The sequence below is a fragment of the Aulonocara sp. 'chitande type north' Nkhata Bay genome, linkage group LG8 (genome assembly GCF_057382095.1).
Source record: "Aulonocara sp. 'chitande type north' Nkhata Bay isolate Kocher_YH1m ecotype deep benthic linkage group LG8, A_spYH_male_GT1.1, whole genome shotgun sequence".
Taxonomy (NCBI): Eukaryota; Metazoa; Chordata; class Actinopteri; order Cichliformes; family Cichlidae; genus Aulonocara; species Aulonocara sp. 'chitande type north' Nkhata Bay.
This window is the reverse complement of record NC_141351.1, coordinates 18,629,537-18,699,730: the sequence shown is the minus strand read 5'-3', so window position 1 is coordinate 18,699,730 and position 70,194 is coordinate 18,629,537. Positions and strand designations below refer to the sequence as shown.

Here is a 70,194-nt window from a genome sequence, read left to right as displayed (position 1 = left end):
AGAGTTTGAAAATACCTTCAGGAGACCTCTGAGTTTTTAGTTAATAATATGGAATTTCAAGAAAATCTAGAACGAATATTTTATTAAACATCAGCATTTATTTATTTATTCATTTATTTTTTATTCTAGAGAAGCTAAAGAGATGATTGATGGCTGAATATATGTTTAAAGCTCACTTATTCAACATTAACATGGTTTTAATTGTCTGAATAAATAGAATTTCAGGTTTTGGATTTAATTCATGCAAAATTGGACTATATTAGAAACAAATCGTGGCTAGAAGACGATCCCAGTATTAAAATATAGATAGAAATCAGACCTTTATAATATGCTAAACCTTGTTTTAACCGTCATCGACCACACATGGTGATATAACCCCTGCAAGTTTACCCAATATATACTTTTTGAACTTTTCCAGTGAATTAACAGAAAACAGAGAAAACATCCTGGGTGCCAGAGCTTGTTTCTATTACTCTACATCCTAGACATTAAAGTGGCAGTTTTGCTATTGAAGCTGTCATATATCCCATGATACTGATGCTCAAGTTTCCCCATAGAACAAAAATGAGATCGTGACACATGGGGAATGTGTAAAACTGGTTTGGTTGCTGTTTTTCAGTAAATGTGTCTTTCAGCCCTGGAAATTTCATGTGGATATCTTTTTTATTTGAAAAATTAGGACAGCTCAAATATGCTAGAAGACATAAGGTAACTTGAAAAGCAGAACACTTATAGCAATGCCTATATAATTCAAGGGCTGGTAGTTCAGAAGGAAATCCCAGAAGAAAGGTAAAATTTTGCATGGGTCATTAAATGTACTAAACTTACTTAATATAAAACAATCAGCTCATTCTGAAAGGTTCTGGAGGCCTTTTTACAGATTTGTTTGATTTTATATTGTCATGACTCTCAACACAAACACTAAATGAAGGCAGTTGACTCACACGCATGCACACTGTCCCAGTGAACACTCCCCCCCACAAAAGTCTAGTTATTTCTGTTTTGGTTAACTAAAATCTTTGCTTTTTCCACACCTATTATCTCACTGTATAATAATCTTGTGTGACGCAGGCTTATACCAGCACACAAGAGGGACAAATGTGTGCTGCAGTTCCATACAAGTAGGGTATCGTACTGCTAGATCAAATCCACATTTTGATAGTGAAAACAATGCTCTGCGCCCCACCCATCAGCTCCCACAGAGGCCTCTCCACAGAGGGTGGTTGTTGTCATTAAGCACACGACTCCACCTGCTTATGTGACCAAGTCTTCAGTATCCAAGTATGTTACTGCATCCAGAAACTAAATAAATGTAAGACTTGTGAAACATTTTTCTCGTGTTTTTATTCACATACAGTATCTTCAGCTCTGGACAGATTACATTCAAGAATATCAAAAGGAGCGAATTACCTGCACATAGAAATGCACTGGGACATACAGTACCTATTCCTCTGTTACAGATCTGCAGGCATACATTAGATATGCAAACATTATAGACTACAGCAGGGTAACAAATACTCTATAACATGTGCATAACGTAACATATGAACACAGAGCTGAGCTATTTACAGTTGATCGAAAAATGTCTTTAACCATTTAATTTCAGCCTCCTTTTTACATATTAACATGTAGAGTATTATTTTATCTGTAGTGGGGGGAGTTGGACTGTTTCTCAAACATCCTTGAAATCACACACACGCACACACACACACACACACGCTGCATGAGCTGTTGTTCAAAAGCGCTCTACACTCTACTTCACCATAAATAAGACAATTACAAAAATATACGTCACTTTGAACAGAGCCATAGCAGGAAAAGCGCGTTACAGCCTTTTGTGGAATGAAGAAGAACCAAAAACAACAAAAACTGTCACGACATAGGGGTGAGATGGAGGGAGGGGGGTGGTTTCCAGGACAGCGTGTGAAAGAGCTTAAAGAACATGTTGGAATTCCAGTGAAAGACAGCAGTTTAATGGGAATGTTTGAGGCTGTGACAGGCTGCGCATGGGTGGCTGCGGTTGGACAGAGATGGTGACGTGGGTGGACGGCGGAGGGGTGGAAGGGGTCGATATGCTGGTTTGGGTTCCCTTTTGAAGGCAAACGCCCCTCCTCGTTGTAGAGGCCAGCACAGAAAGATGTGCTGAGATTAGTAAACATCAGCGATGCGGGAATGCAGAGGGGTTAAAAACTCCAAGTCCATGTTGGATTAGTAGTGTGTGTACATTCACAGGTATATCCCTTGTACTAAGGCTCAGGAGGGTGCAATGTGTGTCAGTGTATGCGTGTGTGCTGCTGCTGTTGCTGCTGCTGGTCCTCCTGATTAGTAGAAGACTACAAGCAAAGCTATTTTTTCTTAGAGTTGACGCTCTTGCAGACCCAGTTCATGCCCTCCTGTATTAAATTTAGGGGAAGCAGTGGGGTGAGAAGGAAAATATAGATATATGTATAATTTTTAAATGCAACAAAGGTGAAGCACAGTTCATCTGCTCACCTGAATCCCCTCGCCAGTGAGGGCGGAGCAGGACTGGATCTGCCACATGCGATCCCGGATGGTGTGCAGATTGAGACCCTCTGCGATCTCGGAGGCTGGGGCGGCGGTCAGGAGGTCCTGTTTGTTTGCAAAGATCAGCACAGGAACACCGCTCAGCTTCTCCTCATCCAGCAGCTCAGCCAGCTCCTGCAGCGCACACACAGACACACACATCTGTCAGCTACACAACATGACAGACACACACTTACACAACCAGAAGGGACTTCAACTGTACTGTAATGTAAAACAGCTCTAGGGTTCAGATCCTTAAGAAGAAGAAGACCTTTAAGCTGCTACTTTATTTCCCAGGAGTTTGCCACATGGATATATTGGATATTTGATTTGGGTCAGATTTTATGATTTTATGTTTTATGGCCTTCCTGACACAACCTTTCAATTTATCCGGGCTTGGGGCTTGCACTAGCTTGTACATCCTGAGGCTGGTTTGGGTCTCCTCCCGGAATCAAACCAGGTATTTTTCATGTGTAAGGTGAACGCATTAGCCACATTTAAAGTCAGAAGCAAAACATGGAATTATCCATGTTTTCTCTATTTCTAACATAAAATATATATTATATAGCCTAACACCTTAAACACTATATCCTCAGCTTCTGTAATTATTAAAAAACTATAAATAAAATGTATTTCTTGCTTATTAATTTAAAAGTTTTAGGATAGGATTGGTATCATTTACAAATGATTTGGGGGAAATAATCAGCTGTTTAATAAAAAATAAATAAAATAATTGGCTTTCTTGCCATAAAATGAACCAGTATGTATAATCTGGGACAGATACATTAAAAAAATGTCTGAGCACTGGGTAATTAAAATATTAAAAACAAAATTCAAACAGTTGTGTAAAGTCCCATATTTGAACACACACCAGTAAGAACATGTGAAAGACAACTAGTGACATTTACTGGTATAGAGTTGAGTTTCACAATACTGTAAAATAAAGCATGTAGAATCCTTTTTGACATTTTTAACACTTCTTAGTACATTAAAAATTAAAGTTGAATTATAAGACTCCTCCAGGGCAGTACTTCTCAAAACGGTAGGTAAAGGAAGGTTCAAAATTTTTAAATATGCATATATTTAACTATTTTTTTCAGTCATAATTAGAGAACCATCTGGAAACTCCAAAACTTGGTTTTATTTTTCATTTCTGTTACGAAGAATGGTACAAGGTTGAGCAGAAGACCTACAAAGACCTGAAATGGAATAACCCTAATTACTTATAATTCACTTATAACTACATATAGTCCAATTCTTTTTTTTTTATCACCGTTCATTTGGTAGGAAACTGAAACTTCTTTGGTGAGGAGCCAAAACCCTTATACACAGTTACATACCTGACCCGTTTCCTCAAACCTCTTTCTGTCAGCGCTGTCAATGACATAAATCTGAAACAAAAAGTTTTCTTTGTTAGTTTGTGAAAGAGTTGCATGTTACTGAAATTAAGGTCATATTGCTTCATTTGGTGCATCATCTCCTCACCAGAACATCTGTGTTTTCAAAGTAGTTCCTCCAGTACGGCCTGATCTTCCTCTGGCCTCCAATGTCCCAGACATTTAGTTTAAACCCCTGAGACTGCACGCTCTTAATGTTGAATCCCTGCAGGAAGAAGATAAAATAAGTAAGAGGAGGTGAAACACATGAAAGTTCCACGACTACGCTTTGTCTACAAACATCCTTTGTGTCTTACCTGCGTGGGCGTGATGTGACTGATGTCCTCAGATGCCAACTGTTTAAGGAGTGTGGTCTTCCCACCGTTGTCCAGACCCAGCAGCAGTATCCTCACCTCCTGGTCTGGTGTGCTCTTTAGCTTGCGCAGGATGGACAGCAATCCCTACAACAAGCAGTTAAAAACAGCAGCGTGGTGTTACTGTTCCGGGGGGACAGGGGGAGCACTGCTGCAGCTAACCACCATTGCAAAAACACATCTCTTCTTTCCATCCACCAACAGGCCATTTCTAGCACCCTCTATGGATTTTGGTGATGTACAAGCACTCGTCTAACGGTAACAGATCCTCTGAGCAGCAAGTCAGATCTTGTGCTTTGACTTTCTTGATCCTTACGGCTAATTTGTTTCCCAGGCAGGGCTAGATAACGGCACGCAAATGGGAGCTAAACACAGCTAACGTGCTAAGCTAATCTCCCCTGATAACTGAACGAAGCAACAAGGCAGTCGATTTTTTTTCTTTGTCAACCTGGTGGTGACGGAATTTATTACAATTGATATAACTAAAAATGGACGATAAGGTGTAGAAGTATGAGCACTCGAGGAAGTTTGTGTTAGGTTATGCGCTAATGTTTGCGATAAATTAAAACTCACCATCTTGTTGCCTTCTCTCCTGGAGACGCCGCCGAGGGTTACTAAGGGGAGTGACGTCAGACGCAGAGATACGCACAGATTCCGCGTCGTGTTGCATTCATGAAACATTTTTTTTAAATGGGTAAAATACAAAATGCCGACTCTGATACTGTTTTGAGGGGATACGCTTTTCTTTTGTAATCGAAGTGTATGGATTCTGTTCATTAACATTTATTTCCCTGTGTTATTCGTTCTTGTAGCGGCTCGTTACTAAGTGGTCATTATCGCAGCAGACCAGTGTAAACGGGTGTTCCTTATTTACATTTTGTTTTAAACAAAGTACCATGAAGGCATCGCTAAACCCAAAACTAAGGTGGACGAGTTTAGTTAGCTACCTGCTAAACGTTTAATTGTCTTTAGACAGTACACTTTGAAATCTCATTTTGTGCACTCTTCTTGTCCATAATGTTAAAATAAGTCAACGGACATACATTTTTACTACTTTTTACCATAACAAACCGGATATAATGTCACCGAAGTAATTAGCTAGCTACTAACAGTAGCTGTAAACTGGAGGGGGTTGATTCAACATCTGGAACCACCCCCGCCCCCCAGTTTCTAATTTAATTTTAGTCTTCAGCCAAATATCAGGTTCGGTTTCCACCGGTTTAAACGCAAGGATCTGCCCCATCTGCTCCAGCCTTTGATTGGAGGACAACCTGCCACGTGCGCATTTTTTTTCTTTTACTGTGCCTGCACGGGAGTTGAGCTGACCACCTGGCAGGTTCGTGCTCTGCTGGTCCGTTGGAGGTGTATACACAGGTATATTTTCGGTTTCAAAGGGCGGTGTTAGCAGCCGGTGTGTCGGTGTTTTGGCTCGTGCTTTGCTGGGGGTCCCCCCCCGTCAGACCCAGCTGGTAACGCGAGGACTGAGTTGCATCAGTCAGTGAGCCCCAACTGACATGTTTTCACTCTTTTCACAGCACTCTGGTCGGTTGTCTTCACACAGGTCTCCACACATTTCTCTTCTCCGCAAACTGCATGTAAGTAATTTAACATTTCAACCATTAGCAGCCACGTGCTACTACTTATCCAGATGTTACTAGGGCTCTGGCCTACAGATCCAGTTTGGCAACCTTCTGCTAGTCAGCAGTAGTAACTACCTGTACTGCAGTACTCTGCACGTTACATCTCTTATTTCGTTTACTCCACCATATGGATGAAGAAATAGTAATCATTGGTTGATCGATCAGTTGACTCTACTACTTCACTAATAATCACTGATTTTTCATTCAAAATATACAAACAAAACAACAACAACAAAAAACCCCACACAGTTCCAGCCCCTTATATGTGAATATTTCATTTGTTTCAATAGTTGGTTCACTTTAACCAAGCCTCGTCTTAGCCAGCTACAGCAGTGAAATGTTGCTTTACAGCAAAACATTGCTTATTATCATTTTATTACATAATCATATCTGTCAGGGATTATTTAGCTTGGTTTAGTACTTTTAGTGATTTATCTATGGGAGTTGAACTTGTAATTGAGCATTACTAAAGTGCAATACTTGCAGTTTTACCCAAGTAACTGCTCCTCTTATCAATAATTTATGGGATCTGTGCTGTTGCCCTGCAGCAAACATTTAGGTCTTCTTGCAATGTTGTGTCTTATTCGTGGCTCAAAGAGTTGGCAGGTTGGAAGGTTGCCGGTTCGAGCCCCGGCTCGGACAGTCTCGGTCGTTGTGTCCTTGGGCAAGACACTTTACCTACCGCCTACTGGTGATGGCCAGAGGGGCCGATGGCGCGATATGGCAGCCTCGCCTCTGTCAGTCTGTGGCTACAACTGTAGCTTGCCTCCACCAGTGTGTGAATGTGAGAGTGAATGAATAGTGGAATTGTACAGCGCTTTAAGGGCCCTGAAAAGCACTATATAAATGCAATCCATTATTATTATTATTCACAATATAATCAGTCAGCCTCCCTATTGATTTATCAATGAACAAATCAATCATGTTCTTCGTGACCGTGGCCAAATTGATTAGCACCCTGCTGACCTTCACTACAGGTGACAGTTTCATTATTTGGTTTGGTCCAGGTGGAAATATTTGATAAAGGCTTGATAAGTTGTTTAAAAATGTAGTTAAAGCACTACATCAAGAGTTTCGGGATACGTGCTCTGCAGCTAAGGCTTTTTGTCCTCATCACTTTTTTTTAAGTGTTTAATAATTTGTCATGAAAAAAAGTTCAGTCTTTTCTAGTTTTAGCTTTTAAATGTGAAGATTTGTTGTTCTCTCTGTTTTAAATTAACTGTAAACTGAATCTTTAATCAAACAAAATAAAGAGTTATGAAGGTGTAATAATTTTTTTCAGATGCAGTCCTACATATGTTCTTTAATATTATTATTTATATGTCCTGGTAATAGGATCTACGTTGACTTATTCTCGACCATGTTCCACAGACCTTTGACCTATTTTGTAAACAAACAGCTTCAGAAATAATCCAGTTCCAACCAGGCTGAACCTTCAGAGACCGCTGATATCCTCTTCTCCTCGCCCTTACATTTCACCTGTTTCAAAACTTACCTAAAACTTACAGTAAGTGCCTAATGGAGATGAACTGTGGGACATTTGGATAGGCTGAGCTGTAGTCAGCACGTTTTGGATCCCCCGGTTGCTTCAAAGCAAGCACAATGGTGCAGTTGCAAAAAACTCAAAATCACTACCCGAGGACCCATTAACAGGAGGTGGTTGATGATTTCTAGTAGACGTTTGGGCTTTGAGGGTTTTTAGGCAGTTTGTGTTTGGTTTAAACCCAAGAGCAGATGTTTCCAACAGCCTAACTTTAGAGAGCCTGAGCTACAAAGCTACAGGATAGTCAGAGCAACGATATCGCAGCAGGGGTTGCAGGAATGATGCTGAACAGACGAAAGTTAGTATGTTTACCAGTGTTTAATGCCAACATGGGCACCGTTTCCTCTAGGAGATGTGGAGCAAAGTATTTAAATATGTTACTTTTGTGGCTATAACCACCATAATTTTATGAGGAAGGCAAGTTGCTGAGCTCTGAAATCCCTTTGTACAATACAAACCACATTTATATCACAGGTTTTATTCTTTGCACTTAAAGCATTTTATACTGTCAGGTCAGTAATTTGTTGGATAAAGATACAATTTTAGTAGTTTAGCTGTGACTGAAGTGCAGACTTTCAGCTTGAAGTCAAGGATCTTTTCTGGGTCTTTGTACCTTTCTGGTTTAATAAATGAAAAGGCTGCTCTGGTAAAGCTGTTAAAGGATATCTCATTTCTTTGCTTTGAGAAACTCAAGGCAAAGGAATGTTGTTGCAGTTCTTTGGGTGATTATCTATTTGCAAGCCCGTTCCAATAGTTTGGCTGAATCTGAGCAGAGAGTAATGCATGCTTCAGAGTTCATCCTGCTACTTTTATCAGCAGTCACGTCATCAATAAACACCAGTGACCCGGTTGCACTGGTAGCCATACATGTCCATGCCATAACATCGCTTCCACCATTTACACTTCAGATCATGAGCCGTTTCTCTTCTTCTTCATACTTTTCTCTTCCCATCATTCTCGTCTACCTTGATTAGTATTTTCAGTTTTTTAATTTTTTTTTCATAACTATGCAGGCTCTTTTAGATGCTTTCTGGCACAGTCTATTCTGGACTTCTAGACCAGTGTAACCAGTAGCTTGCACCTTCAAGGTGATCTAGGTAGACTTTGACTTGCCTTTTGGTGTTGCTGAGCTGGCCGTCTCATTCCTTCTTATAAATATACCAGATTCTTGATTTGGCCACTCCTGAAGTTTTTGCTGTCTCTCGGATGGGTTTATTTATTTATTTCTTTTAGTCTAATGAAAGTCTCTCTCACTTGCACTTGCATTCCTTTGGACCTTATATTTAAAATTACAGTTAAAAGCTATCAAATACAAACTCAAGGCTTTGAATTAACTCCGGATGTGTGATCTGCTTCATTTGTTGTAAGAAATGATGGCTTGTAAAACTTATCAATGAATCAATCAATAATATTAAAATAGCTGTTTTTGTATCTTGCACATTTGCTCAGTTTTCTTCTCTTAAACATCACCGTCATGAGCATCAAATTCAGCATGTACGCTGATATAACAAACAGCTGTCTGGGTTCACTCTGCTGTTGTAGGTTTGGTGCTCTAGACACTGACATCACTGTCAAAGCTCTCGCAAATTTAATTAAGTGACCCCATGAGTCCAGTCAATCCTTCATTATGGAAGCAGAACGGCTAAAAGGGTGATTACGTGTTCGCATGGACTCCTTACATCCAGAACCACAATGGAATGAAGCGTTGGACTGGTACTAGAAACTAAAGTAAAGCTCACAGCTTTTCAGATTTGTCATGGATACATGTATTTTCAAACCCAAGGGAGTGTTATGAAATTCTTAGATTAGGGAAACCGAAGAGACTGTTTGGATGTTAATTATCCAAATAAGTTTTGTGTTGTGTCTCAGCTTTATAAACATACACCTTTGCATGTGGGACGTTGGGTTCAAAGGTAAAGAAAACTAGTGTCTCTGAGCCGCTGAGCTAAAAAAACAAAAATCTGTTAATGTTACATCAGCTCAAAGGAGGACAAGAGCATGCATTAACTATTCACCAACTCTTTGATTGTCCTGTAATAATGTCTTTCTTCCTCTTTTCCTCAGGATCTGACTGCAGCTGCTGAGTGACGTCCCGCACTAACACAAGCTGCGAGGCTTTTTGATGCATTAATCTGCACCTGGATTTTAACAGACGCAATGGCTCTGAGCTCGTTTGACATTGACGCACCACGATGGGATCAGTCTACGTTCATGGGGAGACTAAAACATTTCTTCAACATCACCGACTGCCGAACAGCACTCCTGCCTGACTCGCGATTAGATGAGGCCAAAGCTTTAGTAGAAAGCTGCAGGTGAGATAATGAATGCACAAGCTCTAAAATGTCTCGTGTCATGTGACCATCCTCAAGTTTCCTTTGATAAAAGACATTCAGGGCACAGTGGCTCATTGGCTTGCTCTATCCTGGGTTCAAACCTGGAAATGGAAAGATTGTTTGCAGTTTGCATGTTCTCCCAGTGGGTTTCGTTTTAGGAGCTCTGGTTTCCCCCTCCGCAGACAGCCACAGTAGGACAGTCCTAATACTCACCCTGAAAAAAAAGAGCATTCTGCAATCAAATAATTGCAATTCACATGCAGAACACAAAACTAACGGCAGAAGAGTAGTTTAAGTAAAGAAGGAAACCACCTGTCACGTCTGTGGCAAAATCGTAGAAATTCCCATTTTACCTTCAACGTTTTGCTTCATACCCTGTTCTCTGTGATGTAACCGTGCTTCTGCAGATTTTATTATAAATCTGTGTTGTAGTTACGAAAGGCTCCGCCAGCGTCATTGAGTGTGTTTTTTTGCTGCTTTGCAGAGCGGGATCCATCCCTCCCGGCACCACAGCAGAGCAGCTCTACTACGCTAAGAAGCTCTACGACTCAGCTTTTCACCCAGACACAGGAGACCGCATGAACCTCATCGGCCGCATGTCATTCCAGGTACCCGGAGGCATGGCTATCACCGGCTTCATGCTGCAGTTCTACAGGTAGAGAAGAGCGAACAGGCAGAGCTGCATTTTACCACATCCTACTTTCTTGCAGAGGAAGTTCTACAGGTTTCATAATTCATGTCTGTTTCTAGGACAGTTCCTGCTGTGGTGTTCTGGCAGTGGGTAAATCAGTCCTTCAACGCTTTAGTCAACTACACCAACCGCAACGCTGCCTCCCCCATCACTCCCAAGTAAGCGCTCTTAAGACTTTAAATTTGTCATTTCACATCCTCCAGATAAGAATGCAGTGAACTCTCACAGCATCAGCGAGCAACTAGAAATTTTTGAGGGCATCAGTAGAGGTAAAAAGAGCAGTAGCAAGTTTCACTGCCACTTTCCATTCCCCCATGGTAACTAGGTTACCACGGGGAAAGACTTCTCGTCAGATACTTTTACCTTATCGGTAATAATTGTTTCAAACTTCCTTCCAAAGTGGTCTGCACAACAAACTGATTTGATCCTGTCTTCTTGGATTGATTTACAGGTAGCTTTCTTCATATCCAGCCATCAGGTGCATGGTGTGTGCTGGTGGATATCATGCCATGCACCTGTAAAGCAGTTTTCACACATAAACTTTGGACAATTATGGGAGATATTTTCTAGAGTTATCCTTTCCAACCTGTAGCACAAAGCAGGAAATGACCCCTTTCACAGTGTATCATAAAAATGGCATGTAGTGGAAGCTTAACCAAATGCACACTTGCAGTATTTGGATAAATATAAACATGGGTGCATTTAAACACACCTTAATTTTATCTGGATGCAAAACAAAACGTGTGAGAGCTCCACATACTGAATGCTGGCTATTTTATATGCCTATTTATGTAAACATTAAAAAAAAAAAACAGTTTTCTAATAGCAGCTGCTGTTCGATGCCTTTGTTGTGTCTCTCAGACAGATTGGAGTAGCCTACGTTACAGCGACCAGCACAGCTTTAGCAACAGCGGTCGGACTGAACCTCTACACAAAGGTACAAATGCTGCACGCAGGAACTCATACAGTGCTGACTGTTTTTAAGAAGTGTTTTGTTGTCAAACTTATCTGGATGCGATCACTTTTATGCCCTATGTTTAAAATCGTGGCCAAACCAACTTATAAATAATAGTTTGGGTCAGACCTGTTATGCTTTTTCTTGGTTTCTGTCATATATATCCTGTTGCTGTTGGTGAACAAAAACCAACAGGAACAAAAGCTGAAAATGTCCCTTTAACCCAGTCACAGCTGCACAGATCTTTACAGGTATTACAGTGATATTCATGATGACTTTTCTCTGCTTTTTCCCACAGAAAGCTCCTCCTCTCGTGGCTCGCTGGGTCCCTTTTGTAGCTGTGGCAGCTGCCAACTGTGTTAACATTCCCATGATGAGGCAGCAGTGAGTCCTCCTGCGTTTTTCTTTGAACTGAAGGGTTTTTTTTGGCCATGTCTGCTGAAACACAGTGACTCTGTAAGGGCAGGCTTCCTGAGGATACTCAACCACAGAGCAGTGTTTGCTGTGTTAGATCCTGAGAGAAGGTGTTCTGGAGAATTACTGATCTTAAAATAGTGGCGTGATGTGTAAATCTCTTTTAGCTATGGCTCAGGGGATGGTAATGTAGGTCAGTTGGTACATGCTGAAATATTTCAACAGCTATTTGATGATTTGCCGTGAAATTTTGCACAGATGTTCATGGTTTCCAGATGATGAAGCCTTCGGTCTTTGCGTGTTTTCCTTTAGCTCCACCAGCATCGTTTTCAAACAAACTTCTACTTTATATTTCAACATCTTCTTGATGGAAGGTTAAGTGCACCAATACTCAACCAGAATCCTAATTATCTCAGTGATCTCAACAACTATTTCACTGAATCTCATTAAATTTGGTTCACATGTCCATGCTTGCAGCACGACTATATTTATTCAGTTTGGTAGACCTTTTTTATCTACCAAGGGTCCCTGGGAAGTCAGAAATTTAGCTGTCTCCACCCTTTTGTTTTATATCACGGCATATTTGGGCCATTGAAGTTAAAATAAGAAGGAAAGAACAGATTTAGTAGAAAGCCTTGGCACTAATGACACAGATTTAAAAAAAAAAAGTAGAAGAAAAATAGGGTTTAAAGTAACAACTAGCAGATGTTATAGCCATTGTGTAATTAAATAATTATTTGTGCCGGAATTAAAGCAATAAGGAAATACTTGTTATTTTAACTTTGAATCACCAGATTATCAGAAGAAAGATTTTCCAGCGTACCGATGGTGTCATTTACTGTCGCACCTTCTTACTAATGTGTGCTGTCATTGTTTACCATCTGCCTGCAGTTTGATGATCCACCCTCACAAAGTGAAGTCATATCATTTGTTAAATTAAATTCAAAGCAGATTTGGCTTTTTCTCCTTAAATTTGTGGTTTAAATTTCAGAGATTTTGAGTTTTTAGGATTAATTAAGGCTCGTAAACGCAAAGAAAATTCCAGCTTTAACTTCAGTAAATGTGTTTGTTTCTCGGAACATCACGTCGCCTTAAAGCTTATTTTTAACTTTTACTTTGAATGGCCATTATGCAATAATTAACTACCTGCCAAACCAGTTGCACAAATTATTTAAAGTTGGCATATTTACTTGCTAAACTGGGATGGTTAGGACTTCTGTATGTGTTTGTGTAGAGTTGGCACAACAGACGCAGCAGTCGTAGTTCAAGATATTAGCATTTTGCTGAAATATCATAAAGTTAACATCTTTAACTAGCTTACCTTGATTTCTGTGTGCATCTGTGTAATCTCTGAGCTGCTTATAAGTTTCTGTGTTTGCAAAAACAAGAAATCTATACTTTTAATGTTACTCTACACACTCTTAATGTTTTTTGTTTAGTTTTTTTTCTGGAAATCTCAGCAGAGATCGTTGCATTCCACGGGTAGAAAAACAGGAGCTGGCTCATTTTCACAATTTTGTTCTCCAGTTTGATGCTTGTGACATTCGTGATTTGGAGAGAGCACTTTTCATCCTTTTAAAGCTTAATTTTGGTGCTTTGGGGCATTTATTAAGAAAGTGGGGAGAGACTGAAGGTGAATGAGACACAGGGAAGGGTCTGGGGCCTTTAGTACAGATCCTCTCTCGTTACAGATTATTACACTTCTTTTTGTTTGTTTTTTTCAGTATTGAAGGTTTAAGATGAAGTGAAGTCAGAATAGCGACCCAATAAAAGAGTGTTTACTGTGAACTGTGCAGTACTTGATACTGTATATTGTTAAAGTACAGAGCAAGACAAAACAATAAAGCTATAAAATAAATCCAAAATAAATGAGTAAAACAACACAATAAACACATTCCCCTCTTATCTCTAAGAGAAACACTTATTCATGTTCAGTTTCCTTTTTCTTTGTTTTTAGTCTTTTCATCTTCATTTTCTCTGTTTTTTAGGGAAATTCTGAATGGCATCGCCGTCACAGATGAAAATGGCAACAAACTGGGCCACTCTACGGTCCGGACACACTTTAAGGCACTTCAAGGCACTTTGTAATGTGTTTATTTTTTCTTAAATTGTCTCCATTTTTTCTGTTTGCAGAAAGCAGCAGTAAAAGGCATCGCTCAGGTGGTCATTTCTCGGGTTACCATGGCCGCACCAGGAATGAGTACGCAAAGAAGTGTTTAGGAGAAAGTTATGTCATGAAGATGTGGTAAATCCTCTCTCTCTTCTTCACTTAATGTTCTTGTTCTTCTCCTTTTGTCAGTTGTCCTCCCCATCATCATGCAAAGGCTGGAAAAATACAAGTTCATGCAGGTATGATGTTCGTCTTCATTACCGTTCTCCTGCTAAATGTGTGCATTTGTCCTCATTGTGCTTTTCTCGCTTTTTACAGAGAATCACATTTCTCCATGGACCAATTCAAGTGATGCTGGTGGGAGGGTTGTAAGTACAGAGAGTTTACAGGGTCAGGTGTACTATAATGTCCTCTGGAGTATTTCAGTGGTAACTTTTGTCCTTTTTCCCCAAAGTTTGATCTTCATGGTGCCGGCTGCCTGCTCCCTGTTCCCTCAGAGATGGTAATGAAACTGTTTCTTTACTTTCACACAAGTTTGTGGACTTTAAGGAGCATCAAGAAATAATTAGCTTTAGTCAGCCTGGTTTCTTGACATGTGTATTTATGTACATTTTCTCTGTGCTTTGGTGGTCATTGTGGAGGAATTGTGACCCACTCTTCTTTACAGTTTGTTGAAGTTTGCGAGCATTCATTTATTCTCTTAAATGAGGTTGAGGTCTGGACTTTGGGCCATTGCAACACCTCAATTGTTTTCTTTATCCGCCTGTTACGCTTAAGATCGTTTTCCTGTGACGTGACAGAGTTTCAGCCAAGCTTTAGCCTCAGACCTCACATTTGACTTGAGGATACTTCAGGAATTCACGGTTAACTTAATGACTACAAGATGTAGAGATCATGTGGCTCCAAAATAAACCCACATCATCAGCCTTCCACCGCCGTGCTCACAGTAAGCTGTGCTGTCACGTTCCTTTTGGAGAGAAAGGGCTTTCTCCTGGCAACCTTTAGAAACAAGCCCTTCATGTTCAGTCTTTTTCTTTGTACTGAGGCCTGCAGAGTCAGTGATGTAGCTTTTGGGTTTTTGCAGATTGTTTGAGCACAAACTGACTTTGGGATGAATTTGCTGGGACTGTGGCAAATGTTCCAGAACAGCAAACTGCCAAAACCTCTGTTTTTATAGAGGTTCCCACACCTGCTGACGATTAGCAGCTCCTGGCTGTTACGTACTCTCTTAATTTCTGTGGAAACAGTAAGGGTGTATTTAGTTTTCATAGGACTGCACACAATTACATTAATAGGGAAAAAGAAAGTCCTTTGTTTAAATAAACATTGACTGTATATAAAAGATGGAGGATTACAGCGCAGTTGCTCATTGGTTGGTTCTGTTTTTGAAGCGCAACTCAAATTTTTGATCTTCAACTCATCTGAAAAGTGTTCAGAGAAGTTCTAGATGAAGGGAGGAGTGGAGTTGGTTTCCGTACTGTAGAAATATAGTATTTGTAATCAAAAGAGTTCATTAGAGTTGCCTCAGAATAGCCCTTAAAACACTTTAAGACACGTTGTCTTCAGCTTCAGATGGTATGCTCTCTCTCACATATGTTTGAATTGACAAAAATCAAAGTAAAACAGTGTGCTGTGTGACAAAACTTAGGAATAAATAATAAATATAAGAGTTTTTGTAGAACCTTCTCTATAGGAGGAAGCAGGTTATCAAGACCTGTGTCTAAGTTAAGTTGTAGCTGTTTCACACAATCAGCTTCTGCTACAGAAACTAGTCCACACTAATCGACTAGATTTTAAAAATCCAAAGCAGAAAGCTCAGGTTTTCAAGTCTTGTGGCTTTGGTCCGATAAAAGATGTCCGTGTTAGTGCAGCTGGTGGATTAATTTGCGATGCTGGAATTCCTGGAGTTACAATAAATCCTGCTGCAGTGTCTTGGCCTCTAATCAGCTTTCAAACGTGTTGTTCACTCAAGCTCGCTCAGACATATTTCATCATCTCAGTCTTCAGATCCAGTTTAAAACTCACAGAGAAAATTAACTTTTGGGAAACAATTTCAACTGAAGTTAGATTTTCAAATAAGGATGCAGCTTATCTGTATGTTAGTTTGTTTTGAAAGACTCATATAAAATGTGGCAAATCATATTTTTACAAGTTTATTTCCATCTTACCAGCAAATTATAAATATAAATTATAATGTAAGCCCGCTTGGGAACTTATGATCATTGATTTAAATGTTGGTTTAGTCTGATTGTGCAGCCCAGGTCTGGACTTACCGCCTTAAATTTTAGGTTTGGGAGTGACCCGATAGTAAAATGGTGAGGATGCGTACCACATGCCGTTCCCTTTGTTTAATTCTCATCTCTCTCCGCTGCTCTTGTTTCATAAAAATATAAAATGCTTATAAAAGAAAAATATTATTGATGAGTGTGCGGTTAACAGGTGCTTCTAATGGTCTACAATCAGATCAGTAGTCCATAACTCATTGTTCTCTGAAGGCAAAGCTAAAAAATGAAATGTCAGTGAGGTGAGTGGAATTAAAACGCAGCACCAGCGAGCGTGGAATGAAGACGCTTAACAACTGCTTTCCAGATGTTCACTGTGACTTATGGTTTAGCTGGTGTTTAGGGTAAAAACACAAAACTTTCTCATGGATTTTAAGTTTGGAGAGCATGTTTTTCCCCCCATTGGAAGTATTTCAACTTTAAAGAGTATCTATTCTCTACTTGACCAATTCTATATTTTCTACTGGAGCAGCTGTGCACGGTTCACAGTCATGTTAAACTGGGCCTTAGCTCATAAACTGGCTTCCACCTTTACGTTCACTCTCTTTTTAAGCTTTTGCACGAGTAAAAGCATGCACACTGCTGTCTATATGAAATGTTGTCCATGTTTAATGTAAGTTTACACTAAAGAGAAAAAAAGTAAAATGCAGTTCTTATTTTAAAAATTTGGGGGGCATAAGACTCACTTTTCTTTATGTTGAGATTAAGCCAGAACTCGAACGATTCAGCGAGAGAATAAACCTAAAATCGCCTGTTCTTTCGTCCTTAAGGTTCAGGAAGTAAAGTGTTCACACACGGTGCTAAAGACCGGCACATGTCTAGTTATCTTTAATAAAACCTGCTGAGATTTTATAAACTTACAGTAGAATAGTGCAACTTTTTTACTTTAATATGTTGCTCATTTTAAAATGTATTTTGCATCCTGTATTGTAAAACTCATTTATAACTCTTTACTGAGGCCTTGAAGAGCTGTAATAACAACGTTATAACAATGAATATTAAGTACATGTCAAATAATAATTTGCTTTCCTAATTACCCGAGTAGATTTTTTTTTTTTTTACTGACAAAAATGTGTGTTGTCCTCTACACTTTCATTAGCATTGACTACAACACTTTGTTTTGCCTTGATATGCAAACAAACCTTTGACTGTGCTCCTCTTTTCCTTTCTGTCCTCTCTTCCTCCTCCTGCAGCTCTATGGCTGTTTCGAAGCTGGAGCCTGAGCTGAGAGACTCCATCAGGTCTCAATATGGGGACAGCATACGACACGTCTACTTCAACAAAGGCCTCTGAGAGTTTTCTATTCGACGCACAAGACTCAATTCATGTGTTTCGATATCGTGACCTAAGTCTGTGATTATTAATCACAATGAAATGCTTCTTTGTTCCTTTTTTTTTTTTCATTACATTTTCAAACTGGTGCTTGTCTTTGGATGTTTGCTGTGGGACTTTTGATCAATGCTGTCACTTAATTCTTACTCTAATCACAACAGTCTGGATTCCTGCTGAGAAACCAAATGATCTACTCTCAGGAACAGCACGTCAGAATAAATCTGTTCGCTTTTTTGTCGGAGTGTGGCTCTCCTGTAGCTGCTTCCATTGTTTCTGTCTCAATGTTGGAAAATGGGGTCTCCCAAACCTTCTTACAGTCTGTGCCTTTTTACAAAGTGGTAGGAGAGAAGCAACACTGAAGGCATTAATGGCTTAACTGTGAAACCTTAAAAAAAGAGAAAAGGTTCCTCTATGCATGAGTAAAGTCTAGTGAGGTTGTTCAGTGGAGGCTGCTGCCCTCTTCTGCCAGAAAAGAGGTAAATGTGTGATCTGTCTCTGTGATTTATCTGAGATGTTTGACAGCTGGATCCCTTCACCGTGTCAACTCTGACCTCTGTAAGCTGGAATAAAACTACACACAATTGAAGCACATCTCCTCACAGTGGTGTTTATTTAATCCAGTGATCGTTCATCGTGTGGAAGATGCTCAAACTTTATGGAGAAAGTTATTCATGACTTCAGCTGCACCCGGAGCATGTGAGGAAAAACGGTAAACTCAGTGGCTTCTGTGACACATTTATGTGAGTCATGTGAATGCCAGAACTCACTGCATGTCTCAGCAGTATCAGTGCTGCTTTAATAAACAATGTTCTTCTGCAGCTACATGAAAGAAAAGAAGTCCTGCAGTGGGCTGAAACCCACAGAACTAAAAGTCTTTCCCAAATCCAACCTGGGAGTTTGTGCCATAGTAGAAAAGCCTCATAGCTGAAGGCTCTGCCACCCATTCTGCTTTTACCCTGCAGTCTGACAGTGAAGTGCTTTGTTAGAATAATAAGGTACTTTGGGGTCTTTGACATATGACTGTCCCAAATTTAAGATTTTATATGTGAGAGTAATATAATGTAATTCTGAATTTAACATGGAAAAAGTGCGAGACCTCTGACAGAGCCAATCCCAGTCAGGCCTTTACACATTCCCCCTCTGATGGAGTCTACAAGCTCTCTTAATTAACCATTTATCACCCAGGTTTCTACAGCTCTAAAGGACCCCTTTTTATATATAATTTTGGCTCTAAAATTACAAAATAATCTCATCTTTCAGGAATCATTTGCATTTTCTCTTGAACACAAATGGCAATGGGGCGCTGATAAATAAAGAGTTGGGCGGCTGAATAGAAAAGCACCAATCCTCACCCTTCAGCATCTGCAGTGACTGCTGTCACATAGAACTAAGGCCATGTCCATCCCTTTTTTGAATATCTACCTGTTTCACTTCATTTTCATTCAGGCACTTATAGTAAAACTTCCTAAATGCTCCCACATCTCAAAATCGTTTTTTGCTCTCTTTTGACTGTCTTGCTCTGTAACATTAGAAATCAAACATTAACAGCTCCATTGTGACAGTCCTGAAATAATCACTTGGGACTTCTTTCTGTGAGCCTGCGGCTTTTCCTCCATATCAGACGAAAAACAGATTCTGCACCTTTACGTGTTTTATTTAAGGAAGGCTTAATAATCCACTTTCACTTAAGACTAGCTGGTTTAAAACAGCTGGTTTAAAGCACTTAATGTGGCAGGCAGATTGAAAGTGGGGAGGAAGAGGGTGTAGATTTGGGCCTCAGGGAAGGGAGCCGATTGAGTTGGTGGGAAAGCAAAGAGAGGATCAAGGAGTGCAAAGATACACAAACAGACTTCTTCTTCTTGCGGCTGCTGCCTTTAGGTGTCGCTGCAGTGGATCGTAAGCCTCCATCTCACCCTGTCACTCGTCTGTAACACTGTGCACGTCCTTCTTCACTACATCCATGAATCTTCTCTGTGGTTTTCCCCTTTTCTCCTGCCTGACTCCTCCATAGCTCCTTAGTTTACAGAATCAGTGTATTTGTTTCAGTTTAGTTTGTGTTTGAAAATCACAAAGCCTAAAATGATCTTTGTGACTAAAGAGTAAAATTATTACAAAAAGTATTATTACAAACATTTGGGACGCTCAGTAAAATGTAAATAAAAACAAAATACCGTTTGTAAAAACTCATAAGTCCATATTTTATTCACAACAGAACAAAGAAAACATCACACGTTTAAAATGAGACAGTAAAGTTCCGCTCTCTGACTCTTCTACTATGAAGTTGTGCTGTTGTTATGGCTGCAGTATGCATTTTAGCATTGTCATACTGAAAGATGGAAAGCTTTCCCTGGAACAGACATCTGGATATGTTACTCTTAAATCTGTATAAGCCTTTCAGCACTGATGATGCCTTTCTAGATGTGTAAGATGCCAGTTCCATGGGCACTAACGCACCCCCATACCATCACAGATGCAGGTTTTTGAACTGAGCATTATTAACAAACCAGAAATAATATTAACAGTTTTCTACTTCACTTTAGTCCATTTAAAATGAGCTTTGTGAGGACTCCAACCTGCATCTGTTCCTGAGCCCATGCAGTGATTTGCATGACAGAATCATCCCTGTTTTTAATTTATTGTTGCATATAGACTTGAACAGTACAGACATCCAATACTGATTTTTAGCCTCGTCTGATGCGCACAGAGATTTCTCCAGATTTTCTGAATCTGAATGATATTTTGCACTTCAGATCAGGAGATATTTAAAGTCTTCACAATTTTGCACTGAGGAGCATTATTCTGAACGTGCTCCACATTTTGTTTTTTGAAGAACAGTGAACATCTGTCCACCTCTAATTCTGAGAAACTCTCTGTAAAGCTTTTTTTTTTTTTAAATACCCAGTCATGTTAGAGACCTGTTGCCAACAACCCTAATTAGTTGCAAAGCATTCCTCCAACAGTTTCCTCTTAATCCCACTTAGTTTTTAAGCCTTTTATTGGCAACTGCCAACGGAATCAAAATGAGCTACTACTTTCCATGAGACATTTGATATGTTTTCTGTAATCCTATGTGCATAAAATATGAGTTTGTGAGATTATACATATTTTCCACAGCACCCAAACTTTTTTTTAATCTTTTTGGAATTGATAAGCTCTACTTAAGTAAAACCTTTTTTTCCATGTCACTTTTAGATTTTTAGATTAGTTTGTGTGAACTATCACAACCTTGTATCCAGTAATACAAGTTTAATGATTTTATATTATTTTCTTTCTGTCTAAATACTTGTTGCAACAATTTTTCAGCTTTACACTCGAGTGCAGGCCCACTTTTCAACCAATACCGTGTATTATGATATTATGAGGGCGCAGGGGCAATATTTTTCAAATTTCCTTTGGGACCCTATCCAAATGTCCGGTGGGTCCGACTGAGCACTCAGCGCCCTCTGCAGGACCACCCTGCGCTGGGGGGAGGAGTCGCACGGCCAGCTTTATAAAACGCCTTGAAACAAAAACAGTCCAGACAGACAGACAGCTGCAGAAAACGGAAAGTCGGGGGAAATCCGGAGGGCACCAAACGCACCGTGTAACTTCACCTTTTTACCTGGAGCTGAGCGCGCGCCCGTGTGTTGTCGTTGACGTGTGTGTCGTTAGAAAAACGACGGAGAGGGGACGCTGCCGCTGGAGCCACACTGCAACGCATCTGCGCAGAGCACAACATCCACGCAGGAGCTGAAAAACATCGCCATCAGTGTTTACCACGATGCCGTTTTCCGTTAACGGCATCCTTTGCACGCTCGCGCTGCTGGTCCTGTGGCGGGCGGAGGAGCTCGTGGAAGCGTGCAGCTGCGCTCCGGTACATCCGCAACAGGCGTTCTGCAACGCCGACGTAGGTGAGTCCAGCCGCGGGGTCTACTCCTGTTGTTGTTTATGTTGTTGTTGTTTATGTTTACCTGGCCTCTCGTGCAGTGAGCCAGGCTCCTGCACAGCTAACTAGCCCATCCTCTGGCCACGGTTGAATGGACTCAACTAAGCTGCTGGAAACCCTGGAAAGCCTGAAGGTGCTGCTGGTGGTGGTAGGGGTGTTGCTCCTCAAGGCCATGGCCCAGACAGTTTGCACTACATTCGGCTCTACACTTACAGATCACATTGTCATATTTTTTGCCATGTCATGTTGATAATGTTAGACCTCCAAAATGTCTTCTTTCAGATGTATTATTTTTAAAAATAGAAACACACTCAGGTCAGATCCCCATAATGTTCTGCTCTGCAACACTGTGAGGAGTTAGGAGTGCATTTGTGACACTTATTGATAAGTTAATGATGACCTTAATGAACTTTGTGGTTTAAATCTCCCCCAAAATCCACTTTATACAAACTCAAAGGGTGTACCTCCACTCTGTTAGCGTGAGAGCTAAGAGACTGGAAGCAGTTTGAGATCATCTGTGTGAACCCAAAGCCTCTGCTCTGGGAGTGTTTGCTTACCGAGCTTCACCCTCAGCAGCCTCGGGACGAAGCGGCGTCGCCTGCATTTTGCAGGGCAACGTGGCACCAGAGAGGGAAAAGAGACAAGGAGGGAGCGAGCTGAAGAGAGGACAAGGGATGGGGAAAGTGAGGGAGAAATTTAACGGGTTTGTGTGTGTGTGTGTGTGTGTGTGTGTGTGTGGGGGGGGTGGATTGAATCTCAACCGCAGAATATGTCACACCACGAGCTTTCCTCCCTCACTCCTTTTTTTTCCTTTTTAAATTTCCATTCCTGTCCAGTTTCTTCCTGCATGGGGTGGTGCTGAGAGGAATTACAGGAATGTTTCTGGGGTTTTCCCAACTTTGCTCCGATGCAGTGTACGGACACACACTTGTACACACTCTTTCACACCCCAGATAGACAACTAAAGGCCTGCCGCCATGCACGGTAGACTGACACACACAGACACACTGGCTCGGATGACATCTGGCTGTCAGTTCAGAGTGTGTTTAGAGGGGAAAAACAATAAAAGTCACAGTGCAAGTTAAAATATGCATGGGATGAATGAGAAGAAGAAAGCTGAAGATGTTTTGTTTTTTTTCATCCTGCATTTTACTTTTGAGTCTGTGCTGGTAAGATGTGCATCCTTGTAATTCCTTATTGCAAATTGACAGCTCTATTTTGAGGTGTGACTCAATCTCTTGCTGAGTTGGCAGGTCTTGCAGACAGGATGTCTCAGAGGCAAGGTGTTCCAATTGTTTGTCTTTTTTTAAAGCATCTGTGAGTCAGGAAAGCTTTTGTCACAGCTGGGGGAGGATGCACGCAAACGGCAACAATGGTCGATGTCACTGTCCAGCCCAGAAACATCTAGATGAAACACTGCAGAGGAAGAGGTGAAGAAGGGGTGGAATGGGTTTTGAGGGCTTGTGAAGGGCGGGCTGTGTCGGATGAGAGTTGGCTGAAATGTGCATGTAGGCAGCAACAAAGTGACGTTGTCAAAAGTTGCGCACTCTGACAATTGGGATTTGTTTTGGTGGAATGTGATCCCACTCCTTGCTTGTTGATACACATACCACATAGGCGGGAACCAGCTGTGTGTTTGTGTGTGTCATCTTCTGTTTTCCAGTCAAAGTGATACTCTAGGTCAGACCACAAGCCATAAAAATCGTGCAGTGTCATGCACCCACGGTACAATCGCACACACACAAACGCGACAAACATCCTCTTTTCATATAAATCCGTTGCCCATAAAGGGGAACTTCCCTCACCCTTTCCCAGTTTAGCTCACTCTGGTCAGCGGTCTGAGAGATCAGAGTCACCGATCTCAGCAGTGGACATGGCGTGGATGACAGCACGTGTACACGTCCTTTCATGGAAATACAGAAACATCCCCAACACATGTCACTAAAAAAGAAATATAATGGCACTCCTTTGGAGGATAGTTAATAAGAAACTTGGGCTAAAAAAATTAAATGACAAAAGTCCTATAATATGGTTGTTTATACAGCCTTGATAACAATTATTATCACTCCAAAAATGTAAAAGATTCAAAGACAAAAAAATGCATAAAGTATAGCATAAAAACTTTACAGTTAAACTATCAATACAGACGTAATAATGTCAAAAATTTCAAATGAAGTAAAAATGAGCACCGATTGTAGAAAACAGTGACGTGTAAAATAAAGCTGGTACAGATGGTTTGTTTTTCCTGACGTCGTTTGCCTGTAGCGACAGGGAAACAAAGAAATATTTGCTGTAAAGTGACTAAGTTGGTTTATCTTCACCACACCTATTCTAAATATGTAGCTAATGTGACATCGATGTGCACGAAAGATGAACTCCAGCCAGAGCCTTTCATAAATATCTTCTGATTTACTGATTAGCTGATAAGCGCTAACAAGGCAGATGTCAGCCTGAACCACATTTTGCTGCTATGATTGCAAACCTAATAAAAATAAAAATAAAGTCAAGTGTCTCATTTTTGGAGTGTTCACAGTACCTGATTGAACTGTTTCTGTCTTAGGTGCTTTTGCTGGACAAAAAGGTGTAATTGTTCTAACTGTATTTCTTCATTTTTTCACGATAGCAACGGAGCTGTCTGAGCTGTGCAAGATGCTTTTACCAAACACATCAATTGCCAAAGAAAAATGGAAAGCTCATGACCCAAAAACTGAATAAAACATCCAAATCCAGGTACTGGAGATCAGTTCGGAAAAGTAAAGGCCTTTTATGAGTTTTCCAAACCAACCTTAAGTACCTGGATTTGGATGGTTTATACCGTTTTTTTCCCATAAGCTTTCCATTCTTCTTTGTCCCTTTCATGAACAAAAAGTGTTCTGAGGGACAACAGTAGTATTTCTGTTATTTACTTTTTCTTCTAAAAGCATGTTTGGATTATCTTTAAAACCCTGTGTCAACAGTCTGTGATGTTAAGCAGAGGTTTCATCATCACAAAACTATAGAGCTAGGAAGAAAATCAAGAGGAGGATTTTACAAAGGCTTCTGCAGCCTGTGGGGGAGGAAACGCTAATAAATAGCTTCAGGCTCACCTGGAGAGGTGTACAGTGTTGGTTCAGCACATACATCATACGTTGCATGCTGAAACAATTAGGATTTAATGGCAAAAGCGCTGAGGAGTTCACCACGTTTCAATGTGTTTGCAAATTGTTACTTCAGGCAGGTCAAGTCAAGCTTGGCTCTCTGATTTCATCTTCAGCTGATCCACTTCTATGCATTTTATTGGCAAATCCAATATAAGGTGGGGTGTTTGGACAAACAATTACTTCTTTCCCTGCAAGCTGCTTTGCAACCCACCTCCACCCCAGCTCATCCTTTTCATGCTGACTCGATCACCGTCATGTCAGCTCCGGTAACTGTGTCAGGGTAAACCAGAGCCTTCAGGTCTTCATGCAGGTGTAACCAGAGGTGCCGGCTGAATTGTGTTTGAGGGCGGTTTGTTTCTGTTCAAATGACAGGTTAAACAGAAGGCTCACATACGCCTGGAGCTGAACAAACCATACCAAGAGAGTCAGGGATGATTTGGTGGTCACTGGCGTATGAAAAAAGAAATGGACAGTCATGCAGTGGAACGAATCGGGGGGCACTTAGGATGTGGTGTGTGCGTTCATATGGGGGTTTGCATGGAAAACATTTCGTAGTGCAACTAATATGTATGTAGAAGTCATTATGTGTCGTCCCGGTCTGACGGTAGGGGACCGTTTGAAATGTGGGTCAGTTGGTGGTTTATGGCTGCTGATTGAGTGCTGCTGATCGGATGACTTTTGGATCAACCTGCGGTGAAACTGCTGCCTGCAGGCTCGTGGTAGTCATGCTGTTTTAGCATCGTGCTGAGTAGTCTGCCGCCTCTGCAACACACTGTTTAGACTGCACAGGATGATCCGCTCTGGCTTTATTGAAGGGGAGAAACTAACTGAGAAGTAAACATGTCTGCAACACTGAGGGAGACAGATAAGCTCCCATAACAGCAATCTGTTGTGAATAACAGGGTAATTTCCTCTCAGTATTGTGTCCTGCTGCTGATTCTTTGCTCATTAGTTTGTGGCTCAGAATGAGGTCAGGAAATGAGAGCGGAAAAACTGGGAGGAATGCAGGAGCGAGTGCCAAACAGGTATACTGCCGTGTGTGTGTGTGTGCGTGTGCGTGTGTGTGCGTGTGTGTGCGCGTGTGTGTGCGTGCGTGTGTGTGCGTGCTCTGGCTGCTGCAGCTGAACATTTGCATAACCATCAAAGTGCAACTAAAATGTGGGGGTTTGATTCTGGGGAACTTGGTTTCTCTAAAAAAAAAAAAAAAAAAGAAACCTTAAAAAGTAGTATGTTTGTGCTCATGGTGCTGATTAAAAAAAACAGATTCATTCTTCTGAAGAAGATTTGTTCTTAAACCTTTCATCTTCTTCTTTGTTAATCCTGGTAAATTAAAACCTGTTCTGTAATTTAGCCTTTAGGTTTTTCTTGTTACTTTGTTACTAAAACCTTTATTGTAGGGCTGGGCGCAGGTTTGCCTCTCTTTCGTCCACTTTTGTCTCTACGTAACGTTACTCGGCCTCGCCTCTCCTTCACTGAACACAACTCCCCCTCCCCCATAGCTTCACCTGCAGGCAATAACAAGATGAAAGCGGAAAATCTCCGTTATGCTGGGTTTACACTGTGCGATTTTTTTCAGTCGCGCGATTCAGCTCCTGCTCAAACTGTACGATTGACTCGCAGGGGTTAGAAGTTCATAGGTCACGATGCAGGGTCTCACACTATACCGCCCGATGCTCTGATGCGACCCGAGTGCTCACACTGTGCGTCCATAAAATGAAGGTTATAACAGAAATTCTGTCGCTCGCTCTCCCTCTCTGTCTTTCACTCACACAGACACACCACCACCACCATCAACTTTGCTAAATTGCTAATGAAAAACATTGATCAGGCAGCTGTGATTGAGCAGTAGTGTAGATCCAACTATTTCCACGGTTGTTGTGGTCGTGATAATTTTGTGATGCCACATCGAAAAGGCTCGGATGAGCTTTCCAAAGTTCTACAAGTTGTGCCTCCATCGCTTGTGTCCACATCACACGCTACACTGCTGTGCTGCGCCGCCTTTTTCGCTGACATTTGTGTTTGCGCGTGCGCAGTGTGAGAAACTACGGTGACGCCCTCACGACCAAGCGATTGATGATCGGGAGCTGCTCGTGAGGTGTTAATCGCTTCTCGTTACCCCACGTATACTACACGATGCACGACGCACGATGAAGGCCAAAATCGGGCCGATCGCCAAAACGGTCGCACGACTCAAAAATCGGCTCAAAATGGGCCAAAAATCGCACAGTGTAAGCCCAGCATTAGCGAGTTACTGCGGATCGCCCCGTGCGTGGGGCTGGACGGCGTCAACGTGTTAGCGAGCTAACCGCTCTAACGACATGCAGCCCGGAAGGGGTGCACGGCCTAAAATCCTTTCATTTTCTCAAAAAATCGACAGTGCGCCTTATGTATGAATTCTGGTTGTGCTTACTGACCGCGAACCGATTTTATGTGGTACACAGCGCTCAGCAATCTGTCAAAAAATGTTTTAATATGACTTTGCTAAGCTACGGAGCTGCACCGCTTGATGGATTGTCGGAGGATTACGGCTACCGAGGAGGAGCCTCGCGGAGTGATACGTACTGTGTGTGTATAAGGACCACAAATGGCACCTGTTCAGAGACGTGGTGCAGCTGTGAAATCTGTCTCTTTGTTATTATGCTCAGCGTCTATTAGTTTACATTTTGACTGCACAATTGTGAGCTTTTTGTTATGCACAAAAACAACATTGTTTTCTTTTATTTATGGACCATGATTATTTAATAAATGCTGATAATTTATTTTTGAGTAATTTCTTCATGTACATCTACGCTGTATGTAAATAAAAGTGCCCGTGTGACATCTGGCACACAGTGTGACTAAGAACTCTCTTTTTGTTCTTAACTTATGGCTTTAAAAAAAATATCGAGATATATATCTTATATCGCCATCCAGCTAAAAAATATCGAGATATGAATTTTGGGTCATATCGCCCAGCCCTACTTTATTGCCACATAGAGACATTATAAAAACATGTAAACACAACAATAGCCGTAATAATAACAGCAATTAGTTTATATCACCCTTTAAATCTAATATTCAGATCAAATCTGGTCCTCATTAAGAGGCGTAATATGAAGATAACAGCCTACGTTTTCAGGCTATATATCAAGCAAGGTGATCATACTATCAATCTAAGTGTGCTTTAAGAACAGCCTCACATTACAAAGTAATACACTGCTTTCATGTAAACATGGTGTCAGTTCAAAATTAGCAGTCAGGTCCAATTAAAGTGTTGTTGAGATTAAGAAAACGGTCCAAATGCGCATCTGTAAGCTGAGGAGGCTGTTTTGCAACGATTTCTTCATCATCTTCTTCAGGATTTTTACCAATGTACTGCAAGCCCAACGGCCATCTGAGCCTAAATCGACTCGCTCTGAGGACTAAATATGGATGAATGTTGAACATTTGAGATCTTAGCTACATCTTAACTATGATGGTTAAATTGGCAGATGTATTTCGTCAGCCTAGTGTTATATTTACACATTAACAAACAGCCTGAAATAGTTAGTCAAACGGTAAAGTGCAGCCTTAACGATACAGACACACTGCATGATCTGAATGATATTAGGTGAGGGAAAAAAGCTGCATTACGTGCAGGCAGTTCTCATGATGTGAGGACTAAATGTATTTAAATCCAATCCAATTTTAAAACAATGTAATACTTTTTTATTAGTAGAGGTATAGATAAAATATTTAAAAATTTTATAATGATTCACAGACACCCAAAAAACAGCCCACATGTGTTGTTGCCACGACTTTTTTTCATACAAAAAACCATTGTAAAGGCTCCTTAACTCTGCTTTTAGTCTCTGTCTTTACCAGTGAACCTTTTATATATGTAGTTGTTTTTTTTTCAGTATGAATTATTTCAACACCAGTCACAAAAGGCTAAAGATTGGTTGACAACCACCGGTTGCTATGGGGAGAAGTGTTTATAGGAAACGCAGTGTTATTTTGGACTTGTGTACATGTTTATTTAAAGAGGGCAGGTATTATTTTGGCTGGCCGCTGAATTACTAGCTGAATTAATAATGAGATGGATTTAACAATAATTTACATCACATGTTATCATTGTATCATTTTCACTTTCTGGACATTTTTTAGACTAAATGATTGTTCTGTACAGAGTTTAGTACCATGTTTAGTAAGACTAAAAAAGAAGGAGAAAGAAAGAGACACTATTAACTCTGGGAGCTGTGAACCTCCATATTTGTATCTGCTCTAAGCCATAAACTGAACCCGAGGGTGTAAGAGCAGCAGCAGTCGACTGTATGTGTGTTTATAGATGTGTGTGTGTGTGTGTCCTCTGTTCCTGCTTACTTTATGTTTTTTTTCCCCCCTGTATTGCTCATATTTTCCATTCTGAATAAATGCCCTAAGCATAGTTGAAGCTTGAAGTCAGTCAGGCCGTTAAAATACACACACGCGCGCACAAACACACACGCATGGTGAGAAACAAACCTCTGGCCAAGTCCTTCTCAGTATATCAGCTTTCAAGTTGTATTCTTAATCCTCAACTCTTGTCCTGTGATGGTTTCCCTGGTCATGTTTTGAAGCAGGAAGGTTTGTGCTGCACGCCAAGTCATGTGTCTGTCCCTCCTCTAATGTTGGCTGATGGCGACTTCTGGTTGGGTTTTCATTGACTGGACCACTTTAGATGCTAAAATTCATTTTGTTGTGGTGTTTGGATGAGACTTTAAGGCAGCTCGATGGGTGGTTTGGGCTTTTTTTTAGCCTGTGATGTGGAGTCATAAGCAGTGTTTTCCACACATAGACCCTACTTAGGCGGGTAACAGAGGTATAATAATGACCACCAATGTACCAGAGTTATTTCAATTCTATTTTTTTGTCTGTCTGAGAGAACACCATCCAAAAATGATTTGCTAGCAACTGTTATTTTGAAAGTCTAGTCGCTCCTAACCTACCTAACAGTATTTTATCACCAGCAAGCTGACAAGGTCATCGACGTCTTCACTCTGAATGCTTTTTTCTTCAACTGCATCATTTGTCACTGCAGTAGATGGAAAAGTAAGATTCCCTGCTGCAGAGAAAAAACAGTGAAGTTCATCCACGGGATGAGACACTCTCTGGAGAGGCAGCTGATTGTGTTGCTCAGTTATTTATTAGTCAAAGTCCTTGGCAGGTACAAACAAAGTACCTGCCCTTTACTTTCTGTATCCAGAATATTCAGAATATCAGAGCTGTGCAATGCTGATTTTGGCCTCTAATTCTGTAGGCGGTGAACATTTTCAGCTGCTTTGTTTTGTTTTGTTTTTTTGAGACCAGTGACAAATTTTTATGAGTCAAGTAAAATGACTGTCATGTATCTGGACTTATTATAAATGTAGTGCATTTTATAATAAATAGGGCCAGATTTTGAACATAGCCATTATGCAGTGTTACATTGTATGGGAGTCAACGTAATTATGGGTTTCACTTTTGTTCATTTGTAATAACAAGCAGAAAAATTGGATGAAATGCTGCGGAAAAAAACAAAAGACTAGGGCTGTTCGATATAACGATATATATCGGATGACGATATAAAAACGTCTATCGTTTCATTTTACGCTATCGTTTGTTTCGTGGTGTCACAAAATAAACTGTTTACGGCAATATTTTTTTTGTTTGGATGGTCAGTGTAGTGGCTATATTAATTTCTTAAAGTTCTCTCTTATATTTAATATAACCACACTACGGACGGACAAGCGCCTGTTTTTATGCGTTGTGGTTAGCAACAACGACGGTAACAGCATCGTGTGTCCGCTTGTTTATGTTCCACATAAACCTTTCACAATAAAGCTCAAGATCCTGTTGAGACTTTTCAAAATAAACTGAATCACGTGAAAGAGCAGATTATTTACGGATGAGAAGTAAAAAAGAGCCGTCAGGTGCTAAAAAATAAACCTTAGACTCAAACGTTAGAACAGGCTTGTCCCCGCAGCACGCCGTGTAATAAATACTCACAAAGAAAACGGCGGCTGTTACAACTTTTGTCTGTTAAAACACTCTACTCCAGCTACATGACGTGCATCAGGAAACGCTTCCCGCAAGACGAGCTGCACGAGATTCACAGAATTTACAGAAAATGTTACATTTTTGTGATTTATATCGTTATCGGGACGATAGAATTCTTATATCGGGATATGAGATTTTGGTCATATCACACAGCCCTACAAAAGACATAATAAATTTATGATGGATTAGCCAATTTATAATGTATACTGTACTATTAAGGTTGAGATATCAGTATTCATAAGCCTCACATTTATAACTCTGGAAACTAATGTATTTATTTATAGGGTATGTCATTATTTCCTGTGTACTGGGTGCACTCTCACTCTCACCAGCTGCTCACTGATAAGGTGTTGGGATTGTTGGCGTTTTCTCTGTATTATTGTAGTCTTTACCTTACAGCATAAAGTACCTCGAGGAAACCGTTGTTGTGATTTGATGCTGTATATACTACAACTGAATTTAATCATGTCCTTTAGGGACACCCCTTTACGCCTCCTTTTAAGCCTCTTTGTCCAGGCGGCTATTCCTCACAAGTAGAAGATTTGATCAACACACCTCAGCACATCAGCATATTAGGGATGTCTGCTCTCAGTGACATCACACAGAACTACAAGTAGAAAAAACTATGCTAAACTGTGTGTTTAGAGCAGGCTGACGTGTGAACATTGATCACAGACATTATTTGTACACGAACTGTTCTCGTTATTCGAAACTTTGGCCATGTTTAACGCCATGTAACAGTGTATGTAAAACTGAAAACAAGTAGAAGCATAGTAGGTCCCTTTAAGTTACAGATGGTTTACAGTTGCTAAATCAGTGATGGGGTGATTCCTGTCGAAATGCATTTGTTTGTTTACAAACTCGTAAATTTCAGCTTTGATTAAAGGAAACTGATATTTTGTAACATAGTTGTTAACCTTTTGTTTAACCTTTTGCTTCATTTGTGAGTTACTTTAACTTAATTAGGGGGGAGTTAGTTTCGTTCATTTACTTTTTGACCTAATTGGTGGACATGCAGACGAACACCAATTACAGTATGGGGCTTATGGGGCCTGCATCCAAAGTTTTAGCCATTACCCAACAAACATTAGCAGGTTTCCCTTTTTATCGTTTTTAGTGGGAATCATTTTGACTTTTTTTGTTTCTACTCTTTTGTTCATTGGTATGAAAGACAATGAAAGCTTCAGTGAGTAAATGCAATGAATTCCTGCAGCCTCTAACGCCGTGTTTCTGTGTTTCCCAACCAGTGATTCGAGCAAAGGTGGTGGGAGAGAGAGAAGTGGATTCTGGGAACGACATCTATGGGAACCCCATCAAGAGGATCCAGTATGAGGTCAAACAGATCAAGGTAAGAATATCCTCACTGTTTTAGCCAAAAAGGTTTGACATTGAGTCCGCTATTAATACCCTGTGCACTGTGTTTAATTTTCAGATGTTCAAGGGACCTACCCAGGACATCGAATCTGTCTTCACTGCTCCCGTGTCCGCCGTTTGCGGCGTCACCCTTGATGCCACCGGCAAGAAGGAGTATCTGATCTCAGGTTTGTGTGAATATCCCCTGTCTCCCGGAAATAATACTGCAAATGAAATTTGATAATCTCAGCTAGCTTGTGGAAAAGAAGCTGCTGTTGTCGGAGGGATAGGTATAATGATGTATAGTTTGTATACATCATTATATAAAACAAAAAGTGAAAGAATGCACAGACAGAGAGAAGCACAGCACAGAACATGCAAACAGATAATCAGATATGGTCCTGCAGGTGCAAACAGCCGGGCAGACAAACCTGAGATCGGATAAAGAGTAGTGGGCAATTTTGCATGTTGGTGGAGCAGCTGTTTATGTTATTATAGGTAATGATACTCTGCTGGCTAAATCCTGTGGAGACTGGGAGGGACCTTGTCTGTTGTGGTACAGCTTAAGCTCCTGAGGTATTTTATGCCTTAGTGACTGTTTACATCTGCATAACATCTGCGTCATTTTTTCAAAATTTGTAAACTGAAACCAGCTGTATTCATTATTTAACACTAACAGCACATCACGTGACTGCCTTAAAGTCAACAGAGTAACTTGAAGTGGTGAACAAACCTTCTAAACTCAGAGCAACAAATTTCAGCCAATTGTTTACCTTTCTGACCACAGCGTTACAGTTTGGCTTTGGCGTCAGTGTCTCAATAGCACCGCTGTCAGCCACAGCAGGCAGCTGCTTGTCTTTAGAGGAAAAGCTGTGAAACCCACTGCCCAAACAACAGACAAACAGTGTTAGCGACAAGTTGATAAACTGCTTATTCTGCTGCTAAAGGGTCAGAAGTTAGAGGCTTCTGACCTCTAACTTCTGTAGAGATAGTAGAAATCCAAAACACAGCTGGGCATTAGCTGACAATATTTAGAGTTAACCCATCCACAGTGGGGCCACAAGCCAGTGTACTCCCAGTTCTAGATAAAAATTGGTTTCCATACCTAGTCTCCTCCTGCTCCAGCAAGAGGGTGCGCCACCACAAAGGCCCTTGTAATTGCTTTTGTTGCTGGGAGATTAGTACAGTTGTTCCCAGTTTGCATGGAATAAAATCTGCCTAAATATTTTACCCAACACATTTCAAAAGGTGCAACTTTTACTTTAAAGAGTCACAGTTTCTGGTTTGTAACCACTCAGAAACTGGTTAGGAAATGCATACTTTTCCCTGATGGATCAATGACGAGTCTCTAGGCCTGTCTGACAGAGGCCTTAGTTGGTTTAGCTTAGTATGATTCTCACTTTGGGACTGGCCAACCCCTTGCTTAGATATAGAGCGAGAAGTTCAGTCATTCGGGAGGGGCTCAGAGTTGAACCGCTACTCCTCCACATCGAAAGGAGTCAGCTGAGGTGGGTCAGGATGACAAGGATCCCTCCTGGGTGAAGTGTACCGGGGACGTCCCAACAAAGGAAAAGCCCAGGTTAGACCCCAGCCCTGGATAAGCAGAATAAAATTGGAAATATTTAACAGTTAATATTTAAATAGTTAATGATACTGGACAAAAAAGGACTCTAGAACATAATTTTAAGTTTTGTTTGAACGAAACAATATTTTACTGTTAAATAATGTGTTGTACTTTAATGCTCTTTAAATAAGCAGGCAGATAAAAGACAGCATGGATGGCTTTGATTCTGTGTTTCCAGTCATTGCTAAACAGAGCAGACGCATATGGGAATTAGGGGTGGGGGAAAAAATCGATACTGTGTAGTATCGTGATATTTTGTTTGCTAATAATGTATCGATACAGGGACAGCAGAAATCGATATTTTGTTGCAAAAAAGGTTTTTGTGGACTGGAACATGCTCTGACTTCAGAGCATGTTGATCCTTTTTCTGAGCAAGAATCCTGACATTCCTTCACTGTCCAAATGTGTTTAACTTTTTTTATGGCAGCAATAAACATGACAGTTAACTTATGTTAATTTAAGACATGTTTTATTTTAATTAAGTTTAAAACTTTTTTTATTTAATGTAAAATTATATTTTGTTTTAATTTACTTTCAAATTCTTCAGTTGCTGAATGGGCTGCATAGTTTTCATAAATTTCATAGTTCAGAATAGCTATGATTGTACCAGATGGTTGCATTCAGTTAAGTTGGACTAGACTGTAATACAAACTGTTCAGTTTGTCAACAATAAAACTGACTGAAATGAGAGAAAGACTGAGTGTGAGACTTTGATATTAGATAAAGGTAAACTTTATCAATATTTATTTTATGTACAGAATCTGAATATCGCAAAATATAAAAAAAAAATTGCAATAATATCGTATCGTGCATTAAGTATTGTGATAATATCGTATCGTGGGATGTATGGTGATTCCCACCTCTAATGGGAATATGAGCTGCTGATTTCCAGTTTTGATTAGATTAGCTCATTACCCGCGTTATCTACAAAGTTGTCTGTTGGTTACTAGTAGATCTTTAGTCTGTTGCAGTACTCAGATCACAGAAGCAAAAAAAATCTTAGTAGATGGGTTTTATGTTTTTATGGTTGGTGCCCTCTGTGGGTTATATATCATGCGGCCACCCACAGCTCCACCGACAGCCTTTCCTCAGCTCCTCACCTCTTTGGTACGCTCTGGACAGGTCACCAGTCTGTCATAAGGCAGTGACAGCCAATTATTCACATCTACAGCCGCTTTAATATCACCAGTACCCTGATGTTCATGTCTCTGGACTGTGGAAGGAAATGAGGAGAACATGCAACCCTCAACAGAAAAGGCCCAGCCAGCTTCTGTGAGGCACACCAATGTGTTGCCCATCAAATATAATTATACCTGGACACAGCTTTCTTCCTGTGGTGGTTATTTCGATTTTTAAAGCAAGATAGGCAGTCGCAGCGTCAGAATGAGACTCAGTTTGCAGAGTAGCGGAGACACAGAGGATCGTGATGTCATTCGTGCTCTGGTTTCTCCATCACAGTCAGAGATGCGCCCGCAAACACTGGCCCGTAATTACAGAGAGTTGTAAGAGGAGGAACTGCTGAAGCCAGCATTTTCTCCCCGACTCTCTTTTCTCAAGATGTAGGGACTTTGTGCAGTGGGAAAGAAAGTTAGATTTCTGCTGACCGGGGCATCTTTCAGAATGATTCATCGTTTCTTTAGTGCGAAGGGTTAACGAGTAGAGGAGTTGCATTGAAATGTGAGTCAGTCCCGTCTGCGAGGACATGCGTGTTGGGAGCTGCTATGCAGACAGATAGTGGCAAAGTGGAGAGGGTGCAGCCTCCATAGATTTGTAATCTCATCTCGAAATATCCGCTTGTTTTGACTGGTGCCCCTTTATGCACGAAACATAAACACAAGCTCTTGACAAGGACAGGTGGCCCGTGTTGACGCCTGCAGGCACCAGTCTGGAAAGTAACAGATTTCATCAGTGGTTTTCCACGAATCTGTCATCTGATGTTTACAAGTTCAGATTTTTTTCCAGAACATTTATACTGATGCACCCTGGCCTTGGTGATGGTGGTGTTTACCATGCATATTGTTATGTCTGAAGTTTGTCTGTCACACGTGTACTTTTTCTTTTTCTTTTTTTTTATATACAGGCAAGGCCGAGGCCAGCGGCAGCATGCATGTGACTTTGTGTGATTACATCATGCCCTGGGACTCCTTGAGCACCACCCAGAAGAAGAGCCTCAGCCAGCGCTACCAGATGGGCTGTGACTGCAAGGTAAGGCAGCAGAGGGCCGCCTTCGCATGTGCAGTTTATCTCGTGGCGTGGAGAAAAAAAAGACAGCTATTCACTTCTTCCACTACACATCCAGACATAGCAGAGCAAACAAGACGAGGCATGATTCAGGGGAATAAACACAAGAGCAGTAAATGTAACTTGAATACTTGTTTTCTTTATTAATTGTTCTAGAGATTAAAAGGAACGTTTTACACGTTTTCAACTTCCATATTTTTTTATACTGATTGTATTCTTTCAAAATAATCTGTGATCTTGTAGCTCATCCACAAGCCATTGTAAGCCCTCTTCCTTCATTTTTGCTGCCTCGCAAACATAAGGTTTGAAGCTCAGGTGGGCAGGATTTCTGTGCTTCTGCGCTGAGATGACCATATTATGATTATCTCTTCTCTATGAAGTCATACACCGGCAAGAGTATAAAGAACTGAAGCTTGAGCTTTCACCTCACAGGGATTGCTTGTACTCACTCTGATCTCTTTTTGGATGTTTAATAGGAACAAAGTAATATATTGATTAGCGACCCTTAAAGGTGCTTTTGGGCAGATTTATGGTGCACATGGGCAAAACCTAGCTTAACCAGTACCTCAAAAACCAACAGAAGGCAATCTTATGCTAACAAATCTCATAGCAAATGATTGTTATAGGTGTGCATTTTCATTTTACTAAATTCCTACAGAGGGCGCTCTACTTTTAAGACAGGCAAACTTTTTTTTGTGAACTACAAAATGTTACAGGACACAGCTGATGGAAAACTTTGAGGGTCTCAAATGATTCATTATTGATGTAATAATGATTTAGGCAATTATCTATTAGATCTATTTCATTAAAAGTTAAAAATGGCAATAATCTGTTATAAATGTTTTTGGGTGTTTCACAATAAAAGCCCCTTAGTGTTTCACAAGTTGAAGACTTTGAATTTGAAGCACAAATAGTGGCTTGTTCTGTTTCCTTAAGTTCTTTAAATGGAGAGATAAATCAGTAAACTCTGGCTATGGTCATATAGGTACAATCTAAGTACACTCTTACTTCGGTCATAGGAATTTTGGCAGTTTGTTGGTCTGGAGCATTCAGGTGTGTTTTAACACAATGCCACATACTTCCCAGGAGTGGCTGTACCATGTTGAAGTAACTTTGGAAACATACACTTCTGCTTTTTCCAAAAATAGCAGCTTCCAAGCTCAGCTGCCCCTGGGCAGAGAGTTTGTTTGTATTAAAACTCTAAAGAGTTAAAACCATCATAATGAAGACACTGAGCAGGTGATGGCTATCCATCTTCAGGGAGATGCCAAAAAGAAAGCATGTCTACTGATACATGGCTGCCTAAACACCAAACCGCGTGACAGTCAAATCTTATGTAAACAGTTGCCCTGATATCTTAAATCTACGTGAGTTCAGTCAGGAGGAAAAAATGTGTGCGTGTAACCACAGCTACTCAGGCTGATAAAATGACTCCAGATTACATGCTGTAACATTTCCAGTAAATTCCTGGTAGATGTTGGGTAATATGAGCATGCTGGCACTGAAAGTTCAGAAGCAAAACTGAGGCTTGATTTAATGAAAATCTGGAGGATTAGACCTTAAGGCATATTTGATATGGTCTTCTAACAGCAGTGGTATTTCAGGTGACACCCATCTCTGATAGTTTGATGTCATAAAGAGCGGATTGTGCTGTGTTTCTGCAGATTGTGCGCTGTCCCTCTCTGCCCTGTGAAATCTCGGCTCCTGAGGAGTGCCTGTGGACAGACCTGATGATCGAGAAGCAGGTGCACGGTCGCCAAGCCAACCATTACGCCTGCGTCAAGAGGGCAGACGGCTCCTGCTCCTGGTACCGCGGCGTCGCACCACCCAAAAAGGAGTTCCTGGATGCCGAGGACCCCTAAGCACATGCGACTGCACGCCGCAGAGCCTGACGGAGATAAATGTACACAATTCCAATGAAATAAAGTGATTTTTTTTTTTTTTATAATTAAAAAAAAAAAAAAAGGCAAAGCTAATGTGACAGAAATGACCTGCTGGTCTGAAAACAACCCTTTGCCACTCTTTATGTTTGGAGAGGCTCAGGGGTTGTTCTCAGACACAGCAGCTCTGTAAAAACAACAAAACAGCATCATGAGACATAGACTGGTCAAGTGATGTAACTTCCTCCTGAGGCTGGCGTCAGGAGGATAAAAATTCTCAGTGAGACAGAGCACTTCCTGCCCCTTCAAAGCAATTTTTAACAGCTCTGATCTCCACCAATCAATTCCCAGTATTCAGACAGCCATTGGTTATCCATCATCTTCCTGCTTTTATTACCTCATCCTCCAGTTTTCTTTATTCCAAAGCCAAATTCCAAGTTGCCTTTATTATTATTTTTTTTCATTTCATTTTGTTTAAAACGATTGTCTCCCTCTCTCTCCGAGCACTCTTAATTCACAGTTTTCTCATCGTCTCCGCCGGGAACTTTTTTTCACGCCCACACGACGACACGCTTTCTTTAAAAAGATCGTGAATCATCTTGCACGGCCGATGATCTTCTCTGGTTTCTTTGGGTGGGGATTTTCGCGACCGTCACTGGCCTCACTGGACCAGTCTATGCTGCGTGAAGATGAGCGCTCTAAATTTAAACACCACCTCTCCACTGCCCCAGAGGCCAATCAGAAATATCTCAAATTTCTCACACTTCCTCCTCATTTCTTCCTCTTCACGTCCTCCCCTCTTCTTTGTTATGTAGCTGTAAGGAACCTATGCATATACTTTTGTTGTTACTTGATAATAATAATAATTATTATTTACTGCTTTAGAACTAGATTTGCACTTTTTGAGGATGAGTTCCAGTAAAGACAAGAGCCTGAACACTCTGATGTGACAGATATTATCGTTCGCCCCGACCGACAGATCCACCTCAGGTGCAGAATTTTTCGCCCATTTTTGAGTGCTTTGGTGATTCATATTCAGAAAAAAGCGCGAGCATATCCCTTGCTATCTCTGTCATAACATATAAAGTAGTACTTGCAGTGAACAAAAAAGTGGATGTGTGAAAGGTTTGGATAAAAGGGATCTTTTTGCAGATTTTATGTGTGAAAGGGAAACAAAAACAGCGCTCCGGGGATGTTATTTCAGTGTCTTTGTATTATCTGTTGATTGTAAATGCAAACAGCAGTTTTCATGATATATTCTTGCAGACGGTTCATTTCACGAGTAATAAAAAAATAAGGTCTTTATACGCTTAATATTAGCTTTGACTTTCTTGCTCCTTCCAGTTATTAATGAAAGCTTTATCGCTGTCCTAGAAAGCAGTTACTTAATGTTTACAGTGCTGTTTTATAAACCTCAAGCTACATTAACAAAAAATATATATATGATGGAGTATTAGAGGCATAATTTAAAAGTAAACTCTTTCCAGTTTCCATTACTTTGTATTTTTTTCAGTGTTATTATTATACCTGTCTTTTTTTTGTTTGGTTGTTGTTGTTTTTTTTTTTTGTTTTTTTTTTGTGAGTGTGTGTGCGTGCGTGTGTTTTCGCTGTCTTTGTCTACGATGTCTTTAGCTGTAGTGTCGAAGGTCCTCTTGCGCTGGAGTAACGTGAGAGTGAGAGCGATTAACCGGAGAAAGGTATAGAGAAATGGGAAATGGGTTCCTTGTGTGAATAGAGGACTGTGCATGTGTTTGATGCTTTGTGTAAGTCCGGGCGAAGGACAAAGTATTCAGTATTATCAAATAAAAAAACCCACAAGTTTCAAAGAGTACACGCTGCCTGTGTGTTGTCATTTCTCCTCAAGTGGGAGATCAAGTAAGTGTCACCCTAACCACATCCTGCTTGTGTCTGTGTGGGTTTCTTTCGCCCTCTTCCCACAGTCCAATGACATACATGTTAACTCAGCTGGTGATTATAAATGGCCGTGGATGTGCGGCCGATAAACTTTAAAGGCTTTTATATATACACTCACGGCCACTTTATTATTTACACTTTGCTAGTGCTGGGTCGGCCCTTTTGCTTTCAGAATTGCTATAATTCTTCATGCCATAGATTCAACAAGATGCTGGAAACATTTCTCAGAATTTTGCACAGCGGCTGCAGATTTGTACATCCCAAAGGTGCTCTATTGGATGGAGAGCTGGTGGCTGTTTGAGTACAGTTAACTCATTCTTATGTTCAAGAAGCCAGTTTGATATGATTTCTGTTTTTGTGACATGTTGTGTTATCTTGCTGGAAGCAGCCATTGGAAGATAGGTATGCTGTGGTCATAGGAGGATGGACATGGTCAGTGACCATACTCAGCTAGGCTTTGGTGTTTAAATCATGCTCAGTTGATACTAAGGGGTCCTAAGTGTGTCAAGGAAATTACGTCTACACCATTACACCACCAGCAGAAGCTTGAACCACTGATACAGTTCCATCTTTGATGATGGAGTTAGTTTCTGACCCTTGTTGTTGCCTTCCTATCAGCTCACATCAGTCTGTCCTCTACCGTCTGCCTGCTGGCATCAAATGGGGATTTTCACTGAAGGCCTGCTACAGACATCCTGTCCGGGATTTGCCTCAACTCTCAACCTTTGACAGCTGAAACAGACTTCCATCCCCAGAAACACTGAAGACGGATGAATGGACTGACCTGCTGCTTACTGGATATTTTCTCTTTATCAGAATATTCTCTGTAAACTCCCAAACTTGTCCCAGCTTGGGAAACTGGTTGTGTGCAAAAAACCTAGTAGATTAGCAGTTTCTGAAATACTCAAATGAGTCTGGCACAACAACTACACGACGTTTAAAGTCACTTAGATTACCTTTTTTCTTGGATAGACCCAAATGCCTGAATGCATTAAGTTGCTGCCGCATGATATTTGTATGAATGAGCAGGTGTAGCTAACAGAGGGTCAGTGAGTGTAAATGGCAGTGTTAGAATGCCCCAAAGTGGCTGGATTACCAATGAGCCAGAGGTTTCTTCACCAAATCTAAAGATACTCAAAACATAACCAAAAAAGAAAAGACCACAGCTGGCACTTGGTTTCAGCAGCTGCCTCTGAAATTAACTAGAAGCTACAAGCTTGTACCTCAGAATGGGCTAACCTTGTCAACTAAACTTGGACTTAAGCAAAAAGACACAATAGACTTTATTGACATAAGATTAATACTATAAAAATGAATAACTTTATTTAAAATAACCTCCTGACATGCAAACTATAATCTAAAATAAAGGTTGATGTACATATTTCAGCCTCCTCTCAATCATATTTGGTGCCACCTGAAACCTCCAGAAGGTCCTCAGGATGCCTGGGGACGTTTGGGGGTCAAAACAAAGGTAAACAATGCACTTCTCACATTCTTGGAAAATTCCTTCAGATATAAATTAAAATGGTTGCTTTGTTGCCGCACTCATGTATATTTTAATTCTAGTACTGGTGATATCCAAAGATTTTTAAAACTGGTGTTAAGCAGTCAGTCTCTGCCTTCATTTGGCTTCTGCTAATTTCCCACCGAGGTACTCTGTGTGTGAGGGACGTCCTCCAAATGTGAGAGTGGAGTGAGTAGCGAGGCTGGACAGAGAAGGGCGAGTAGATGCGGTGGTCGACTCAGCTAGGAAACTATTTGAGAAATGTGCAGGCAGAGCCCAGATTGGGCGGTTTTGTCATCTCTGTTCATTCTCTTCTTGGTAATTTCAACAGGATTGTATAAATCATCCCGTGCCAGAGAGGATTTCACTTCTTCCTACTCTGAGCTTTCTCTCTAAGGTCAACTTGGTATATATTTAAGGGAATGTTTATGTATATGAACGTTCATGTCATTTCTCTTCAATACATTTGCTGTTCCTCTTTGTGTCGGAACCTGTTGAGTAAGTCTGGAGTGTGTGAGGTTGGCGCGTTATTGCGGCACCCTCTGCTTTGCAATTGTGGTCGGTAAACTCGGTGAAGACACAAGGAAGAACTAAACCATTAGAAGTGTACACATGAAATATCAAATCAAAGATTAAACCTTCTGTTGCATGTTGCTTTCTTCAGAGGTAAAATACATTTTCATCCTCAAATGCAAAATAAAATTATTATTTTACATATTATAATCTTTTTTTTCCCCTGATGGATCAAATGAGGAGACAAGGTGACAATGAAGTTGCGTCACCGAGTGTTGACATCCTTTCATGAAGCAAATCCAGAGCTTACAGGAAAACAAGAAGTGTTACTGTGTAACATTTTTAGAGCAACAACAGCTCACAAGTAAAGTTTCATAAGTGCAACTTTGTGGTGATTTCAAATCAGTGTTGCAAAAGCAGCGTGTTTGATGAAAAATGGAGATGTGTTATTGTGTGATTTTGCTAATATACTCAGTGACAATAAAGATGATGATAGAAGATCCCGCCTTTAACCGCGTAAGGGCTGATCATCGTGATGATCCCAGTTGTAGCCCAGATGCATCTCAGGGTTTAGCATCTTCCTCGAGGATACATGAACGTGCAGACTGGAGCCGGGGATCAACTGTCTGGCCTTTCACTTCTTAGGAGGTAGACAACCTGCTCTACCTTCTGAGCCACAACCTCTGCAGTCACGTGGTGTCACACTCTCATAGTAAACTCTTACAGCTTCTTTTTGCCCAGTGAAACAAAAGTCGTATCAGTTTTGTCCATCATCATTAAATTTTTGATCATATAGTTGCACTGCACGCTCGTGTTTCCACACAGGCTGCTGTAATTGTGTAGTTATAATGCCACCCAGTGGCCATCAGGAGACATAGCATCTGTGTAGGTTCTCATCCATCCAGGTCATGATGGTGTTTAAGTGCTCGAGCTGAAGGCAAGAAGATGAAACAAACCTTAAAAATAAATCCAGGTGCCTTCAGTTCAAGCACAGCTGCCTCTTCAAAACACATAGGACTGAGAATATCTATGAGATTTAATAACAGGATTTTATACTAAGATGTACACAGTAGAGTGTAGGTCATTCAGAGGAAGACAACAGAACATGGAACAAGAGGAAAAACGCCAAGTTCTTACCTCCTTTCTTTGGCACCAGGTCCCTACATACATACATCAGACTGCCAGCAGTTATCTGTTATCTTTAACTGTTCCCTGTTCTTATTTTAAATCTGAAGGTAACCACACTTTTGAGGATATAACACATTCCCAATTTGATCAGGTTCATTTTTAAAATGTACAAGCCGGCATTTTCTTTCAGCATTTCTCATTTTCGTTTCCCCAAGGCTTATGTGAATAATGCTACGCTATACGTTTTCTTGAGATTTCATCATAAACAAAAGTCTGGGAAAAAAGTTTTTACAAGTCATCCTCTGGAGACAGCGAGCCAAATATCACAGTAATGTATAGAGTTCAGTGAGATATTCCAGTTAAAAAACAAAACAAAACAAATAAAAAAGTGAGAGGACTATCAAAGTGTTACACCAAGCAGGAAAGAGAAAGCTTTATTCATCCCAAAGGAAATTCTCTCGTTGCAACAGAAACTGCGAGTTTTACTCTGCGTGTTGACAAATTTGAGAAATCGCTGGAGGCTCTTGGGGAAAAGTGAGGCAGACTAAAGTCATTACAAGATAAATTGTAATCAGAACCATGACTGTCTGTGCTAATTTCACAGTAACTGTCTAACAGCTGTTGACATACTTTAATTGAGCTGTGTGACAGTACAAATGTGAATGATGACAGCAGCTGACAAAGGAGGAGGGAAAAAAAAGGTTTCACATAATTCATCATTTCCAGATAACTGTTGAGCTCACTGAAACTTGTCTCTGTGCAACTGTCGTTCGGTGTTGCATCAGTGCACTTTTGCTCAGAGCATCGTCTATGCTTCAACAGCAAACCAGCGTTTCCATGATAACAACTCGCAAATGAAATAAATTCATCTCCGTCTCTGCACTACAACAACAATCAACCCGAGAGTGTCTTAAAAGGTCTAGAAGCTAGCCTGATGTGTCACCTTCTTAGTGATGAGGTGGCGTACAGCCTTTTTAACCTTTCTGAATACAACTGCCTGCTCCATTCAGAAGCAACATGACGACAGTGATAGAAGTTGGGGAAAAACAAAAAACAGAAGTCAGATTTTAATAATAGTTGAAATGGAGGGAACATAGAAAGCACTACAACATAAACAAGGCAGAAAGAAACTAGAAAGCAAAAAAATACAACAGGAACCAAAAACTCAATAAATAGATCAACGATAACGAGTCCAGTCTTTCCTACTTTCCGTGAGAAGGATGGTGCTTGTATCACTATGTTACTTTCCTTGATGTAAATATGTAAAAATTGTGTATGTTTCTGTTCTGTGTCTTGTGTACTGTTTGTTTGTATATGTGTCTTTCCTGCTGCTGTTACACCCAAATTTCCCCTTGTGGGACAAATTATTCTATTCTATTCTATTCTTCTATCAAAGCTGGAGATCCTGAGGCTACAACGCCATGGGAGCAGTAGAGACCAGTACAGACATACTAAGCCGACCCTTGTAGGAAAGAGCAGTTTAAGTCAACCAGATGATGCCCAGTCCCCTGCAGTGATAGATGCATCTACTGAGCTGAGGATGAAGGCTGTGGCCAAACTCGACTCAGACACCCAATCAAGGGTACGACTCCCCCGGCTCACTGACGAAGTTGTTGTGTTTGAGATGCCCTGAAAAGGTGAAGATGAGAGATGCATTCACAGTAACAAAGCCATCAGAAAGATGCAATGTGAACTTTGCATGTCTCCATTTGAGACATAAAAAAAGCCAGTAAGAGTCCGACCTAATGGCCTGAAGGATATGGTGGATAATTTGCACATAGTATCCATTGTTACTTTTACTTAAATATAACTTTTACTTCTCACTACTTCTTTGATTTTGCTTTAATGAACTTTAATGTCATGTCTGTCACGTGAACAATGTTGTTTTAATATTTTTGCATAAACTCGTGTGTGCAAACCAAAAAAACGGGGGAAAGACGTGCAGTGAGCCCCGATGCATCACCCACCTATCAGACTCTGTTTATTGTTTTTATATTTGAAATAGTTTGAATGATAAACAGAAGAAGTTTTAACAGAATAGGATTCATCATCTGAAATGCTGATTAATATGCAGACTGTGGTTCACTGACCAACAAAGCCTGATGCTGTGTTGTATTTTTTTAATTTGATATGCAAATCACCTAAAGGTTCACTGCAGCTGCTTACATTACACCGCCCACTCTTTTTCTGCTTTAAGTGCCACCTCTGGTGCCTGGTTTCTAAGAGTTAGTTGCGTATATATATATATATATATATATATATATATATATATATAGATAGATAGATATGTATATATGTATGTATGTATGTATGTATATGCATATACATGCATTTATAAGTATGGTTAACAAAGTCAAACAGAGAAACTAATTCTGGTTGTTCATCTGCACAGAGAGAGAGGACAGAAGCTCTGGGAGAGAAAAAGAGGGACACATCGTGGAGCGATAAGTGGCACAAAAAGTTCAAGAGTGGATGAGGTCAAGTGCAACACAAAAGGTCGGCTCTACAGGGAGACAAACGGGAGAGAACAGGATCGAACAAATTTAATGAGTGAAGGGGGTGAAAGAGAGAAATAGAGGTCTAGGAAATGGTGTGAGAGAAAATCAAAGAAAGAGGAGAGATGCTATGAATTAAAAGACTCGCCAGCTCAGCCATTGTTTGTCTAAGTGGTGGCACTGGGCCTCTATGGCAGATGCAGTTTATATTTAGCTTTAAGTATTTGGTCTATACAGGAACCTCATGCAAGGAGTGCTACAACAACTGCTGACATTTTTCACACCTCTTTGCACAATGTTGTTTTGTCTGGCTTTTTCAATCTGCTAGGAAGTGGTTTTGATTCAGCCTGGTGCTTCTATTACTGCCGACACTGCTATTTAAACGCTGCTGACGTTAATTCTGTGAACTTCAGTGTCGTCACCTTTCTACTGATACTACACTTATTAAAACTTATCCTTCAGACCTTCATTGACAAAAACAAAACATTCTTTTTTGTCCATTAGTCATTCTTTTCTAAAGGGCTCTATTATGTGATACCAAATAAAACATCTCTGACCCTTAATCCAGAGGATTAATGGTGTAATAAACACTCCACAATATCCCATAACCAAAAGCTTACTCATTTGACTGTCATTTGACAGTTACCAGCTTCAGACACCACTCTTAGAGCTGAATAATTTGCTGCTAAAAAAAACTCATACACTAAAGCTATGGCTGAATGAATCTGATAAGGGGCCCAAGGGCAAAAATGATTAGTACATAGTAATAAGCATTATTCTGCACAAATGACTTTGTGATCATTTTTTCCACCATAAGTCAATGAGAACTATGTCACGAGACCTCCAAATGGGTTAGTCAAGGTTATCTAAATGAGACTCAAATACTTTTCGGATGCTCACATACCCCCCCCCCCCCCCCCCCCCCAACTGCTTAACACATAGGACTTCATACACTATTGCAATCTTTCTTCCAGCTCTATCTTTATATGTGTACGTTCACTCAGCTCTGACTAAACTAAACTGGGCTCTGATGTGTGTGTGGGGGAGTAACGCAGGATGATATGAGGCTGTTTGCATGTGTGTGTACATTTGTCATCAGCTCCAAGAATACTTCAACAACTGTTTTAGGGACACCGCCTGCTTCAGTTTTCATAATCAGTATAGGTATCCTTTTGTACTTCTTCAAAACCCTAAAGTGCGAGATTCCTTTGTGTGTGTGTGTGGTGGTAAAGGTGGATGGGTTTTCATACGCGAGTGAGGTCAAGTGTGTGATCAAAAGCGAGGAGAGAGCGTGAGAGAGGGAGAGAGAGAGGGGGAGAGCGAGTGGAGAGTATTTTTCAGAGAGTTCGTCAGAGTCTGGTAGCCGTCAGGAGCGAAAACCGCCTTTTTTTTTTTCCAAGGAGTCCAGAGTTGCTTTTAGTAAAACATGACGCAGGCTTAAGGACGACTAAAAAGAAGATGCTGCAAAGAGGATACTGAAACACTGAAACTCCTGACTGGTGTGATGGGGACTGTAAGTGAGCTTTGTGCGTCCAGTTTCCAGGCATTTCTCTGCCCTACAGTCCGCCCGGGGCCACCTGCTGCAGGTGAGAGCTTTTTAGGAACCCCGTCTTCTTGGTTTGGATAGAAAATGTGTTGTCGGGTATTTGTGAGCAGATTTCAAGGATTACAAGGTGTTCATGAGTTTGAAAAAAGTGCTTAAAAATGAAACATTATTGTTGTTATCACAGCTTTTTGTTGGTTTTATGTTGCTCAGAGCGACGTGGAGTGCAAGACTGGCACAAAGTGCTATCAGTGTTCAGTTGCCTTGGTGATTTTCAGTTAGGCTATCAAGACACAGAGCACTCTGTAGTGTGCGTGTGTGTGTGTGTGTGTGACATTTCTGTGTACATACATGAGTCAGTGTGTATGTGTTTGTGTGAGATGGTGGGCTCGATTCGAGAACATGACGCACACCCATCACGGTCTTGTCCAGGATCCTCCTCTCCAGTGGGTGCTGCACAGAGTGACATAATCTCCATCGCTGCCCACTGCTCTCCCTCTGTGCAGGTGCTTTCATGTTGTGTCAGGGTGCTCATTCAGAAGCCGTTATAACGCCATGAAAGCAGCACACAGGTTACATCCATTTACCTTGAGCTTTTATGACTTTCCAGCAGCTTCTTATAGCTTCTCTTTCTTTATTTTGTTCCTAAACCCTTTAGTCGATCAGGTAAACTGTAGCCTGCTTTGACATTACGATTTTAGCACCCTCCTCTTGAAATGTTTTCATGTTTTCTAGTTTGCTGTTAAATTAAGAGAGCTGTTCTTCGTTTAAAGTTACTTGGTGTGCAGAAAAAGAGGAATGAGGCTGATAAAGACAAACATTGTAACAGCACAATTCTATAATATTAACAGAAATTGATGTGATTTTGCTGACAAACTTCACAAACTTGTTGATATTTATGATTTATGAAGTTCAAATGAGAAGTGGACTTTTTTTAAGGCCTGCTTTGTCAGCCCTGATTGAAGACTTACTGGTTCAGTTACCTCAACTTGTGCAGACAGTTTAGTTCAGTGCATCCAAGCTTTTAAATATGCTAGCCCTCTATCTCAGTGTGAAAATTAGCAGCCGCTTCTCTAAAAGTCCTTTTTTCACTCTTGATAACGGACTGACCTCACTGTGAGCTGTTTGTATCATAACCAGAAAAAGTCCCCCTTAAAGCAAACTGTTTTTAATGTTTTCCGAGCTGACCCTTTAAGCTGTTAAACAGCAGCAGCTCTTCCTTACCCCACCCCAACATATCCTGTTTTGACGTGTCCGAACTCTGAATAAAGCACCAATTCAGGCGCACAGCTGCAATCCTTTTCCCTCCTTTCCTCCGTCCTTCACTACACCCTCTCCTCTCCCTTCCTTTTTCACACAGGCAGGCTATCTCTGATATCAAACCCAGCTTCCTCTGGCTTCACACCCTCGTTGTTAAATATATTTCTCTTTTCCAGCGGGTGGGTACTATTATTATAACATTAAATGTAGAGACAAGTATGTCACTTTGTCAAAATCCCCAGCCCAAAAGCCATTAAAGGTGATTTTAGCTCACACATTAATCAGTATAGACATAAAAACATACAAATCTGAAGTTGCAAACATATAATGTTGCTGTAATTTTCAGTTTTTTACTACACAAAATTATCTATCTATCTCTCTGTACATAGTTGGAGTCAGATATGCTGGTCTGCATAATTCAGAAAGATCTCATCTGCTAGGATTTTCTAGCATAATAATCTCTAGGATTTGCAGAGAAAAAGAGAAATTATCCTGTGAGCCACAGTTCTCTGGAGAAAAAATGGGCAAATTTCTTGCTGAGGTCTGAGGTTTGGGGGGGAAACCTTAAACCATTGCTCTGATAGGAGGGCAACGGTATAACTTACTTAACAAGTTGTTACAACCAAGGTATAGACAAGACCATCTCTGAACACACAGCACCGGAAACCTTGAAGCAGATGGGCTACGTCAGTAGAAGATACCACCATTTGCCACTGCTGTCAGCTAATAACAGGAAATTGAGGCTACAATTCACACAGAATCACCACATTTTGACAGCAGAAGATTGCAAAAATGTTGCCTGGTCTGATGAGTAATGATTTCTGCTCGGACATTTGGATGGCAGGGTCAGAATGTCCCTTAAGCAAAATATAATGATGTGAGAGATATTTTCTTTGCACACTTTGGGCCCCTTAGTACCAACTCACCATCAATGAAACACAACAATCTACCCGAGTACCTTTATGACCACAATGACCAATCTTCTGATGGCTGCTTGCAACGGGATAACGTAACTCATCAAAAAAGCTTAGTTAGGTTTTTTGAACGTGACAATGTGGTCACTGTACTCAAATGACCTCCACATTCACCAGATCTCAGTCGAATAGAGCACATTTAGGATGTTATGGAACTGGAGTCACATGAAGGACATAGAACCAACAAATCTGATGCTATCATGTCACTATGGACCAAAGTCTCTGGCCAACATTCCCAGTACTAGCAAGGTGTACCTAATGAAGTTCATAAGTGTGTGTATACTATGCATATAGTATATGCATATGCATATATACTATGCAGTACATACACAAACATATATCCTATTCTATACACTGTATACTATAGTTGAGGCCTCTATAGTTGTATACCTAAATGAAATAAAGAAATTGTCTGCTTGTGAATTTATATTTTCACAGTGTAGATTTACCTGATAACCAGCAGCTCCACGAAGTGATCCCGGGAGGAGACACAGATCCTTTGAGTTTGCGTAAGAAAAGACATCCGGTGTAAAAACTCCCTTGGCGACCCCTTCTGCGTAAGTGAGCACCAGAAAGTAAAGGATATGAAGTATAAAGGATATGAATACAATAACCCATACCTATTTTTATTTTTAATTTCTGAAGACAGACAGACAGATAGACACATAGATAGGTCTTTGATTGGCTGTTGCCGCTTAAGCCACGCCCCCCATCATCCTGCCAGACACCGGCTGTCTCTTCGTAGTCAGTTGTCATCAACTGCCAGTCTAACGGTAACTGACTGAAAAACTAGACACACTATAGCCACTCATTTGGGCTTTAAAGTTACTTAAAAAGTGTCACCTTTAGCGTGGTTTCCTGGGGACAGCGCTGACCAACAGTGGAACATGGTTCTGGAAATGGAAGACGAAGTTGGTAAGTTACCTGACGCGGTTTAGTTAAACAGCGTTAACCTAGAGGCTAACACGGATAGCTAGCGCACTAGCATAACTTTGTGCATAGTTATGGATAGGTAAGCGAGGCGAGCTCGCTCCAGTAGCAGGTACTTTTTTAGTATGTGTTTTGGCATTTAATATCCTGTACTCAGAGCGAAAGCAACAAGTCCTCATGTGTCTGACTTATTAATGCTCTTTGGCAGTCTTTATTAACTGGCACAAGAGATCTATTATTATTAATCTGGGTCGGTGCCAGACCTCCTGGGGGGCTATACTTATTGTGCAGCACCAGATGAGTCTATAAATACAATCAATGCAACCATTTATTGGTTCGGAAGTGAATGAACTGCACTCAAAACTGCAAAGAGTTGTCAACAACACAGGAGGCTGTAAACACACGCACACGTATAGTTATGAATTTGGATTATAAATCAGCGTCTTCGCAGCACCGCTGCTGTTTCCTGTGAAAATGACAGACAGGATACATACAGAATCTCATACAGGATGGTGCCCCACCTTATTCTGAAAAATAGATGGCTTAATGTTCATAAGAGCAAGGGAAAGCTATCAAAATGAACTTCCTGTAATATGAACTGCATTAAAAGCTTTATTTCACCTTACTTTGGAGCATCATTTTAGTAGTGTGTTTCTTCCACTTTCTGTGCACTGCAGCTGACATTTTATAATGCCCGCACTTTATTTCTCTGTAATTTAAGTATTTCTTCTCCGGGGCACATCGTGTTCCCCCTCATGTTCTTTTCTCATTTTATCGGTTTTAGCCTCATTGCTTATTGGACTTAGTCTTAAGGCTGTACAAATGCAACCAGGGAGGATTATATCCTTACTGTTGAGCCAGTTATCCTTGAAATGGACAATTATGGGCTTGTGAACACTGAAACAGACAATTACTGCCTTGTGAGCATTACGAGACGCTGAGAGCTCAAAGTACAGATATTTTTCTTGTCGTAACCAAACTGCTTTGCCTTAGGTCCTGGGTCATGGTACTTTCTGGTGGCAAACACATGTGATGAGCAGAGAAAGAAGAATAAACTGTTGTTTTTGATATTGGCTGCATTTTCCATCCCCAGGAGAAGTGAGTCAGCCTTCTCATTGCTTTACCATATATTTTGGTATGGCTTTGTTTTGGAGACGCACAAGGGTTATTTCCAGCTCTGAACAGGCCTTCGGTTCATGGCTACACGTGGTATTAACTGCATGGAGCCTGAGTTGCATCACTTAACAAAGATCTATACATTTCCGTGTTAACCATTAAAACACAGTCAGCTGATTCAGTGGCTGTGGATGAAAGGAAAACTGCTTTCTGGAGGTCAAAGACACTAAATAAACAGCAAATAAGCTTAATACAGTCTTTGAAAGAGAGTTTGAAATGCTTGCTTGTTTGTTTTTTACTGGCTAAAACTGCTTCATTGGGCTGGAAGGCAAACAATGTCCTTGCTCATGTGAAGCTGTACCCCCCCATCCTTTTTTAAAAATTTCCTCCTGGTCCCCAGTCTCCACGTGGGGGAGTCCGTTCATTGATGGAGTAAATGAGCAAGGGAGGAGTCAAGATGGACAGAAGGAAGAGGAGGGGGAGAGAGATGAGAGTTCAAGGGTTTCCCCCCCTCTTAAACACACATTTGTCCTTATCCTCATTTGCTGCCCTCCCTCCTTTGCTGGAATGAGGTTATAAGGACTACAGAGGTTAGACTGGAGGACCACAGGATTTGGGTTAGGGATTGGAAAGTTTGGTCAAAGCTGGTTTATTTGAAAGAAACACGCTTTTTCTTTTACTGGAAGTGATGATAAACCTAAAGCTGTGTGGACTTCAGAGCTATAAACTGGCCTGAGCTGGTTGTACTGGGACCATTCTTGCTGCCGGTGGCGTCTCTCGGCAGACAGAAGCTTTCTTGGGTATGAGTATTAGAATTATGACGCAAATGTGTAGGTGTTCAGTTATCCTGAATGAGTGCATGTCCTCTTGTGAAACTTTTTGAGAACGGAAACCAGAACAGATGCTAACTGTAGCTTGACTGATGCGGTTTTTTTGTCTCTCTGCTTCAGGAGGATGTGATGTGGTGCAGACGGTGGAAGCAGGTTATAGAGCAAACTTTAGGCCTAGGTTTGATGGTTGGATGTGCCAAGCAGCTGGTCCTAGCAGAGACACTAATACACACTCAGTGCCCTTGAGACTATGCAGAGCAGCTGGTTTGCAGAGTGAGATGAGGTGTCTTGGTATTTATGCCTGTGTGTGTGTGTGTGTGTGTGTGTGTGTGTGTGTGTGTGTGTGTGTGTGTGTGTGTGTGTGTGTGTGTGTCTGTGTGTGCGTGTGTGTGTCAGTTTGAGAAAAGGACGATATTTTCTTTCACAAGCTGTCATAAATCGTTTGTTTTATTTCCTCTCTTAGCATAGAGGGGAAGTCAGTGTGAATGCCAGTTTCACTGACTCGATACTCACATAGTTTGTTGTTTATGCCCTCAGGTTTATAATAAGAGCTGCTGCAGCCTACTTAAACCTCCTTTTGTGGGTCAGGGGTGTGCGTGACTAGCCAGTTCATCACTGTTTATAAGTCTGACAAATACAAATTATATTAAATCCTTCGGTGCCATTTTTGGATTTTGACAGAATCACAGATGTCTGGAGGTCCCAAGTCTTTTAAATGGTTTGACAAAAACGTACTGTAATTACAAGTTTGCTTAGATTGTCATACTTTTGTTTTCTATGAGAACTTTTGGTGAGAATTTACTTACATTTCATAGTCCAGTCTGGTATTAACTGATAATATAGAAATGATCTGTAAGATTTGTCCTCAGCTAGATTACATCTTGTATAAAGTTGTTAAGCTTTACTCATTAAGATGTTAAGCGAAAAAAATATTTTCTCTTAATTTACCAGTGTCTGTTAGTAATGTGCATCTACCACCTGAAAGAGGCAGTGCACCTACAAGCTGTTTATCAACCGCTAAAAAAATAATACAGTGTGCTACTGACTAGCAGGTTTGAGACCAGTAAACTATGTGTGCCACTGTGAAGTTGAACGATACTGTAAAAGAAGCGAAGAAACCCAAAGTAAACATTACTCCAGTACAGCCATCACAAAGCCACGTAACCCCCCCCCCCCCCCCCCCCCACTCTTTAAGCCATCTCTCTGCAGATTGGCTGCCCCTCACAAATACAGTCAAAACTATGTGTCTGATGTTATGTCATGATGCCCTACGCACAGCCTACCGTATATAAAACAGCTACATGTTGTACCTGTGTGCTGTCACCAGGGGGCAGTGTGAAAAATATGTGGAACAAGTAGTCTCTGGGCTACTTCTGGATTTTGTTGCCTGTTTCGGTCCTGTCGTTTAAAGGACAGAAGTTGTAATAGAGAAGCCCTCAGAGTTAGGGGAGCCCAAGCAATTAAAAACAAGGGAAGCTGTTAAGTGCAGCCACTGTCTGTTTCTATTTTTTGTTCTTTGATCAGTTTCTTGTACACCTTTGCAGGGAGCTAGCTTCCTTTCCTGTTCAAGCCAACCTTACCACCGATCAGAAAATAAGAAAAAAAGCAAGTTTGGTTTTCAAAGCTAACCTTCACACGCCAGTCTTTAAAGTGGTGGGCATCCCAAAAGGCTGTGAAAACGTTTAGACTCCAAGAAGTTGTAAAAACTCCCTGATTAACAATTTGTATTTTAGTTATATTGTACAACATACTAACACGAGCCTAGAGTACCTTATGTGTTAAACATTTGATAAATGTTTCTGCAGAGGTTGACACTCAGTAACATGGTCACAATGGCAAAGTGAAGTGAACAGTTGACTTGAATCTCTCAGCAGGACTTCTCTAATGAGGCCGACAGACAGCAGCAGCACAGCGTGATTTGTCCTCTCTGGCTGCTTGTTTTTCAACGTCAATTGTGACCTTTCTTCCACTTTTTCTTAGGTTAGAGCATTTCATACAGTAGTTTTATTGTGAAGCACAGACAAGAGGAAGATTCACTGTTGACAATGTAGAGGTGAGCTGTGTGCAAATATGTATGTGTGAAACAAGAAATATTCCACATCAGCACAATGGTGCTGTGGTCCCTGAGCCTGAGTCCCAGAGGAAAATCATGAAAATGTTCATATATTTTCAACCAGGTTTCTTATCTGGGGATTCGTTTGTTCAATCAAAATGGAAGTTTTTGTTTAAACAATGCTCAAAATTAACAGGAAATTGAGATTTCTGTCAAAAAAAGATAACATTATAATCATAGCGAACCTACAAAATCCTGTCCTGAGCCAACCCGATGTGTTGTTTTTACACTTTTTTTTTTCTTTCCTTTTCTTTCCACTCAAGCTTTCTTAAGAAAAACCACAAGTACGTGTATCAGCAGCTCTTGTCTGTTCCTGTGTTATCGTTGTTCTGCAGATATATTGGGTGTCTGTGGGTACATGAACCTCCCTTCTATCAGCGTACACATTCGTTCATGTACGGTTGGGGTGTTTCTCATAAGGAGGAACACCATTCAACTTTGATAGGTACACTAATATATCAAGTCTAATGTGCCAACTGTTAGTCATCAGATGTTTTCTTTGAGGTTTGTATGTGAGGTCTGACTGTTTTTTTTTCTTTTCTTTATAGACCAAAAACAAACATCCTGTTTCAGTAACAAAACCTTCAGCTCATGTTATAAAGTTCATGATAGTACATGAAATCTGATCTGATAGATCTATTGTTTTACTTTATTTTGTCTTCTATTAGTTTCAGTTTTTATTATTATGATATGGATTGTATGTGTCAGATTATAAAATTTAGGAAGTACACATACATCATACAGACTCATCACAGTGTCATAAAGGCTCCTTGGGAAAGGTGTGATCACAGAATTAATCAAACCAGACCAACATTAAAATTCTTTCCTCTAGTTGTGTATAGTTGTGCTTTCATAATTACATTATTAATACACACTTGGTTTTTGTTTTGTTTTACGTTTTTTTTTCTGTTTTAATTTGCTGTTATACCTGTCAGTGCAGAGTTTTCTCTAAAGTTCACCAAGGCCTTCCTTAAAAGCAAGAATCATCAGTTATTAAGATTAATTATCCAGGAGCTGTGAGTGTTGGTGCAGTTTTTGTAATTTAAATACATGCTGAGATTTAAGTACTGAGCTCATGTGAATAAATCATTCACACTATAGTCTCTTATTATCTTGTAGTAAATAGCAAATAGTATTATTGTTTTTTTATTTTTTTGTTTTTACTTGTGTGGATGACCAGAGGAAGAATATGGTTTGGGACAAAGTTACTACCGATGTTATCATGTTGATCTTAATTTCACTTTTTATTCCCTTTTGCTGGTAACAACTATGGTGCTTGGGCTTTTTTGACCTCTGAAAGGGACATGCCAGAAAAAGTTTCTCAACCACTGCAGTAATATAACCTCACCAAGAGTGTGTGTGTGCGTGAGTGAGTGCGTGTGTGTATACATGTGAGGACAGAAGATTGGCATGCTACTATACTTATGGGGACAAATTGCCTGTCCCATGAGTCTGAAGGCATTTTTGAGGCTCAAAATGTGGTTTTAGTGTCAAAGTTAAAGTTAGGTTATGGTTAAGTTTTGGGTTAGAGTTAGGCATTCATTTTTGATGGTTAGGGTCAGCAGCTAGGGAAAGCATTATGTCACTGAGATGTCGTCACTAAGATATGAAAATGATTGTGTGTGTTTGTGTGTTTATATAAGACAGAGAGGTTTTCTTTCTTCCTCTAGTTCAGGACTGAATTTTGGGTGGTGGTGGGGTGGTGTGGTGGGTATATGACGGATCAAAGATTGTGTTGCCATAGTGACCCTGAGCAGTGGGAATTTCAGATCTCTGTTCTTCATTTGTGTGTATGGTTTTCTTGTAGTTTTTGTTTAATTTCAGTTTGATTCCAGAGGGGATTTTCACATTTGTATTTCTTCTCTATCTGAGGGAGAGTATTTGGTCTCTTATTTAGTGTTGCGTATACTTCTGTCCTCAGTGCCTGATGACCTGAGTCCAGAGGAGCGTCAGGAGCTGGAGAGCATCCGGCGCAGAAAACAAGAGCTGCTGCAGGACATACAGGTAAGAGTACACTCACATTCTTTGTCCGAGCCAGTTGATGTCCTTTCCAAGCTGAGCTCATCTGGGGTTTAAAGCATGAAAGTCTGAAATATGTCTTGTTTTATAATTATCTAATCTAATTTATTGTGGAACTGGATGCACATAGGTATGTCCACTTGACCAGATGGATGTAAATAAAGTCACTTGTATGTGCATCAGAAACTCAACCACTCTTTGTCCCAATATAATTTCATTTACTAAGCATCCATCCATAATATTTCAATCATTATTATTAAAGTTGGAAGAGTAATCTTCCAGCAGAACCAGATCCTTTGTTGGCACCTGTTTACCTCCACTGGTTGGGCCAATTCTGGTGCCAAAAAGATGTGATCAAAAGGTTTCAGGAATTGGTCCATGGAACCCCCTCCGCCCCTGAAAAACACTTAAACCAGATTTAAATTTGACTGACCTTTAAAGTCATCTCCTTGTGTTCTGATAGCTAGATAGTTATCTTTCAGCTTGCTTTGTATTTAATCAGAGTCGAGAAACTCTTAACTCTCATGATGAGTAGGGCAGGTGGTGCTGGTGTGACTTTAAAATTCAGTCAAACCTGATAAAAGTCCCTGCCTGACCTCCTCCGAATCAGCTGCTTTCTTTCTCTAATAACTTTAAAAAGTTGTGCAAAATTCTACCTTCACATAATGAAAACCGACTGAATTACTGACCCTTGAAGTACATAGGGTTGGTTTGAAATTAAGTTCTCTTATTTCTTTCAGCATTTCAGCATCCCTTAAAGATCTGATCCTTGAGGTCTGCTAAAAAGCAAATCTATTTTGCACCACTTTAAATGTCATGGTCTAAAGTCAAACATTTGTTTTTGTTTGGCACAGTTTCTCCTTGTAGACCTGGTCTACAAGGAGAGTTTGCTCTTGATTCTATATGATGTTAGTGATCTTAAGTGTGTTGTTCAAACCATCTGTTTGCAAGTGACAGCCAATCGGCAGAAAAATGGTTTAAATGGAGAAGAGCTAAAACTGCTTGTTTTGGACAGAGGATGAACCAAGGACCTGTACCATTTATTTATAAAATGAATGAGGATTATTTTGAACTGTAAACCCTGTCAAGTTACCGCACTAGAATCCAAAGAATAAAAATACTGAGTTGTAAATAATCCAGGTCCACATTAACATGGGGTCTGTAGCAGCATAAAGTAGGTATCATTTATCCAGCCCTTATATTAGCTTTATCAGAAAGGTAGAGAGGCTTTGTCCCCTGAACCCAAACTGGGAGCTGGTTTACTAGAGTAAAAGCTGTGTCCCACATTTACCTGTTGGGAAATCTAGATTTAATGTAATGATAATTTCCTTAATTATGGATATATATGTGTTTTTCCCAACACAGTATTTTGGAAAACTGGTTGTTAAGTTTTAATAGTAATGTGAACCAGTTATCAGTGATGTTACACTGCATTAAGAGTATTTCTTTTAGCTCTCTATTCATTGCTCTGGCAGCTATCACTGAATTAATTAACAGTCTTTTAAAAATCATGATGAAACTTAGTTTGGTAAAGTGTTTGAGTTCCTGCCCCACTAGTCCCTGTACGTCATTTCATAATTATAGGGGAATCACATTCCCATTCTTCTGTGAAAGTACTAGTGGATGTTTACTCTTTTATCCTGTCTCTGTTTTCTGTCTTAATTACTGCCTGGATAAAATGCTTTCTTAACTGAGCAGCAATGAAACAGGATTTTGTTTTTGTCCTTGCTCTGCACCCTGTGGTTGTCTGGAACATTTTATTTTTCAAAACTTTTTTTTTCCCCAGAGCAGAGACACACAGGAGTTACAAACCCTGCTTTGTGTTGTTTTGTCTTTGTCTTTAATTCTTTTCTCTCTGTGTGTCCTTGAGAAGATTTTTCACCTCCAAGTCTAGACCACTGTGTCTGGGGAGGTGTGTGTGTGTTTGGAGGGTAGGGTGTATACGGCTATGACCACCAGAGCGTTACTGTATACACTGAAGACAGATGATCGTCTTTGTCTGAGGGGGATGTACCTCTAATATGCATGTGTCCTCTGGCTCTCTCAGCCTGGAGAGACACATTAACCCCCTGCTTTAGTTCCCTCTACAAGCTTAAATAAATTAGCAGGACTGCCTGTGTCAGTTCTTGATGTGGAGAAATTTGTTACGTGAGATAGAGGATAAAGCTGGCCTTGTGACTTTAATGTAAATTCAACCTACTTGAAGGATAAAAGTCAATCAGAAAATTACACAACACACAACAAGGACTCACCGTCCATTTCCATATGTCAGATTGTTTGTTAAAACAGTGTTTTAGTTTTATATGCTTGTTTGCATAAAGTTGGACATGCAAGTGTCATTGCAACTCATTTAGAACTGAAACAAATTAATCTCCAATGAATTTGACTCAGGAGTAACTTGTTGGTTTCAGTTTGTGTCTCTTGTAAGATTATTTAGATTATCGTGCCTTGTTGGGAAAATGACATAAAGATCAGCTTTATTGGCAAGTTGTCACTATCGTCGACCACCGACATCAGAATCCATCACCATAACCCTAATGGACTGTATATAAAAGATGGACATAGCCAGTGCAATGTAATGTACTTTATTGGTTTGTGTAGTTCCATTTGGAAGTCTGAGCATTTTGACGATCACCATCTTTTCAAACCAGACATATAGAGTTTTGATTGGACTGAGAAACCATGCCCTGCTTTATTGTCTGTTTACTCATTTATAAAAATTAGCAACATATTTTTTAACGAAGACTTTGAGGGATGAGAGACAAGGACATTAATGCAAACTGTATACACAGTTCTGAAATATATAAACACGTGGGATGTGAAAAGAAGTCAAGAAATTCCCAGTACATCATGGGATGTCCCCCTAGAGCCTGCGCCTCCAGCAGCCTAACCAAAAGATGGTTCAGGGTCAGCTGAACCAACCCTAACCACTTTGCATATCTCATGTCTTTATCAAAAAGCCAAATCTGAAAATGAACCCAAGCAAGTGTGTCTCTGTTCTTAACCCAATCTGGGACCTGGTTGCTGAGGGCTCAGCCCTCCCATTCTACTTTTGAGAGGGAAGTGATCCGCTGGAAGAATTTGATACTTTAAGGTTTTTGATGAGGCCTGCTCAAGCACACAGAAGAATGAGAAATGTATCTGCTGGTAGTTGCTGAATGATATCAGCAGCAAGAGATGACTCAAACAAAAGTGACATTAGGCCCATTTTCTTTTAAACTGAGATTTAATAAGGTAAGCCAAAAAAATATTTTGAGCCTGATCTATAGCAGAGAGCTGTCAGTGTGGTGGGAATCCACAACACACACAAAGAAACACTCAAACACACAGCCTCCAGGCAACAGCACTGTGTAAACTGATGGATGGAGTTTATTATCAAGGTCGACTCGTTTAGCGTCTCTCTTCACTAAGCCCCGCCCTGTCTTTCCCTCAGGGCCTGATGGGTAATGAGCCATGAAATATTCCAGTAGTGGAGACAGAGGACACAGTTCTTATTTACCTTAGCTGATGGTGATGTAGCCTTGTTTTCACAACCTCATATGTCTAAGAACCGATTCATCTGCTTCTGTCCATTTTCTGTAATTATCTTAGCCTTTTGTTGTTATTATTGTGTCTTTATTTCTTTCTCTTCTCAGGACCATTGGCAATCAAAAGTCTTTGGTCCTGCGTATTCCTGTCTCCCCACCAATGTTGACATTGGGTGTGGGGGTATAGTCTGGTAAATTTGGGTCAGCAGCGGGGAGGGGAGTGGTATGAAGGGGGAAAGAGGGGACAGGAGGGGTTGTAGGCTCTGACCCCGGAACAGGTGTTACAGATCCCAGAGAGGTTTCTTTTAAAGGGTGGCTGTTGCATGTAACCCAGCAGAGAAAAATGATGAGTCTGTCTGCGAGTGTGTGAGTCATATCTGCATTTTTAGGGGTTTTAGTGGGTCATCTCTTTAGTGGGAAGTGCTTGTATGGATGTTGGTCAGTGAGATGTAGGTGGAACAGACCACCATGTGTAATTCATTGTGACAGCAAGATCAAAGCATCTCCAGAGGGCTCCTCTGAAGGGTTAGATATCACACAAATGGCACATGTAGATGTCTGCTGCTGTTTCCCTTCAGCTTCTGTACTCAAAAAAAAACAATCAAAATAATGATCCCTTCTCCTTCCCCCTTCTGTTTCATCACTTCTTTCCCTTCTCTTTCTGTCTGCACTCAGAGGCTGAAGGATGAGATAGCAGAGGTGACCAGCGAGATTGAAAACCTGGGCCTGACTGAAGAGAGGTAAACTATCTCTCAACTACCATTTCTGTGCTTGTGCGTAGGCAGCAGCACTCTCCTCAGCCTTTGTTTTGGAGGATTTCTAGTCAGAGAAAAGACCAAAAAAATCTGTCCAACCATTAGAGCACTGCCTTATGGGATTATTGATTAATCCATCAGATAATTAGCAGAATATAAGCCCAATTAAGGTTGCCAGTGGGACATGAAAAGTCTTCAGACTGCTTATTTTGACATTCAAGGCAGATATTCACTAAGGATATGAATCACAAACTGGTTTCAGTCAACTGTTGTCAAAATAGTTTGACATGTTTATTGAGAGCTGCATATTGCATAACAATAACATAAAGAGGATTTGTCTGGACCACTAGAAACTTAGAAGATAAAGAAATCATGGTGGAAGAACATCCTGAAGTTTGGCTTTATTTCACAAAGAAACATGACAACACTGGCAGTTATGTTTGGAAAATGTCTTTCTTTTCTATATTTATCATATAATTCCCCTCTCATCCTTTATCCTTCAAGCTTGTCAGGTCCTCTACCAGAGGTCTGGGAGCTTGAGGCTCCTGCGTAGTATCTTAGCTGTTCCTAGGACTGCACTCTTCTGGACAGAGATCTTGGATATTGTTCCTGGGATCTGCCGGAGCCACTCGCCTAGCTTGGGAGCCACTGCACCTAGTGCTCCGAGTACTACTGGGACCACTGTTACCTTCACCCTATACATCTTTACCAGCTCTTCTTTGAGCCCTGGATACTTCTCCAGCTTCTCGTGTTCCTTCTTCCTGATGTAGCGATACTGAATGACAGCAACATCTATCACTATGGCCGTCTTCTTCTGTTTGTCTACCACCACTATGCCTAGTTGGTTAGCCACCACCATTTTGTCTGTCTGTATCTGGAAGTCCCACAGGATCTATGCCAGCTACTTGGTTATGGTGTTCCATGTATGCCCTGCCTGCTAGCATCTTCCACCCTACTGTTATGTGCTGCATTGTCTCAGGGGCGTCTTTACACAGCCTGTACCTGGGGTCTTGCCTGGTGTGATAGACCCCAGCCTTTATGGATCTTGTGCTCAGAGCTTGTTCCTGTACTGCCATGATTAGTGCCGCAGGGTCATGGGCAGGGCATCACCTGATCTTACCGTTGAGCTGACTCCTCAGGACCTTCTGCAAGTAGTTGCAGCTTTCCTAGCAGCCTCTTAGTAGTTCCCATTTGCCTGGGATCCCCAGGTACTTGTAGCTGTCCTCGATGTCTGCAATGTTCATTTTGTTCTTTTCTACTGCCAGACGCAGACCACAAGGCTGTGAGTTTTTGCTTGGCAGTTTCCAAGAGCAAGGCTTAGGCACCTCCCTTGATCTTGTATCTGAGAGTACTTCATGTACTCTCATGGAGGATCTGGGTTTTAAGCTTCACCATGATCCTGTCTTTCAGGTCAGTTCCTGTCACACTCAATTTCTATCACACTTGGGGCCAATCTCATATGGAGATGATGATATCTCCCCCCTGACCTGTCGTCCTGGCTCCCCCTTGCTGTAGCATGTATGTTGTACCTCGTCAGTCTCTAGCTATGAGAGCAGTCCCTTCTTCCGAATGTTGGAACTCTGAACTACTAGATGTTTCGGCATCAATATCGAAGATATTCGATATCGAAGATCCCATAGGTCCCTAGCATGGGGAGTCTAGCCTACGACCGTTACTGAATACAGACGCCCCCAGGCGGGAAGTGAACTTGCATATATGCTGAAATAACTTTCTGCACAACATGGGCAGCATGACTGTTACTGAGGTTGTTTTTAGAACATCGGTGCTACGCAGGCAGGTCTAACAGACATTTCCTTTGACTAAGAAAACAAAAAAAAAAATCCATCCAATATTTTCCATTCTAGGTGATAAAAGCCAGGCTGTTGTAACAGAGAGCTGGGCTGGCATTGAAAATTTAAATTCACTGGTGATGAATAAATATGATTTACACACTAATGGTTTATGTTTTTTAAAATGTTATTTTAGGAAAAACATGCAAAGGAATAGACAGATGGCCATGGGCCGAAAAAAGTTCAACATGGATCCTGCGAAGGTAAATACATTTATGCAGCAGTGCTTTCTTCTTTCATGTGAGTTCAGCTACTGATTATCAGTCTGTTTTAGTTTAGTTTAGGAAAAGTGTCCTCTTTCAGCTGACAAGGATATAAAATACACAAACCTTGTTTTTTGCATTTGCATCATGTATTAAAATGTAACTCCAGCCTTTTCCTGAAACACCATTAGTGTGATTGGTCTTTAAATTTGACACCCTGACTCTGTTTTGGTTGTTTGTTTGTTTGTTTGTTTTTATTAAAGCCATGTACTCTGTGTACTTTTTTTACTCCTGGTTGTTCGCACCCACAGTTTGACGCTACCCCTGAACAACCAGGTGATACTGTAACAGGTGTTTTTCTAAAAGGAGATATTTTATGGATTATTGGTCTTGAATGGGTAGAAAGAAGAAAAAAAACAACCAAAACTCCTCCATACAAAATTACTAAAATGAACTACAAACTTCTCTGAACTGCTTGTTTTCATTCAGTGTGTGATGTTCGTTCTGGGGTGTGTGTTTTGATTTTCTTCCTCAGGGCATTCGCTTCTTGATCGACTGTTCGCTGCTGAAAAACACCAGTGAAGACATTGCCCAGTTTCTGTATAAGGGGGAGGGGCTTAACAAAACCGCCATCGGGGACTATCTGGGCGAGAGGTAAGCAGTATTAATGATGTCCTTTCCAGTAGACAGTTTTGACATGTGCTATCAAAAAAGGACAGTCTTGAGCCTACATGGACAATAGCAGGAGTTCAGACCATCTCACATTTTATTCTTCACTCCTCTTTAAAAAGTTTATTCCTTATAAGTAATAAAAGGCCAGTTTAAAAAAAAAAAACAGATTATTATTATTATTATTATTATTATTATTACTACCACATCTTCTGTGTGTTACAGGAGAAATTGTGCTGTATACTGGATATAGATTTTGGTGCATAAGCAGTTCAACAAGAGCATCCTTTAATTTGATTCTCTTGAGTTGAACAGAGCTGACACAGTTTCTCTTCTGTTTACTCCTGTGTGCGTGCACACGTGGGTGTGTGTTTGTGTGTGGGATTTCGTGTGTCGTGCAGAGATGAATTCAACATCAAGGTCCTGCACGCCTTCCTGGAGCTTCACGAGTTCACAGACTTGAACCTGGTTCAGGCTCTCAGGCAGTTTCTGTGGAGCTTTAGGCTGCCCGGCGAGGCCCAGAAAATCGACCGCATGATGGAGGCGTTTGCTCGGCGATACTGTCACTGCAACCCCGGAGTGTTTCAGAGCATCGGTACGTGAGGAAAAAACGGTTTATGGTCACAGTTTTTACATATTACAGAGTGAAAATAAAGAAGTTGTTCAATAATAAAACCATTTTTCTTCCATCTTTTTTTCATTTTTACAGCATTTATTCCATTCACACACTGTATGTAGGGCTCTACAATTTTCCACTGAGCAGGAAAACACACCAGTAATGATTTATATTTAGTTTAATGCGCATTTCCGTTTTTCGTTTAAATAAAGTCACCTTTATTTATTCAACACATTTTAAACGACCGAGTTGATCTAAATGTATTATCTAATACTCACAGAAACATAACTAGAATACGAAGCAAAGCAAAAGTTACAATAATTTTAATGTCATCGTTTTAGGCCAGGACCTGCATATTAAACTAACTTTAATATAAAGATTTACCTGTTTGTTTGTTTTTTGTTTGTTGTTAACTTATCTTCGCTTCTCTTTAGCTCAGGAACTTCTAGAGTTCTTGCTTTCTTACTCTTAGTGAGCACTCAGCCACATTCACCTACTCACCACACAGTTTTTACACATCACACACAAAGTCTCATACTGATGCACTGGGGGAAATTTGTAGCTCACCATCTTGTTCAAAGATATTTTGACTTGCAGACACGAGGATCTTCCCTTCTGCTTCCTGACATGGGTAATATGAGGAATGTGCAAATAGGTGAAGGTTGTGCTGCTTACTGGACAGAGCACACAGGTTTTTGGAAAAGTATAGCATGCGGTTTGTACGTAAGGTGTTATTTGATAATTAGCACACTGTGTTCTATGTCTGCACTGGATGGACCTGATAGTGAACAAATACATACAACCAACTATGACTGTAGTTGTCTGGGAATGTAATTTCTTTTAACTAACACTCTACACAAAGGTATAGCAGCACCTCAGTGGTTTTCAGTTAATCGTTTAAACTCACTGTGGTCTTTCTAACAGCCTGACTCGGAAAACATACAAACACACACTGTGTCTGTTTGCAGATACCTGTTACGTGTTGTCGTTCGCCGTGATCATGTTGAACACCAGTCTACACAACCCCAACGTGAAGGACAAACCCTCTGTTCAGAAATTCACAGCAATGAACAGAGGAATCAATGATGGAGGAGACCTACCGGAGGACCTGCTCAGGGTGAGTGAAGTTCAGGAAGTCCACAGCACCCTGTGTGATATACTCACTATGTGTTCAGGCCCTGTGAATTCAGACAGAACAGCACATCTGATGGTCCATGTGTGTGGAAATATGAATGCGCTGTGGAGTTTCTGGTGGACATTTAAACAACTTGGAAAGCACCGGCTGTCCGATGACTGTAGCTGTGATTGTTATGATTATAACCGTGACACATGATATGATAATAGGTACTTGCAGCTGTTGTTTGTGACCTTGTGGTTTTGCAAGCCAAGCGTCATATTGAAGTTACATTCCTGATTAGTGTAACATTAGCACCTTACGTTCAACCACAAATGGAGCCAAAAGTCTGAGCAGAAACCACAAACGAAGAATGAGCTAGAGATGCTTCATTTTTCTGTTCTGTGGTAGAGACGAGAAGAAGGTTTCTCAAAAATGTCAGTGTATTCAAACTGAACGGTCCAGACAGCACGTAAAAGTCCCTCATTACAACACATTCCAACAAATAATGCAGAAAAGCTCAATTCCAATTATTTTTAAAACATCTCAGGCTGTTAATCATAAATGGGTGTCTCAATGACTAAAAATTATTTACCAAGAAACTGCTTTTTTAAAGGAGTAAAGTGGGGGTTCAGCTTGTGGTTTCAGCTTTTTGAAATTCCTGGCAAAGGCTCAAGTGAACATGTCTAAAATGTATAAATGATACACTTTGAAAATGTTCCTGTGTTTGAGTTTTTTTAAATAAGTTATTATGCAACAGTTTCACCCGTGTAAACACCATTTCTATTTATTTCATAGCTGAAGTAGCCAACACATTATTCTGTTGTATTCTCTGAGTGTATTTGTTGTTTTTACTTAAGTTTATTTTGATAAATCATAACCCCAGAGTTGAAATTTGCTGATAAATGTTTGTGTTGTAAATAAGTAGAAGTTAAGATAAAGGTAAGGATAAATAGTAGCTACCCGCATGATCTAAATGATGTCACCATCTATGCAGAACCTGTACGACAGCATCAAGAACGAACCTTTTAAGATCCCAGAGGATGATGGGAATGACCTCACACACACCTTCTTCAACCCCGACAGAGAAGGGTGGTTGCTCAAACTCGGTATGTTCAGTTTCTACAAACAGGTCGTCCCTCTAGTGGACCAGATATGTAACAGCGGCTTTAACGAGACGATGAGAGATCTTTTTATTGAAACATTAATCAAAGTTGAGTGAAATGTTTTACTCTCCTGTTGACGCTCTTCTTGTCTGTTTGTGTTTCATGGTTTTGACTTCAGGAGGTATGTATCCTCACACTCGCCAGCTTTAATGCACCGCTTTGCTTTCTGAGCTGCCCCTGCCCACCACCCCGTCATTTCTGTCCTGCCACTGGCTGTGTGCATTCACCTACCCATCACAGTTTTACTGTGATAATTAGTTTTTACATCCGGTTCACCTGCTGCTTTTCGCTATCATGTCCTGATGTGAAGGTATTAGCGCTTCACATCTGCCTCTAACTGCTGGACTCCTTGAACTGCCCACTGACTCACGTTTTAACCTCAGCTGTTGCAGTCAGTAGGCTTTACTTAACCTGCTGAATTGTGTCATCAGTGTGCTTCAGAGTGTCGCCGTCAACATCAGCATTCAGTTTACCGATGTCATAACTCACCTTTAATCCATCCTCAGGTGGAAGAGTGAAGACCTGGAAGCGGCGCTGGTTTATTCTCACTGATAACTGTCTCTACTACTTTGAATACACCACTGTGAGTACTTCTTGTTTCACTGTGAAAATAAATGATTACTGGATGTAACTGTGGACAGCCTGAACTATTTTTTTTTCTTTCTGCTGTTTAAAAGGACAAAGAACCCAGAGGGATTATTCCACTGGAAAATCTAAGCATCAGAGAAGTCGAGGACTCAAAGAAGCCGGTAAACCGCTGCTCTCTTTGTTTTTGTCCTGTGATTGAAGAGATCAAAGTCTCAGAGATCAGAAAAAGATGGCAAAAACAGGAGGGGACACAAATCTCTTTGGGTTTGCGTCAGGAACAGCATCCCACATAAATCTGCCAAATCAAACATGCAGAGCTAACCGCTGTGGCGACCCTCTGTTAATAAGGGAGCTGCTGAAAGCAGCTTACAAAGGATTTCAAAAAGCAAAGCAAAAATAAACCGTGTAACCATGTCTCCAAAGTAATGATGACTTTGATTTTCTTGTGATACTAGTCCTTATTTTGCATGTTTTCCTTAGTTACTCCCATGATTATTATGGACGCATAATTAAAAACTAAAGGTTATAATCTTCAGCATGGACAACCAAGTTTGTGAATGTGACAACTTGAGAACGAGGCAACATGGGATTTTGAAATTCATACCGTGCATCTAATAAAAAGTTAGGACGAGCTTCAATCTGAGTGACCTCGACCTCAAGGTCAGAGGCCAAGTTCTATAAAAATCTTGTGAACACAGTAAATCAAGACCGATGTCACGTAGGAGTTTCAAAATGGTAACATACGTGCATCTGCTCACAAGCTGTGGGGTCGCTCTTGTGGTCGTCAAGTTTTTAATTTTGGAGGAAGCCTAAAGTCATACCTGGAGGAGCCAGAGATTTAGCCACTTTTTCCATTGGCTTCAAATATTTGATGACTTTATCCAAAAATAGGGTTTTAAAAAAAAGTACATATACTACACAGGTGCAAGCCTGAAAAAGCATTTAAAAAAAACCCACAACGTACCCAACGATAACTCCAGCAAATGAACAATGAACACGTGACCGTCCACCCTCAACCTGCTGATGGATCAACAGTTTATATAAAGTTTATATAAAGTTTTTATTACAGCGTTGAACACGTTCAGTACAGCGAAAACAACCGATCACACATGTAACTTGTTTACTCGCCTTCCTGCCTCAACCATGATCTCTCTCAGAACTGCTTCGAGCTGTTCATCCCCAACCACAAAGATCAGGTGATCAAGGCCTGCAAGACGGAGGCAGACGGCCGCGTCGTCGAGGGAAACCACACTTTCTACAGAATCTCCGCCCCAACTGTGGAGGAGAAGGACGAATGGATCAAAAGCATCAAGTGAGTTTCAGTTTTGTTTTCTCTCCCTGCAGAGGGTCAAACTAATGATGACGATGAAGAAAAAGTGGAACTGCTGTCCTTCTCTCTGCAGGGCTGCCATCAGCAAAGACCCGTTCTATGAGATGTTAGCTGCTCGGAAGAAGAAAGTCTCCTCCCTGAAGGGGCTGTAGAGCTGCTGAGGATAAAACAACCGCAGGCCTGTTTCAGGTGGACCTGACATTCCCGCTGCAGACCTGAACCTGGCGGAGGATTCACCTCTTAAAGCGGCTTGTCTTTTGTCCCCTTTTCAACAGACACACCTTCAGAACCAGCGCTCCCTTCTTTACAGGTCTGACCTCCTGCCGACACTTTATTTCCCATCTGCAGCTAATGTTATTCAGACAGAGACCGCTCTTTTGTTTGCTGAAACGTCACCTTTTTAGAGTCCTGCTGCTGCAGTACTGTAACGATGCTGCGGTGCCCTCCGGTTAGCTCTCCCGCTCATCTTGAAACCTGCTGTAAGGACTGTTGACAAGCATTTGAATGACCTCTGAGCCTTTTCGCACAATCAGTGTTTGGTCTGCTTGAGTACAGCAAGTCCCTACAGCTGCTGAAAACAGAGAGAGCGCGGGAAATGTTGTCAGTTCACGTCTCCAGAGGAGTGAACTACGAAGCGAGGTTAATGAGTTAGCGAGGTAGCAAGCCTGAAGTTGTTTTGTTGTTGTTGTTGTTCAGAGTTTTGGTTTAAAATCAACAGCAAAAAGCAGCCCAGTGACAAACTAACAACACATAAGGCAGTACAGGAAAACCTGCTCAAAAACAGCTGTGTGTTTACAGTGACTTCAATCAAATTCAATTCAATTTTATTTACATAGCGGCAAATCACAACAGTCGCTTCAAGGCGCTCAAATCAACGATGCCAACAATACGTTTCATTGCTCCTGCTTGTCTCTGCAGATCTTAATTGGTCTGCAGTTTTCCTAGCTGCAAATCCAAAACGTAAATCTGATCTGGAAACCAGCAAGAAGTTATCACTTCTGTCCTGTGGTGTGGTCCACCATCAAGCTGGAAATGGACTGTCACCAGATCGCTCCTAAATCATTGTAAGGAGTTTTTGTTTTTTTTAGTATTAGTATATTTTTTAGTATTTAGTATTGTTAATACAGTACCTATTGACCCTTGGTAAGTATATTAAAATTATGCCAATAAGAATAACAGAAATAGAAAACGTGATTGTTCTTCACCATCATATAAAAAATACACATCGCCATTCTAATTACACTCACAGTCACATCTACAGGCACCTGTTAACCTAACGTGCACACCTGGAGAAAACCCAAGACATTCACGCTGCAGGACAGCAGTCCTGACCCTCATAAAATAAGAATTCATATGATGAAGTGGCAAAGGAAATAAACAGTAATACTATTAATAGAAATAAGTAAAGTTAATCACAGCTGTAGCAGACTGGAGTTGTTGAAATGTGTCTGCTTCACAGTGCACTCCTCTGGACGGAAAAGTTTGAGATAAAATAAACGACTCCTCGTGAAAGCTGCACAGCAGCAGAATCTGAGATTCTGACTTTTCTGAAGCTGACGAAGATTCAGCTCAGGACTCAGTCGAGACTGAGCAGCGTTTAGTTTGTTGCCATACATTTCCCCCCTGCCCCGTTTTGTTACTACTGTTGATCTTCTGTCCATGAAAAGGAAGGTAAAACAGAAATAGTCAAATATTTATTTATCCACATTTCTTGTAATTTATTGTTTTTGTCTCAATAAAAGTTTGCAAAGAATCTTCTGCTCCTGTTTGAGTTCATTATTTTACTGAAGTTGTTTTATTGTTCATTTGTAATGAATAAGTTTGATTTAAAATGAAGTGAGAATGGTTCCGATTAGTTTTCTCTAAGCACCTTCTGAGGTTGTTCGACCGCATTTCTTCTGTAGTGTAAACACTAACGTGTCCTGATGCAACCTAGACAGTCATTAATGCAGGACATGGTGGCCTCTGCAGTCACCTGTAACCTCATCCTGCCAAACAGCTGCAATAAACTAAACACAGCCGGCCTTTTATCTTGTATAACCTTTTTTTTTTTTTTAACCCTCTGATGCATGAATTATGAAAGCCTTGGTCAAGATTTTTTTCTTAAGTGCTTTTATTCTTCTCAGGACATGAAAAAAAATGTTCAACTCTTTTTTCCCCAAAAATATGTTTTTTTATAAAGTTATAAACTTGTCCACTCCAGTGGACTACATGCGCCTGAGCACTTAGCATGAAATACTGTGA

At 40.7% G+C, this 70,194-nt stretch overlaps 4 protein-coding genes across 7 annotated transcripts; 3 read left to right on the top strand and 1 right to left on the bottom strand.

Annotated features, from left to right (window-relative positions):
• Positions 1-1,325: 1,325 nt before the first annotated feature.
• On the bottom strand, positions 1,326-5,024 carry arl3b (ADP ribosylation factor like GTPase 3b). Its single transcript, XM_086304091.1, has 6 exons — positions 4,868-5,024; positions 4,238-4,381; positions 4,030-4,146; positions 3,885-3,935; positions 2,494-2,679; positions 1,326-2,393 (listed from the first exon to the last, which is right to left on the bottom strand). Exons 1-6 carry the CDS (start codon positions 4,973-4,975, stop codon positions 2,346-2,348), a joined length of 654 nt encoding a protein of 217 aa, XP_086160217.1. The 5' UTR covers positions 4,976-5,024; the 3' UTR covers positions 1,326-2,345.
• Positions 4,461-18,180, top strand: sfxn2 (sideroflexin 2). 3 transcript variants are annotated; one of them, XM_086304090.1, is made up of 13 exons: positions 4,461-4,552; positions 5,830-5,889; positions 9,542-9,789; positions 10,295-10,465; positions 10,561-10,659; positions 11,363-11,438; positions 11,755-11,840; positions 13,859-13,919; positions 14,004-14,070; positions 14,170-14,219; positions 14,299-14,348; positions 14,435-14,482; positions 17,456-18,180. In XM_086304090.1, exons 3-13 carry the CDS (start codon positions 9,635-9,637, stop codon positions 17,553-17,555), a joined length of 963 nt encoding a protein of 320 aa, XP_086160216.1. In that variant the 5' UTR covers positions 4,461-4,552; positions 5,830-5,889; positions 9,542-9,634; the 3' UTR covers positions 17,556-18,180. The 3 variants fall into 3 exon arrangements, with proteins under 3 accessions (XP_086160216.1, XP_086160215.1, XP_086160214.1); XM_086304089.1 differs by lacking the exon at positions 4,461-4,552 and adding an exon at positions 5,040-5,630; XM_086304088.1 differs by lacking the exon at positions 4,461-4,552 and adding an exon at positions 5,040-5,668.
• Positions 18,181-21,058: 2,878 nt separating this feature from the next.
• timp2a (TIMP metallopeptidase inhibitor 2a) lies at positions 21,059-39,624 on the top strand. The gene is made up of 5 exons (XM_086304087.1): positions 21,059-21,484; positions 31,943-32,043; positions 32,128-32,236; positions 35,753-35,877; positions 37,578-39,624. Exons 1-5 carry the CDS (start codon positions 21,355-21,357, stop codon positions 37,773-37,775), a joined length of 663 nt encoding a protein of 220 aa, XP_086160213.1. The 5' UTR covers positions 21,059-21,354; the 3' UTR covers positions 37,776-39,624.
• Positions 39,625-49,773: 10,149 nt separating this feature from the next.
• On the top strand, positions 49,774-69,684 carry LOC147323613 (cytohesin-1-like). 2 transcript variants are annotated; one of them, XM_086304084.1, is made up of 12 exons: positions 49,774-50,039; positions 56,035-56,117; positions 60,335-60,399; positions 62,401-62,467; positions 63,003-63,121; positions 63,538-63,731; positions 64,721-64,869; positions 65,864-65,975; positions 66,539-66,615; positions 66,710-66,781; positions 67,778-67,932; positions 68,024-69,684. In XM_086304084.1, the coding sequence occupies exons 1-12, from the start codon at positions 50,012-50,014 to the stop codon at positions 68,100-68,102; spliced, it is 1,200 nt and encodes a 399-aa protein (XP_086160210.1). In that variant the 5' UTR covers positions 49,774-50,011; the 3' UTR covers positions 68,103-69,684. The 2 variants fall into 2 exon arrangements, with proteins under 2 accessions (XP_086160210.1, XP_086160211.1); XM_086304085.1 differs by lacking the exons at positions 67,778-67,932; positions 68,024-69,684 and having other exon boundaries at positions 49,776-50,039; positions 65,864-65,976; positions 66,537-66,615; positions 66,710-67,689.
• The last annotated feature ends 510 nt before the right edge of the window (positions 69,685-70,194 follow it).

Coding starts and splice junctions, on each gene's coding strand:
- sfxn2 (XM_086304090.1), top strand. CDS start 9,635: ATGGCTCTGAGCTCGTTTGACATTGACGCACCACGATGGGATCAGTCT. Junction 9,790..10,294: donor GCTTTAGTAGAAAGCTGCAG/GTGAGATAATGA, acceptor GCTGCTTTGCAG/AGCGGGATCCATCCCTCCCG. Junction 13,920..14,003: donor ACAAACTGGGCCACTCTACG/GTCCGGACACAC, acceptor TTCTGTTTGCAG/AAAGCAGCAGTAAAAGGCAT.
- arl3b (XM_086304091.1), bottom strand. CDS start 4,975: ATGTTTCATGAATGCAACACGACGCGGAATCTGTGCGTATCTCTGCGT. Junction 3,936..4,029: donor TTGAAAACACAGATGTTCTG/GTGAGGAGATGA, acceptor TTTTTGTTTCAG/ATTTATGTCATTGACAGCGC. Junction 2,394..2,493: donor TCACTGGCGAGGGGATTCAG/GTGAGCAGATGA, acceptor AATTTAATACAG/GAGGGCATGAACTGGGTCTG.
- LOC147323613 (XM_086304084.1), top strand. CDS start 50,012: ATGGTTCTGGAAATGGAAGACGAAGTTG. Junction 63,732..64,720: donor CGGAGTGTTTCAGAGCATCG/GTACGTGAGGAA, acceptor GTCTGTTTGCAG/ATACCTGTTACGTGTTGTCG. Junction 67,933..68,023: donor GAATGGATCAAAAGCATCAA/GTGAGTTTCAGT, acceptor TTCTCTCTGCAG/GGCTGCCATCAGCAAAGACC.
- timp2a (XM_086304087.1), top strand. CDS start 21,355: ATGCCGTTTTCCGTTAACGGCATCCTTTGCACGCTCGCGCTGCTGGTC. Junction 32,044..32,127: donor ATGAGGTCAAACAGATCAAG/GTAAGAATATCC, acceptor TTTAATTTTCAG/ATGTTCAAGGGACCTACCCA. Junction 35,878..37,577: donor AGATGGGCTGTGACTGCAAG/GTAAGGCAGCAG, acceptor GTGTTTCTGCAG/ATTGTGCGCTGTCCCTCTCT.